Consider the following 72,089-nt stretch of genomic DNA (forward strand, 5'->3'; position numbering starts at 1 on the left):
AGCAAGGTTTTACTATAGCTATATAAGGAAAAATGACACGCACCCTTGGCGGCCATGTTTTTCCACCAACTGGAACCATTTTGAAACTCATCCAAGATATCATTGGGACAAATCGTCTGACCAAGTTTCATGATGATCGGACAATGAATGTGGCCTCTAGAGTGTTAATAAGGTTTTACTCAAGCAATTTATAGCCATATTAGGAAAAATGCCCCGCCCCCTGGTGGCCATGTTTTTAAAACAACCGAAACCATTTTCGAAATCATCCAAGATATCATTGGGACAAATCTTCTGACCAAGTTTCATGAAGATCGGAAAATAAATGTGGCCTCTAGCATGTTAACAAGGTTTTACTATAGCCATATAAAGAAAAATGCCTCGCCCCCTGGGGGCCATGTTTTTCAACCAACAGGCATCATTTTTTTACTTGTCCAAGATATTATTGGGATGAATCTTCTGACCAGGTTTCATGAAGATTGGACAATAAATGTGGCCTCTAGAGTGTTAACAAGATTTTACTATAGCTATATATATAAAGCCATATAAGGAAAAATGCCCCACCCCTTGGCAGCCATGTTTTTCAAGCAAACTTAACCATTTTCAAACTCATCCAAGACATTATTGAGACCAATCTTCTGGCCAAATTTCATGAAGATTGGACAATAAATGTGGCCTCTAGAGTGTTAACAAGGCAAATGTTGACGACGCACGACGGACAAAAGGCGATCACAAAAGCTCACCATGAGCACATCGTGCTCAGGTGAGCTCAAAACAAGAGCTGTCTCCATAGGATGACATATGCCCCCAATAAACGCTTTGATATAAGTTATGAGCATTTTTCGAAACCTAAACGCAGATTTCGAAACCTAAACGCGGACCCTAAGTTCAAGGTCAAAGTCAAAGGGGTCAAAATTTGTGTGCGTATGGAAAGGCCTTGTCCATATACACATGCATACCAAACATGAATATTATACCTCACATAAATGTTTCTTCTTTACGTATATGAACTACACAGTTCCGTTATTTTCAATAGTGACCTGTAAAGATGCGGGCGCATCTAATAGCACCCGCTAGAATAGTTATTTGTAACATTTGTGTAAGTTTTACAAACTAGGCATTTTTGCTTTATATACTTAGGGTAAATGCACGATTCTTTTGGCAGGTCACACGTGTGTTTTTTTAAATTAATAATCATATCTTAAAGAATACAAAAATTTAATGCTATATTTGGGATCAATGTTTTGCAACATGTTTTCTGAATTATAAGCAGATATTTTTATATAAAATGTATTTCAATGTGTGAAATTCTTTACAATAAAAATGAATTTTGTATAAAGAAGCGAATTTTTCGTGTCCATCTTTCGCAGGGAGACAACTCGCGCACAACAATAATACCGTACATATTATTAATAGTAACGATTCGTTTGGAAGGTCACTAGTGTGTGTGTTTTATTATTAATCACATCTTAAAAATACAAAAAATAAATGCTATATTTTGGATCTATGTTTTGCAACATGTTGTCTGTGATATAAGCAGTTATCTCTATATAAAATGTATATCAATAAGTGAAATGCTTTACAATAAAAAGGAATTTTGTATAATGAAGCAAATTTTTCCGTGTCCATTTTTTGCAGGAAGACAACTCACGCACAACAATAAATCTGTACATACTATTAATAGTAACTGATAAATATAATTATTGGGTTATTTATTTTTATTTCTATTGACATTTATCTGCACAAAATGTTTGGTATAATATAAGAAATAGAAAACCTCACTTCAGGCCCAATGGCAGAATAGTGACCAGCCAGGCAGCCCCAAATAGTATATGGACCGAAGCTTCGGGCCATATTCTATTTGGGGCTGCCTGGCTGGTCACTACTATTTGGGGCTGCCTGGCTGGTCACTTTTCTGCCATAGGGCCCTCAGTTTGGTTTTCTATTTTTTAAAGGTTACATCTGAAGCGACATAGAAGTTATGAGCATTTTTCGAAACCTAAACCCAAAGTGTGATGGACAGACAGACAGACGGACGGACGGACAGTGCGATCACTATATGCCCTCCTTCAGGGGCATAAAAAAGGGGAAACAAAACAATTTTTTTTTTGGGGGGGAGGGATTCTGGGGTGGGGCGTGGGGGATGGGTTTGGTGGAGTACATTTATGTATGTCAGGTAAGTGTTGTTTTGTCAAAGTATGAATCAAATCTGATCCTATATAAAGAGGTTATGGCAACTAAAGCAAAATTTATTTATTTGACCTTGAGATTCAAGGTCATTCAAAGGTCAAGGTCAAATTCAACTTGCCAGGTACAGTACCCTCATGATAGTACGAAAGTATTTGAAGTTTGAAAGCAATAGCCTTGATACTTTAGAAGTAAAGTGCATCTAAACACAAAATTTAACAAAATATTTAAAGTTACTAAGTCAAAAAAGGGCCATAATTACGTCAAAATGCCAACAAGAGTTATGCAACTTGTCCTGTACAGTCCCCTTATGATAGTTAGCGAGTGTTCCAAGTCTGAAAGCAATAGCTATGATACTTAAGGAGTAAAATTGACCAAAACACAAAACTTAACCAAATTTTCAATTTTTTAAGTATAAAAGGGGCCATAATTCTGTCAAAATGCCAGTCAGAGTTACATAACTTTGCCTGTACAGTCCTCTTATGATAGTTACTAAGTGTTGCAAGTATGAAAGCAATTGCTTCGATACTTTAGGAATAAAGTGGACCTAAACATAAAACTTAACCAAATTTTCAGTTTTCTAAGTATAAAAAGGGGCATAATTCTAAAAAAAATGCTGACTGAGTTATGTACCTTGACGTACACAATTGTCTTGTTGCAATAAAGAATTTTTGAAGTTTGAGTTAATTATCTTTGATAGTGCTAGAGTTATTTGACTTTAAAAACTTTAACCAATGCGGACGCCAGGGCAAGTAGTATAGCTCTCATTTTTCTTCGAAAAGTCGAGTTAAAAATGTAATAATATCATAACTAATTAGGCATTAAACTGTTACAGAATGGAAACAAAATCTAGACACAACTGAACAATCCATCCATTCAAAAGCCCACCAATGGACGGACAGTGCAACTACTACATGCCCATTCTTGATGGCAGAAACAATAGTTCTTTCTAGAATTGTGTAGTACCGGTACCAGACCTTGTGTGTGGCTGCTGTGCATGTAATTAACTCGTTTTTGAAGTCTACGTTTTCTTTTTTCTTTTGCTGATACTTTAAAAAAAAAAATTTGCTAATTAGAAATTTAACTTATTATGCATACAAAATGCATTCATATTATAATAATTTATTTTAATAAAAATATCACATTAAGAGTACATGTTCATTTTTTCTGCAAGCATATACATAAGTTAACAAATATATATTAATAAGCCAATATAAGAAATATTATTGTATTAATTGTGCATCCTCATGGGCAGGACTTTTTACCACACGGGCATAATTATAACATTTGTTTTGAAGAATAAATATATAATACTATATTTCAAATGAAACAAGAGTGTGATGATGGCCCAACACGCTAACCTGAGCTTGCACCGAAGAGGATCATACCACTGTAGCAGGTTTGATAATTAGGGTTCCTAAAACATACTTCTGCATCTTCAGAGAGTGTTAGGACCTCTTCAATTTTAAACATGGGTTAGTGTTGTGGAATTTACAGTAACATCACTTGGAGAGTGGAAAAATAACTGCTATTAATTTATTTAATAACAATTCTAAAAAATGCAGAGACAGCATCTTTTTCAACATTACAGGTCAAAAGGTCATTAAAAACCTATGTCTAATAGTAGGGCAAAGGCATGTAAGGTAGCATTGCTATTTGCTGAGCAATCAACGCAGATTCTTGGAGTTTGGGTTCAATTTTGATTATATTTATAACATTGCTTATATCTAAGCACTTTTCACTCAGGTGAGCTTAAAACCTTAACATGTAGGGGTCAGAGATTTTGTAAATATATATATATATATATATATATATATATATATATATATATATATATATATATATATATATATATATATATATATATATATATATATATATATATATATATATACATACATTGGATGAGCCCAATTACACATTTGTATTTAAAAAGACATGTGGTCCCCAGAGTGTGGAAACTTTTTCAACATGAGTTTTATTTAAAACTCAATGTTAAGGACCATTTTAGGATTTTACATTCCAACAATGAAACCTATAGGCCCGCAGTTTTCGATGAATACATTCTCTTAAAATTGTTCACATTTCAAATCTGTCTTAAGCTTTACAGTCCTAGAAAATACAATTGACCACAATATGAACAACTTTGAAATAAGGTCACAAATTACTTTGATGACTGTCGGATGGACACTTGCTCAACAACTACATATTCATATATTCAAACTATTGGCAATTATTTACCAATTCAATAAAGCTAATGCAGGCTAAAAATCTGTACTATCAAGAGAACCCAATTGAGTGCTCTCAACATTTGAAAGTAAAGTATACATTTTGTGTAAGACCGAAACACAATTCCGTTGAACACAAAGCATTGTTATTGTAACTGCTGTTTTATCTTCCCTCTCTCATCTTCATGGCTGACTTGACTCCCACTCGCTTGAAAATCCTGGAATGACAAAACAGTTTTAACATTAGGTAAAGAGTAGATTACCATTATTTCAATCACACTTAATCAAAATTCCTTTTTATATCAAAGTATTTTACTGGACCGGATATTTCCTCTAAATTAAAGTAGAAATGTGTGGTTTCCACTTTTTCAAACCCATACATTAAGTCCCGTTTCAAAGTTGTTTATCTTTTTATCAAGTGTTAATTTCAAAGAGCTACCCTGTGAACTGTTCAAACCTCATTAACAAAGGTTGTTCTGGTCTCTTGATTTCACAAGTTTGATCATTTCATTAGAACAAAGCAAGGTATTGCCCTGACAAGTAACAGGCATGGCACCAACCAAGACATTGAAACCTAGAAGTGCTAAAGCCTGAAAGTTGTTTATTAAATATAAACATTACAGGGAATTTCAGAATGTAAATCCTGAAAATATGTCACGGTCAAGCTAATTACCAGGCCTCCTGTTGCATATAGCCGAAGTATAGCCAAACAATCTGCATTGTGATTCGAACTCAACAGAGCAAATTTGACACCATAACATTAAACATTTGAATAGATATACGGTCATTATTATAACTAAATAATGCACACACTATGCATTTGTAAACAAAAAAAGCAGCAATGCAACACACACAAAAATGGCAACGCTTGGCTGCATCAAAAACCATTTTTTGTGTGAAGACTGTTTTTCTAGTTTTAGTTCACAGTCATCTTTACTTTGACACAACTAGCCCTAAACAGGGAGCGGACAACGACAACAAGCGAGTCCTGGTATACGGGAGATAACCCTGGGTTATGGTTAGGTTAGGGTTAGGGGTCGGGTTAAGGTTAGGGTTAAGGCTAACCCTTACCCAAACCCGACCCCTAACCCTAACCCTCTAACCTCCCCATGCGCAATACCATGCCTCGCTCGTTGTTGTTGTCCGCTTCCCGCCCTAAACGGAATCAGATGCCAGGTTTACATGTAAGCTATGTTCAACCATACCAGGTATTTTCAGCAAAACAAATTCATCAAAACTCATTTTGTTAAGCAGAAACCATTCTTTAAGCAATGACCTTGAACTTTACCCCACTGGATCCAAATTTGAAACTCAAGCTAGGTATCCATGAATCGTATTGTATCCAAAGTAACATCAAGACTGGTCCATGCAAACTCAAATAATTTCATAATAACTTTTCAGGGCTATATCCCAGAAACTATATTGGATATCAACATGAAACTTCATGGGTATATAGATATCAATGAGGAAAAATTCCATGAACAAGAACCATAACCCTACACTTTCTTAAATAAGAGTTATTGACCTTTGTTTTTGGTATGATGTAACTTTTCATGCTATATCTCAGATAAAATGCGAGACTTCAACATGGAACTTCATGGGTGTATTGATATAAAGGAGGAGAGAGCCTTGCTTAAGAATCATAACCCTTCACTTTCTAAAATAAGAGTCACTTGTGGTCATAATCACCTTAACATTGAAAGGACTCAAAGTTTCCTCTGGTGTAACCAGTTTAGATCATGCTAGATGTCATTTTCTACATCCCATGTGACCATTACTTCTGACCTGTTGATTGTGAATTGAAAAGGAATCTTCCTTTTATCCAAAGTCCAAAGACACTAGCATACTAACTTGAATTATTGAAGATCAAGTATTCTAAGATACATTGATCATGGATATTAAATAGTCTGAGGACCGACCGCCGGACGGACCGATCGACCAATGGACGGACGGACGGACGGACGGACAGACCGACCGACCGACAGACAGACAGATAGACAGACAAAATGGTACATAGTAACATATCACCACTTCTTTGAAGAGGGGGTGGCAAAATAACAACTATATATTTTGTAATTTATTCAACCAGGCCCTATATTGCTTATTTAGCTCATTTAGAAATATACATCATCACGCTTTAAGCTGCAATTTATAGTTAAGTGTTTCATAGGTTTGCCCATATTCACTTACAATTGTGAACTAAAGCATTCCTGAAAACAATTGTGTTATCTGCATTTACAGTTATGTTTGTACAGGTAATCCACAGGCCAATGTGTAGAGCAAAATATAGGTCATTCAATATTCTCATTTCACTGTACCACACAGTGGTCACTAATTGGATTGTAATTGCATGCAAAGCATCTCACTCTCAAACACCAAGGCTGACAATGAAGGTGTCTATTTTAGAAGCTGAACAGCATTGTTCAGGGACATCTCTTGAAAAGAGAGAATGGTGGAAAGGGAAGGGTAAAAATGATTTCCTACTATAGCAGGTAAGGTTACTTTTTCAATCTTTTTTTCTAATTTTCAGGACAGCTGATCATGAATTTTTAATGTGTAGGAATATGACTTTACAAGAGCACCGCCTAGCAGGTGCAGACCGCTCATCTATTTTTCTTTTTAAAGGTAAAGGGATCTATCTCAATACTTCAATCAAAAAAGGGGGAGGGGTGGGGGTGGAGAGGGGCGTATAGTGTGGGGCTGTGGTCATTTATTACATTATCTTTCAAAAATAAAAAATAAAATATAAAAAAATTGGTGGGGCTGATTCTTGGGTGGGATGGTTGCTTGGAAGTCTTTCAAAAACAAGGGCTGTTTGTAAAACATGCATGCCCCCCAAATGGGCTGTCAGTTGTAGTGGCTTCAGGTCACTGTGACCTTCAACTTTGACCTAGAGTCCTGAAAATCAATAGGGGTCATCTGTCGGTCATGACCAATGTCTCCATGAATTTTCCTGATCCTAACCCTAAGCATTCGTGAGTTATCATCTGGAAACCATTTTACAGTTTCAAGTCACTGTGACCTTGACCTTTGACCTAGAGTACTGAAAATCAAGAGGGGTCATCTGTCAGTCATGACCAATGTCCCTATGAACTTTCCTCATCACAGGCTTAAGCGTTCTTTAGTTATCATCCGGAAACCGTTTTACTGCTTCGAGTCACTTTGACCTTGTGACCTGAAAATCAATAGGGGTCATCTGCCAGTCATGATCAATGTACCTATGAAGTTTCATGATCCTAGGCATAAGCATTCTTTAGTTATCATCCGGAAACCATTTTACTATTTCGAGTCACTGTGACCTTGACCTTTGACCTAGTGACCTGAAAATCAATTGGGGTCATCTGCCAGACATGATCAATGAACCTATGAAGTTTCATGATCCTAGGCATAAGCATTCTTTAGTTATCATCCAGAAACCATTTTACTGTTTCGAGTCACCGCGACCTTGACCTTTGACCTAGTGACCTGAAAAGCAACAGGGTCATCTGCCAGTCATGATCAATGTACCTATGAAGTTTCATGATCCGAAGTGTAAGCGTTCTGTTATCATCCGGAAACCATTTTACTGTTTCGAGTCACTGTGACCTTGACCTTTGACCTAGTGACCTGAAAATCAATAGGGGTCATCTGCCAGTCATGATCAATGTACCTATGAAGTTTCATGATCCTAGGCATAAGCGTTCTTGAGTTATCATCCGGAAACCATTTGGTGGACGGACCGACCGACCGACCGATGGACAGACAGACCAACATGTGCAAAACAATATACGCCCTCTTCATCAAAGGGTGGCATAATCAAATAAAAATAAAAAGTATTTGAGTTTTTTTTAAACCATGCTACAAAAAAAAAATTTTTTTGGGGGGGGGTGGTCGGGTGGGATGAGAGGGTATAGTGTGGGATGGTTTGGGTGGAATCTATTGTGGTATGTCAGGTAAGTGTTGTTTTGTCAAAGTATGAATCAAATTTTATCATAAACAAGGGCTGTTTGTAAAACACACATGCCTTCCAAATGGGCCGTCAGTTGTAGCGGCAGCCACTGTGTGAATATGAAAGTATGATTGGCAATATAAAAAAGAATTGCTTGCCTGACTCTCTGGAAACCATTTTACTGCTTAGAGTCACAGTGACCTTGAAGTCATCTGCCGGTCATGACCTATGTCCCTATGAACTTTCCTGATACCAGGCCTTAGCGTTCTTGAGTTATCATCTGGAAACCATTTTACTGCTTCAGGTCACTGTAACCTTAAACTTTGACATAGTGACATGAAAATCAAAAGGGGTCATCTGCCAGTCAGGATCAATTTACCCATGAACTTTTCTGATCCCAGGCTTAAGCGTTCTTGATTTATCATCCGGAAACCATTTTATACGCCTGTTTTTAAAAACGGGACGTATTATAGTTTCACCCTTGGCGGGCAGCTGGCTGGCAGTGGGGGGCGTCCACAGCAGTGTCCGATCTCTAATTCAAATAGTTTAATTTAGATCTTCAGCAAACTTGGTCAGAAGTTGGGTCTAGACAATATCTAGGTCAAGTTGGAATATGGGTCATGCCAGGTCAAAAACTAGGTCACGGGGTCACTTAGTGCATTTTAAGGATTAAGCATGGTTTCCGCTCTATAATTGAAGTAGTTTTCACCCGATCTTCACCAAATTTGGTCAGAAGTTGTGTCTAGATGATATGTAGGTCAAGTTCAAATATGGGTCATGCCGGGTCAAAAACTAGGTCACAAGGTTACTTAGTGCATTTCAAGCATTTAGTATGGTGTCCGCTCTCTAATTGAAGTAGTTTTCATCTGATCTTCACCTAATTTGGTCAGAAGTTGTGTCCAGATGATATGTATGTCAAGTTCGAATATGGGTCATGCTGGGTCAAAAACGAGGTCACCAGGTCACATAGTGCATTTCAAGCATTTAGCATGGTGTCCGCTCTCTAATTGAAGTAGTTTTCATCTGATCTTCACCAAATTTAGTCAGATGTTACATCTTAATGATATCTAGGTCAAGTTCAAATATGGGTCATGCCGGGTCAATAACTAGGTCTCGAGATCACTTAGTGCATTTCAAGCATTGAGCATGGTGTCCAAAACCTTTGAACGGACGTATCTTGTGACAGTTTGGCACTCTTGTACTGTTTTGAGTCACTGTGACCTTGACCTTTGATATAGTGACCTGAAAATCAATAGGGGTCATGTGCCAGTCAAGATCAATGTACCTATGAACTTTCCTGATCCCAGGCCTAAGCGTTCTTGAGTTATCATAGGAAACCATTTTACTGTTTTGAGTCACTGTGACCTTATCTTTTGACCTAGTGACCTGAAAATCAATAGGGGTCATCTGACAGTCATGATCACTGTATCTATGAACGTTCCTGATCCCAGACCTTAGCATTCTTGAGTTATCATCCGGAAACTGTTTGGTGGATGGACCGACCCACTGACAGGTGCAAAACAATATACCCCCTCGTCTTCGAAGGGGGGCATAATAAAGAAGTTATGGACATTTTAGCAAAATTTAATATTCAACCTTGAGAGTCAGGGTAAATCAAGGTCAAGGTCAAATTCAACTTTCTATTTAGAGTCACTGTGACCTTGACCTTTGACCTAGTGACCTGAAAATCAATAGGGGTCATCTGCCAGTCATGATCAATGTACCTATAAAGTTTCATGATCCTAGGCCTAAACGACCTTGAGTTATCATCCTGAAACCATCTGGTGGACGGACGGACCGACAGACCAACTGACATGTGCAAAACAATCTACCCCCTCTCCTATGAAGGGGGGGCATAATAATATCGCCTTATGATAATACAAGCTGATGCATAATCATATTCCCATGTGTAAAATTCAAACTTTTCTATAGACAAATTATATAAATTATCAGTTTACTTGCTTTTGTTTACATAGCTTATGTAAAACTTGGCCTGGGATTTTCATTCTCAAGTGAATGACCAGAAATTAAACATATGGGAGGCTTGTTATGATTTAAGCATTTGATTGTAATGAATAAAACCAATACAACTTAACAGCTGTTAACTTAATTGTAACTTTCAAAACTGCTATTGTAATATGTGATGATCATCCGTACAAATTATATGCAAATTTGTTTTATTGCTTAAAATTTGTATTTGTTTATGTAACTAATAAATGGATAAGTAATCACACAAAATCATTGAAAAATAAAATAAATTTGCATTTGAATACTTTTTTGAATAATCTAGAAAACTGTGATTGCAATGCCAACAAAAAGCTACAGTGGAATTTTTTATGCTCCCCGAAAAATATTTTCGGTGGAGCATATAGTTGCCATTTTGTATTTCTGTCCCTTAGTCAATTGTTGTCAAATATCAATTTCCTTAAAATATTTGGCTGCCAGGAGGTTAGGCATTTTTCCCTTTATCTTCTTCTGATAATCTAAAGGTTTAACTCTGGGGCACTGTCGTACAGGTCTGTGTCTGCACACATTTGGCAGAATAGTGCCACATGTGTAGAGAGAAACACAAAGTACAATTTAAAATTGTTTCAGGCCCCCTTGAAGGCCTCCAGGCTAGATGCAATGCCAATATGCTCCAGCATTCCTTTCCACAAATGTACAGCTGACAGAAGTAGGAATGTCTAAGGTATATAAAAAATGTACTAGTAATCTGCCTCTTAAAAAAACACTTTTGGATCTGGACATAATTTCAAAGGAATGTTCCTTGGTTGATTTTTTATTAATTTAACAACATCGTTTTGTTTTCAGGTCACTAGGTCAAAGGTCAAGGTCACAGTGACTCGAAATAGTAAAATGGTTTCCGGATGATAACTCAAGAATGCTTATGCCTAGGATCATGAAACTTCATAGGTACATTGATCATGACTGACAGATGACCCCTATTGATTTTCAGGTCACTAGGTCAAAGGTCAAGGTCACAGTGACACGAAACAGTAAAATGGTTTCCGAATGATAACTCAAGAATGCTTATGCCTAGGATCATGAAACTTCATAGGCACATTGATCATGACTGGTAGATGACCCCTATTGATTTTCAGGTCACTAGGTAAAAGGTCAAGGTCACAGTGACTCTAAATAGTAAAATGGTTTCCCGATGATAACTCAAGAATGCTTACGCCTAGGATCATGAAACTTCATAGGTACATTGATCATGACTGGCAGATGACCCCTATTGATTTTCAGGTCACTAGGTCAAAGGTCAAGGTCACAGCGACTTGAAACAGTAAAATGGTTTCCGGATGATAACTCAAGAATGCTTACGCCTAGGATCATGAAACTTCATAGGTACATTGATCATGACTGGCAGATGACCCCTATTGATTTTCAGGTCACTAGGTCAAAGGTACAGGTCACAGCGACTCAAAACAGTAAAATGGTTTCCAGATGATAACTCAAGAATGCTTAAGCCTAGGATCATGAAACTTCATAGGTACATTGATCATGACTGGCAGATGACCCCTATTGATTTTCAGGTCACTAGGTCAAAGGTTAAGGTCACAGTGACTCAAAACATTAAAATGGTTTCCTGATGATAACTCAAGAATAATTAGGCCTAGGATCATAAAACTTCATAGGTACATTGATCATGACTGGCAGACGACCCCTATTGATTTTCAGGTCACTAGGTCAAAGGTCAAGGTCACAGTGACAAAAAACGTATTCACACAATGGCTGCCACTACAACTGACAGCCCATATGGGGGGCATGCATGTTTTACAAACAGCCCTTGTTTAAATGGAATTTTACAACCTGGTTTGTATTCCCCATTAGAATATTTATTGCCCTGATTAAACCATAATCTTTATGGTGGTTCCCTGTCTGGCCTCTTGCTGAACCCCATATTATGCAACAACAAGAGCTGTCGCCATAGGATGACATATGCCCTCGAAAAACACTTTTTCGAAACCTAAACGCAGATTTCAGAACCTAAATGCGGACCCTAAGTTCAAATTTAAGGTCAAAGTGGTCAAATTTTGTGTGCGTATGGCAAGGCCTTGTCCATATACACATGCATACCAAGTATGAAGGTTACATATGAAGCGACATAGAAGTTATAAGCATTTTTCGAAACCTAAACACAAAGTGTGACGGAAAGACAGACGGACGGTGCAATCACTATATGCCCACCTTCGGGGGCATAAAAACTGAATACATTTATACCAGTGGCAGATAGAATTATGCCAAACAATTGCAAGTGCACAAATATAGGACAGTGTTTTACCAGCTAAATATGGTTGGCATATACTGGCTGCAGTAGACTACAAGGAGCACAGGATGCTGGGATATCCACACCTCATCAAGCTTGTTTGCCATGGCAATGGCACACAACTGCGCACATCTGGCTGTCGACATGCGACGATCATCCTTCTTCATCTCTGTATTGCACACCTGTGAATAAAAGCATCATCAGTACCATAATCATCATCATCATCATCATCATCATCATCATCATAATCATCATCCGCAACATCTGCAGCATCACCATTTATACTCATTGCATAAGCATCATATCATACAAATCTTGTGCATCATGAAGATTATCAACATTAGCACCATTCTGAATAAGCATCAATAGAAAAAAACATAAACAGCATTAATACCCATATAGTATAATTAACATAAATGTCATCATCATCCTCATCCTTATCCTCATCATCCTCATCATCATCATCATCATCATCATCATCCTCATCATCTATTTCAATCATATGAATCATCATAATAGTCATCCTTTTTCTCTTGATCTACTTTCCATTTATACCTTTTTTACTTAAAATAAACATCATTTTTAAGGAAAATTAATCTCATTAGCATAAGTGAAGAATGTTGGCAAAATTACCTCCCCTTTCTTCTCAGTTAAAGCATCTTTTAGCAGGTTTGAAAAGACAGGCCCAGGGCAAAGATTTGTCACATGAATTTTGGGAAACATCTCAATTCTCAGACAATCAAACCAGCCCTGTAAAGAATACAAATCATCAGTATCTGACCATCACAATTGAATATCATGCATAAAGTAATTCAAGTGATAAAAGAAGATCTCGTGGAAGTACAGGCAAAAACCTCCAAAAATTTATTTCTTACGTTTTTTTTCAAAACACTGCCATCCTTTTTTTTACAATAAACTATAACAACATTTAAATTAAATGGCAAATGCGTAAACCTCAACAAAACTATAGGAAATTCTCTACCCCTATACATCTTACCTGCAGTGCATGCTTGGCCCCGGTGTATGATCCAGACAGAGGTGCCCCTGTAAGTAATCAATAACACAGCTAATTCTTCTTATCGGTCTATTACAACACTTGAAAATACACTGACTGGATCATTTTTAACATGAACAGTTAGCATCCTATAAACCAATTACTGTCAATATGATGATTAAAAAATGACTTATTTATTGAAATTCAAAATTCAATAGTGCCATTCATTTATCGTATAGAGATCAAATGTAACGCTGCAGTATTTAAGTTCAGGTCTTTTATGAATTTATGATCATTGTATAAGAGTCCAGATAAAACATAAGAATTAATTAAAAGACAGGTTACCGGTAAATGGTGGCTTGAATGTACAAAATCTATTCTCATTTTGTAACTTCATATACAGTAATTACTCAAGTTTTCGGGCACTTAAAAAAATAAAAAATTCAGAGTCCGAAAATTAAGATACCAAAATTATTCAAAGGTGTAAACAAATTTAGAGACAAATATTAAGGTGTCAGAAAATTATCATTATTTTGAAATAAATGCAATAAATCAATGTACAATAAATTTCTTGTGATTTACTTTTCTTTTTCTGCTTAAAAAAATAAATATAATTTCACAGCTTTGCTAACTCTTGCCCGAAATTATATAAAACAAAAAAGTAAAGACAGAAAAATTCTGCTTCCAATATAGGACGACACTATTTCAAATGCTGTTGGGTGAATCCATTATGTTCTACCAGTATAGATGGTCATTTACCCAATTACATGAATGTAATGATCCATTGCCCTCAGGCATGCATCTGCAAGGTTTTATGACCTTAATCCAAATGTAACAAGGGACAAAATTGTCACAAAACCAGGTTTTCATTGTGAAAAAAAATCTGATAAAGGGAGAAAACTCAAACTGAACTTTTGAAATGAACAAACAAAATTAACCCCCTTTGTAAGTTTGTTTTTAAAAAAAATCTATTTTTAGTCGTGGCGACCTTGACATTGGAGATATTGACGTGATTCTTTCGTGCGACACACCGTCCCATGATGGTGAACAAATGTGCCAAATGATTTTAATATCTCACAATGAATGACATAGTTATGGCCAGGACAAGCTCATTTATGGCCATTTTTGACCTTTGAACTCAAAGTGTGACCTTGACCTTGGAGATATCGACGTAATTATTTCGCGCAACACACCGTCCAATGATGGTGAACAAATGTGCCAAATGATTTTAAAATCTGACAATGAACGACATAGTTATGGCCCGGACAAGCTTGTTCCGCCCGCCCGCCAGCCAGCCCGCCAGCCAGCCAGCCAGCCCGCCCGCATTCGCCAATCTAATTACCAGTTTTTTCCTTCGGAAAACCTGGTTAAAAATCCATATACGAAAACCTTTATGACTGAAGATTAAGAGTAATACTGTAAGTGCATTTCAAAAAGCATTTCAAGTGTTACTTCAAAAAGCACCCACATAATACTAGGACTGGAAACAATTTATGACTTCACTCTTTATAACCAGCCATATTTTCATGTTCTTAGTCTTCGTGGCACCAACCATATTTTCTTTATTTTTACTCCCAAACTTGCAATTATAAACAAGCCAACACAAACAGGCCTTTCTCTGGCTATTTAGGGAAAAAGTCCAAGTTCTGGATTGGGAATTACATTATGTATTTTGTGCAAACAGTAGACTGGTTTTGGAAAATCTAATTAATATAACTCTTTATAATTATTCAAATTATAAGAACTAAATCATACATAATATTATATACTTTGTAAGATGTAACTGAAATAAAATTAAAAGGATATAATGATTATCAGAAACTTATTCAGAAAAAAAAGGCGCTGCGTTTGTGAAACACAATGCCCCCTACTGTGCTTTAAAGTTCAACAGCAGTTATTTTAGAGAAAACAAGGCCTATAATATAAGTAAGCAAAAAAATCAATGGACCAAAACGAACCTCACACCTAATCTGTTATTGCATGTAGGTAAACTCAAATACCAAAAGTCAGCTCATTATCTGAAAGCTTTGCGTAAAAAAACTCTGGAAAATGGTAAAAATACAGATAATGTCTAAGTCCAAAGCACATAACTTGCCAAAAATCAATGGACCGGAAAACAATTCACACTTCATATGCAGGTCATATAGGTAGACTCACTTACCAAAAATCAGCCACATATCTGAAAGCGTTGAATAAAAAACATCCAGAACACTGAATCATTGACAAAATTTCAAAGTCCAAGGCCCATAACTTCGCCAAAAATCAATGGACCGGAACATATTTCACACTTCATATGTCGGTTATATAGGTAGACTCATATACCAAAAAACAGCTCAATATCTGAAAGCTTTCCGGTAAAAGGAATGCCAGATGGACAGACGGATGGACAGACAGTGTGACTGCTATATGCAACCCTACCGGGAGCATAAACAAGAGCACCGCATATCGGGTGCCACGCTCGGCTGCGAAAGCTTGTCAGATTTTTTTTTTTTTTTTTAGAGGTCACAGTGACCTTGACCTTTCACCTAGTGACCCAAAATGGGTGTGGCATGTAGAACTCATCAAGGTGCATCTACATATGAAGTTTCAAAGTTGTAGGTGGAAGCGATTTTATTTTAGAGGCAATGTTAAGGTTTTAGCACGACGCCGGCGGACAGCGGACGACGAGCAGGCTATGACAATACCTCGGGTTTTCTCCGAAAACAGCCTCGCTAAAAATCAATATGGGATATTTCAAAACGGGAAATTTTCTACCTTTTCCCTTCAGGAAAGGGTCAGTTAAACGGACCTATAGATACGGCTGACAACCCAACCTCTCCTGCTTACCAATCTTTCCGGCCACACTGCTCATGTTAACGATGTGTCCCTCCCCCCTCGCCAGCATGTGCGGCAGTGCAGCTTTGGTAAGGGAGAGAACTGAGAGAACATTGATCTCCAGCATGTCGCGATCCACCTGAAGATCTGTCCTCTCCCACGCTGCCCGCTGACCCCTCCCAGCGTTGTTCACTAGGACGTCTATCTGTGAACAGGTTGTGGGTGATTACATATTACATATTATAGTCTACTAACCGTAATCACTAAAGTTTTCAGACACTAAATTTTCAGACACACCCATTTTTAGCAAAAAAATAATCATTTTTAAGGACTCTAAATTTCCCGGACATACAGGTTTTTGCTCATCATTAATGACTCTTTATTTTTCGAATAGTTTATTTTACAATGCTATTTTACCAAAACTGGACCTGTCCGGCTTGTCTGGTGACACTGGATCATGCGTTTTTATAACCAGATTGAGGTCATAAAACATGACATAAGAATATCAATTTAAAGACCTTTCTTACTAGATTCCAGTTTTAAAGGATTTATTTTCAACCATGAGATACTTATAAGCCACAAACAGCATGAAACCTAAAGAGACTGCGAGTTACTTGCAGGTTGTTCTGGTTTAATATAGCCTATACACTTTGCTTCTGAGTGAGAAAGGGTTAAGGCCATGTTAATGTTTATACTTTTTTGTTCAGCTATATATCAAACTTGAGTAAATCATGATGGCATCCAAGAAGATAGAGCGCACAAAAAGAAGTAAGAAGTTTTGATTATCTATGCATTTGTATACCATTCAACACATGATTTGTCATATAAATGTAAAACTGCTAAGTTTTTAAACCTGAATTTTACATAGTGGATTACATGGAACATTGCCCATAATTGTCTTCCCTATTAGCCTTTGCACGTGCTAATCTGGGATAGTACTTTACACACAGCATTAAGTCTGTTTTCCTAAAGCTTGGCTCAATTCTATTCAATTTCTTTCAATCGTTCACATCTACGTTAGCATGATGTGACATCATGACATGTACTCTGTTTCAGCAAGATATTTACCAATTAACCACAAATGTCTGTATGTTCCCAGCCAAAAATTCAGTCTAAACTTATTTTTGATGTACGATCTTTTATAAGACAGGAAACTGTATTTTTAAACAAGCCTATATTTCCTAGTATATGTCTTATAGTCCTGTTGTTTGAAACTCATGTATCAAGTGTACTGCTTCAAATAATTATCATGCCGTTCTCTGACATGGGCATTTCTTTTCTGTTATTGTAAATATTTTGCATTTTCATTTATTTCTTGAGATAGGCGATACTGTCACCTGTCCAAATCTTGCGATGACCTCTTCCACTGCAGGCTTGTGAAGTTCAAAGTTCAAGAGGTCAATTGGCAGCACAAGGACGTCAGCATCCATCATGTTGCCATACGCTGAAAAAAAATTAATGACAATATGTGAGCCGCGTTCTGAGAAAACTGGACTTAATGCATGTGCGTGAAGTGTCATCCCAGATTCAACACAGAGACAACACTTTCCGCCTAAATTGGTTTTTGGCTAAAAAGAGACTTCATTTAAACTAAAAATGTCATAAAAAGCGGAAAGTGTCGTCCCTGATTCGTCCCTGATTAGTCTGTGGGACAACACTTTACGCACATGCATTATGCCAAGTTTTCTCAGAACACGACTCATATGTGTATAATGTGCCAGCAAGCTCAGAGGGTAGAACCTGGACTAGAAGCTCCAAAGATTGTGGGTTTGATTCCCAATATATTCAAAAAGATAACTTTCAATTATTATTTTTAAAATGTGTAAACCTAAAACGTCAAATAGATCCTGTTGAGACATAATAATTCTTGTTACATGGTTTTAAAATTACCAATGCTGTTAAACAGTTCCTTTTGAACACCATGACTTTTGTATTTCCGAGTCATAAATAAAGTATGAGCATTTGTGAAACTTTATCATACCATGACAGGGAACCAACTGATTCAACACTGGCATTTGGGAAAAAAATACAATTTCCATCAAAATAAAAAAGGACAAAAACATTTTCAGTTTTAAATACCAAATAAAGTAGAACATTCTTATATTTATTACTATTTTCAATCAAAAAGGAGTTTTACAAACAAATGCAGATTTGAGTTCTTGCACGATTTAAATTAATATGGATGTGACTACATTATAGAAAGATTTGCAACAAAAGCAATACATTTTATAGTGGTGGGGGACATATTGTTTTTGCCCTGTCTGTTGGTTTGTTGCTTTGTTTGTTTGCGTCAAACTTAAACATTTGCCATAACTTTTGCAATATTGAAGATGGCAACTTGATATTTGCCATGCATGTGTATGTCATGGAGCTGCACATTTTGAGTGGTGAAAGGTCAAGGTCATCCTTGAAGGTCAAATATATGGGGACATAGTGTTTCACAAACACATCTTGTTCAGTGATTGAAATAAGAACAAGACCACAAGCCCTACACTGGTTAATTTTGAATTGGCATTTCATATAGACAGGCTGGTAATATTATCATGGTCTTAAGTATTGATAATTATATTAGATTTGTGTGCTTGCTTGGTCAAAATGCTAATTTCAATAAGTGATACATTCTTCTAATATTATACAAAGACTGTTCTCACATAAGCACTGTTTCTTAACCATCTGTAGTTCCTTCTCACGTCGCGCCGTCAGCACTAGGCGACTTCCAGCTTTGGCCAGTTCATAGGCCAAATGTTCACCAATACCACTGGATGCTCCAGTCACCCAAACAACCTTTCTGGCTAAAACACCTGTGATAATAGCAAACATAAGATGAATTTATATGATTCATTTTCATGTCTGAGTAAGTTGACATGTGTAAATTTCACACACAAAACTTACCAGTAAAATGTACACTTAATTGAAAGAGAACTGTAAATTATGTGGTTAGGGTAACTCGCATTTGAGTCACAAGTTAGCTGTGTTTTCAGATGCCTATGGTATAAGATGATCAAAAAAAAAAAAAATCAGAATTAACTGTCACCAGAAGCTATTAATATGTTTACATATAAAATTTAATGGTGAAAAAATATTTGATAACATTTGATTTTGAAATTTTATTAATTTATAATACCAAGGATAAAATGTTTATTACAAAGCAACTCATCTCAAATAACACTCATCTTTACAAACTGCAGAGATAAAAATGTCTGACTCAAGGGTCAAATTGACTCGAGGGCTAGTTACCCTACATTAATTTTTAAGTTAATTTTATATCTTATACATGTGAATCACACATGCACAAACATATAAATCAATCATTTTCTATAGTCATCAATGGATTTAATTGCAACAGCCACAATCATGGATGCATTCATTAAGACAGTAAAATAAACATGCCACTAGATTAATCCTGAACAAGAATGTTCTACCAACGTTTTTCCATCTTAACAACCTGTAGATTTTCCAAACTTTTCCGCCCACTGTAGTTGCAAATCGCAGTCAGCAATTAATAACCGCAGCAGTTGCACAACCAGATAGATTATTAGCAGAAATTCTATTGCAGTAAACCAGTCCATTTTCTTAGTCCTTAAAAGTCGCCAACTGTAAATAAAAATATAAACGGAATAATAACTAATTTTTTGTAGCTTTATTTTTATCTAGAAATTTAGTTTTGTGAAACATAAATTTAACATTTCGTACGGATTTGTGTAATACAATACAGAGTCTATCTTCAGAATCAGAATATACGCCGAATGTATTTAATAAAAAGTATTTCTTCACTATCCTGCTGTTGATACAAATGAAGACCAGTATTGCCCATTTATTAAATTGAAAATAGACAATTACCTTTAGCCCAGTCGTTTCCTGTTGAAAGTGAAAGTACAAAAGGGAGACTACTTAATTTGGATGATGGTCGAATGGTGTTAAAAGATGCTATTTATTTGTTCGTTATTCCACGCAGTTTTCAGGCGTTATACAAAGTGTTGAATGCTAACAAGGAAAGAAAGACAGCATCTGGAAAATCAATAATCGATTAGAACAGCTTGGCGACAGACGAAAACGAGGGTGGCGTTATCACGTGACCCTTATTCCACTTCCGCAAAATATGACCTAAATTGAAACCACGTTGTAGACGAAGCCGAAAGGTTTGTTTTTGTTGCCAGTTCTTTATAATATTTCTTTTTTTGCAATGCATTTTAAGTACATGTAGTTAAGTAAAGTAGTAGGAACTGATGACAAGTATTACTGTTTATGTGGTGTGGGTATATTCCATGGAAACACAAATGCGTTTCACACTGATTATGGCATATGGATGGTGCTCTTTAATTTCCCGCGGAAAGACGCAGTTTAAGACTTCATGTTGTCAGATGTTTTTGTTAGTTTAGTTTAAACATATTTTATTTCCAAATTGACAATTACAAATGAATTAAAACACACATCAATTATCTAAATGAATCCAAGCTCTCACAACAATAAACTTATTGATGATGGAACTTGTGACAGGATCATTATAAATATTAGTTCTGGCTACCATAACTTTAAATGGCGCTTTTAATGATTTTTGACTGGCGCGACATTATACAGGTATGTCAATACTATATAAACTGTACGCTGAAGTTTCTTTAGCTAATTAAATATGTGTTTTCGTATTATTCTTATTTTATTCATTATTCATTGTCATGTTTTAGACAACTAGAGCCTCTAGATTATAACTGAGGTTTTGCTTAAATTGACTTTATATGATGTAATTAATTGCCTGGAACATCATGTCGTGCATACCCAATTTATGAATTGGAAAATAGAAAGTTTGCAATAGGATAAATTGTTTTTGTACAAAAATGTGTAATTCTTCTAATTCAGAATAAAGTTGTCTTTCATATTGTATTTACTTATGTTCAATTTATAGAGCTCAGAGGGAAATGAACTTAATGTTCAAATTAATTAAAAAAATTGTCATAATTTTGTTTTGTTATTTGAAACCTTCGATTTGGAATTTTATGCAATCATTGTACAAATATTATTTTTTAGAATGGAAATGCAGCTTAATTTTTGCCTCAAATTAAAAAAACTAAATTCTCTTACATTTTTACAGTGCTGTTTTGAATAAGGATTCCAAAAATTTCATTGGAAAATGCATTTATGCGTTGTTGCTGATGTATCAAAATGGAAGTGCCATCATTAATGTTTATGCATGTATTTTTCATCTTTCTCTCTTGACCTGAAATTTGTGTTCAATGAAGTTTTTTTATTTCGTGGGACCTGTGTAAAAATTCAACGTTATGATGTGGGGTTGGGGCTTTCAACTGATATCTAACTTGTCAATGTTCATGCTTTATGTTTGGGAGATTAATGAAAAATGGAGTGTCTGTTTAGTTATGTGTTTTTATGCCCCCGGTAGGGTGGCATATAGAAGTTGAACTGTCCGTCAGTCAGTATGTCAGTCAGTCTGTCAGTCCGTCCGTCCGAAAAACACTTTAACATTGGCCATAACTTTTTCACTATTGAAGATAGCAACTTGATATTAGGCATGCATGTGTATCTCATGGAGCTGAACATTTTGAGTGGTGAAAGGTGAAGGTCAAGGTCATCCTTCAAGGTCAAATGTAAAATATATGGCGTCTGTCCGTCCAAAAACTTTAACATTGGCCATAACTTTTTCAATATTGAAGATAGCAACTTGATATTTGGCATGCATGTGTATCTCATGGAGCTGCACATTTTGAGTGGTGGAAGTTCAAGGTCAAGGTCATCCTTCAAGGTCAAAGGTAAAAAAATAAAAATAAAAATTTCAAAGCGGCGCAATAGGGGGCATTGTGTTTCTGACGAACACATCTCTTGTTTAATTAAAGTATTCCTGCTTAACATGCTTATTTGGAATTAAAAGAAGCAATCAACATGTGGTTGTAACTCAATAAACATTGTTAACTATGTTCTTTTGATGAATGTTTTGATTATTCAACCTTTTGGTCCCAAGACAAAAACTTTTGTTTTGATTTACCAATCTTGATGAAACTTTGGATAGAGCAGGTTTACATTGAGATGTAGCTTAGGATTGTATTAAGGGCTAATTGGGTCAAGGTCACTGTTGCCAAAAAATAGACAAACAGATCTGCTTATAACTTTAGTTTGCATGGAGGCGGTGGTCTGCAGGTGTGTCTATCAGGCGCACATGCTGACCTAGCTTGGGATTGCATTTGAGCCAATCCGGTAGAGGTTAAGTTCATTGTTGCTTGAAATAGAATAATGGTTTCTCCTCAAAAATTGTGTTTGAGTGAGTGGAGTTGCTGGCTTGTTCCTATGCATTTTGAGCACAGGGCACCACTGTGCCTTAACTTTCAAATCAGTGTTGCTGTGACCCTTTATTTTCTGCTCATGGGTATTCAGCGCTTGAAAAGTTCACAAGCGCTTGCACGCTGTGATCCAACTGTAATTTGCATTCTGCTAAAGACTAATCATATCAACAAAGCTCTAATCAACTGTGTAAGTGTAGATAAATGGGTTCAGGGCTCGAAATTAACACTCGCACACTCGCAAAATGCGAGTGAAAAATACCGATTGCGAGTTAAGTTTTAAGCCACTAATTTTTTGCGAGTAAAGAAATAGTGAGAAAAAAAAGAGTTATATTGCTAAATGCGCTCGACGTTGTGAACGCTAAAGCGCAGGTCAATTAATAGAACGTCCGAATACCCATATGCGGAAGCTCGCACCTTGTATGTAGACTGGTATACTTATAGTACATATATGCGGATGGTATTGGTACAAAGAACATGAAACAGTCGATTATCCACACATGTTCACTATAAAAGACAAAAAACCTGAACAGTCATGTTGTCGAAGCGAAAAATAACTAGTTTGCTTTCTTTTGTCCACTAATTGAAATAACAATACGAAATATAAAGCAAAGTTAACCGTTGAGTTGAGAGAAAAAAAACGGAAATTAAATTCTTCCACGAAAACAGTGAAAAAGTGGGAAAAAGAACTTCATATATAACACCAAAACTTGTGGTTTATGTCATATTTTATTTAGTTTTAATAGTACTAAACTAATGTCCAAACTTGCTTGTATTTATGTTTCCAGCAAAATTTGCGAGAATGTTTTTGATTTTGCGAGCTGGTATTTAAGCTGCTCGCAATGTTTTGCTAGTAGAAAAAAAAATTAAATTCGAGCCCTGGGGTTGCTTCACAACTAATGCAGTTTTGTCTAGATTTTTGCTCCTTAATTGTATATAAAATTCACGCTTTGAAAGTGCGAGAAACAATAACCGGACTTCCCTAGTATCAAAGATTAACGGTTTTACTTCGTTTCCCATACCAACCTGCAAAACATCATCTGATTTTGACATAATTCTATCTAACACTCTTGCCCAGGCAGCCAAATACACAATTTCCACATAGAGGGGAATATACTTACTGCACTTCTCATAGATCAAAACTGACCTACCTCCTCAGTTGTAGCACTAGATACAGGATAAACATTGTGTTTGAATTTTGAGGAAAGATTTGTCGTATTTCAAAAAAAAAAATCTTCCAATTTTCTACCAAATGTATAGATCTCAAGGTTATCTTTGCTACAAACATTATATTTAGCAATCAAACATTAAACCCATGCTTTCCACGTGGTTGATGCAAGGGTTCAAATGAAGTGAAATTTTCGCTTGCTTTTAATCAAAGATTAACATGAAAAACATGAAAAGTGTTTATTTGCAGGTTAAGTTTTTAACATCACACATATAGTAAAATTATGTGATGCATTTTAGTTATCACAAACTAAATTAATTGCATTTGAAAATACTTAAAAAAAATTATCTCTTTTTTTAAGAATTTTTGACAATCAGAATAAACTGACAACTTATATCAAATGGCGATACAATGGATGATAGTGTATACATTTTAGGAGATAAATACAAGAAAAGTTTGTTTTAATAGATCTGAATTAGTGCTGATTTCTGTATAAAACATGCTGAATTTTTTTAATCGACTTGTAAGGAGGGACCCCTTCCGCACCAACTCCCTTCCATGCCTGTTTGAAACTGTGCCTATAAAAATCCCGGGGAAAAGCGTGTTTTGACATCATGTGTAGGTAGCTGACAGGCAGACCCAACTTTGGATTCTGAAAAAAATTGAGAAGCCAGTTATATTTTCAAAGTAGCCGGCGAGAAGGCAATAAAACAGGTGTATTTGCAACATTTAATTTAATATTTTGGGGATAGTAGCCGGCATCAAATTGTATGTAACCGGTGAATTCACCAGCCGCCGGTGCTTCCGGAGAACACTGAATGCACATTTATTTAAGGCTTGTTAGCTCGGCGTTTTCAGAGAAAACCCGAGGTATTGTCATAGCCAGCTCGTTGTGTCGTCCGACGTCCGCGTCATGCTAAAACCTTAACATTGGCTCTAAAATCAAAGTGCTTCCACCTACAACTTTGAAACTTCATATGTAGATGCACCTTGATGAGTTCTACAGGCCACACCCATTTTGGGGTCACTAGGTCAAAGGTCAAGGTCACTGTGACCTCTAAAAAAAAAAAATCTGACAAGCTTTCATTTATTCAAAACTGCACCCGTAGCCAAGCGTGGCACCCATTATGCGGTGCTCTTGTTTTTAGCCAGTGCTGAAAAAGAATCAAGAAGAATGTAAGTAAATAAGTGAAATTTTAACAACTTGCTTGGATGGCAATTGAGTGTCATCATATGTCAAAGAAGTGGTGTGAGAACCTTGCTCCTTCAGACACACTGTCCAACTATGCTAGACGAAGTTGTAAATATATTTGATAGAAGATAATACAAAACAAAATGAAGGAGAGCATGTATGCATGCACAAAATGAAGGCTAACAAAACAGGACAACTTCAGCAATATCGTGCAAAGTCACTGCAAACTAGGCATCTCATTAAAACAAGAGATTTTGTCAGATTTTTTTATCTAGATCATGAGAGCACCCCACTGCTATTTACAAACGCCCAATGAGCCACTTCTAATATCTGCTTTTCATTTTCCAATAATTTCGGCTCTGATCAATTTTGCTATGCAGCATTTTCTGGCCTGCTCTCTTATTTGATAACCAGACTCAGCGTTACATTATTGAATCCTTAAATAGAGGTTGCTAAGTAACCTGGCAATACAAGCTTTTGGTTGCTATGGTAATGTCCCAACAGTCGATTTTCGTGAATAAGGAGCGTAGAGGTTGTTACTGATAAATTGGGATTGCTTCTGAATTACTAATGTACATGTACCAGGATTTTTCTGTATTTCTAGCCCCAAAATTGGTATTACTGGTTTGCTTGATCTGTTGCCATTGGCAACTAACTGCTGTTGCCTAGGCAATATGCAGTACTATATTAAGTAAATTGTAATCCACTTCTGGAATATTCTGGAATGCGTTTAATTGATATGACATTTGACAAATCTTCTAGGAATTTCAATGAATATGCCAATTAATTTTCAATTGAATTTGTTGAATTCAATTTCAAAAAAATGAATATCATTCCAATAAATTGCCTTGTAATTAAAATGAATTGAAAAATTTGTTTTTTGGATATTGCAAAAAATAGTCACATTCAGTAAAATAAACCACTTGCTTTAATCTGCAAATTTGTGACTGAATTAAACAAAAAACCAATACACATTTCTATCATACTCATTTTTTTAACTCATATGAAAAAGTAACTTCTTCAAATCTTGCTCTTATACAGCAACAGTTCATAGCTCGAAACAATTTGACTTTGGATCCAGTCATTATGTTTTGCCCTTGAAAAATGGATCATCATAGTGTGTGTGACATCCATGCATTTTCTTACCATTAATAAGCCTACTGGATGCAAACTGAGGTGCTCATTCTGTAAAAGAAATACAACAGGTTTAATACTTGTTAAATTTTGAAAATTTACATTGAACAATTGATTATCAACATTCAAAACACCAATGTTTATGTTAAATGTTGTTTAGATTTAATTAGTTTTACTAGCTTTATGAAATTTTAATCAAAGCTATCACTGTCATGGGAAAAATGTTTTTTGTAAAAAGAAAATATTTTAACTTGTTATGGTATTATTTAAAAAAATGTCTTAAGTTGACATTTTTTAAGCAATAAAATGTTTATTTTTTAATGGGTAAAGATATAATCTGTAAGTAAAATATAAAAGATGTACATTTAAAACAGTTAAGTGTTAACCTAATTTTTGCTATAGGATGTGGAACTCAGTGCTATTCTGATTTTGTCACTTATTTAAACTGTAACTTAAGAAGGTTGAATTGATTGATGGTAAAGCCGATTAACTCGTTTTGATGTAAATCTTGACAGCAGCTGGTCGTGTTATGTTATTCCGTTGCCATGACTATAATTTGTATTTAAATGAGGGGAAGTGAATGTCGTGCAATTGTTGGCTTGAGTCCTGACTTTTTACCGGCTGTTACACGCTTGGTGATCAGTAACAAATTACAATGTGTACTGTAACCATGCCAACGTGACAGCTATTGGTTAAGATGGATTTCGTGAAAACCTTACTTTTGCCCTGGGGCTTGATCATGTAAAGAATTGACAGCAACCTATGTGCAGATAGTGTATACAAGCTGAGTGTATGTCTTGAGTGCCGTAAATTAAGCAGATTGTAAAACACAAGAGATCATTGAAACAGAGATTTTGAACACTGCAAGTAAGTCCATTTAAATAAGATCTAATCTAATGTTGGTTATCTCATTTTTGTTATATTGATGTTTGCACTATTCTATCACTATAATCAGGGATGCAGTTTTTCCTTTTTCAGCTGATGTCACTCTTTTGGCTGATTTTCTTCTTTCAATGATTAAATTATGCTTAACATATTTTGTTTGATCTTTTTTAAGATATAGAGTTTTTGTCAATGTATTAAGGGGACAAGGGTGCACTGCTGTGTTATAAATGAGTGGCATTGAATAAATACAAAAACATTATCTTCAACTATCTATTGGATGTAAATGCATTAATTTTGTTAAGTTGGTTTAATGTTAGCCCATATACCAGTGACTTTTAACTGATACAATTGTGCTGAGTCTTGTATCTAGATAGGGTGTTCATTTCCTTGTAATGTATGCACAACCATGTTTCTGAAGATGTTTGTAACATTTGACATTGAAGGTTACTGGTTCAATCTTGTTCTAAGTTCATCCATCCTTCTATAATCTTAATGAACATAGTGCTTATTCTAAATCTGAGGCAATGAAGTTACAAAAGGTACTGAATAATTTATATGCCATGGTTGACAATGTGCTTTTAATCATATAATTACTGGAAGACACAATATCTTTATAACTCGGAAGATTCATAGTGATGGAGGTGGGGGCTATTTTATAATTAGAAAAAGTAATCGCGTTCGAAAGGTTTAAGAACTGGGATTTTTGTTGTTGTTGTTCTCTTGCCGCGTGTTTTCTATTTCTTTGGTATTCTGCAGCAAAATCAAAGCTGAAGAAAAATTTACCACCATAATTCTCAGACAGCCAATCCTTTATCTTTTTCCTCCTTTTTTCATAGCTCTGTAATTACAAATACGCCTCCTAATATGAACATTATTTTAAAGAAAGACTTATTTTTATGCTCCCCATATATATATATATCGGGAGCATACAGTTGCCAATTTGTCCTTCCGCACTTCCTTACGGTCACACTTTTGTTACAGTTTCTCATAGCACCTTCAATACTTTACCAATCTCTTTCATATTTGGCATGTAGATACCTTGCATGGACCTTTACCTTTTGATGACGTTTAAGGTCACTGGGATCAAGGTCACCAAGGCTAATAATAGACTTTTGTTACAGTTTCTCATAGCACCTTCAATACTTTACCGATCTCTTTCATATTGGCATGTAGATACCTTGCATGGACCTCTACCTTTTGATGACGTTTGAAGTCACTGGGGTCAAGGTCACCAAGGCTAATAATAGACTTTTGTTACAGTTTCTCATAGCACCTTCAATACTTTACCAATCTCTTTCATATTTGGCATGTAGATACCTTGCATGGACCTCTACCTTTTGATGATATTTGAGGTCACTTGGGTCAAGGTCAAGGTCACCAAGGCTAATAATAGATTTTTCAGTCACACTTTTGTTACAGTTTCTAATAGCACCTTCAATACTCAACCGATCTCTTTCATATTTGGCATGTAGGTACCTTGCATGGACCTTTACCTTTTGATGATGTTTGAGGTCACTGGGGTCAAGGTCACCAAGGCTAATAATAGATTTTTCCGTCACACTTTTGTTACAGTTTCTCATACCACCTTCAATACTATTTCATATTTTGCATGTAGAGACCTTGCATGAACTTCTACCTTTTGATGATGTTTGAGGTCACTGGGGTCAAGGTCACCAAAGCTAATAATAGATTTTTCCGTCACACTTTTGTTACAGTTTCTTATAGCACCTTCAATACTTTACCGATCTTTTTCATATTTGGCATGTAGGTACCTTGCATGGACCTCTACCTTTTGATGAGGTTTGAGGTCACTGGGGTCAAGGTCACTGAGGCTAATATCAGATTTTCTCAAGGTCTCACTTTTTTCCACACAATTAACCCATATATCGACAAAGCATCATTGGGGAGCATCCATCAGTTTTACTGATATCCTTGTTTATGTATTTATGCATTTATGATTATAAAACAGCCATTTAAGTTTTAAAACATTTACAAAATGCATTAAATATTTAATGCAACTTGAGGATATAATATTTGAAGGCTATTTACCCTTATCTACAAACTGGGCAAAAATGTAAGTATCCCTTTGAGCATTATGTGTAGAATGACCCAAGGATGTCCTATGAATATCAGATTGCATTCACAAGAGCTGATGATAGTATACAAAATTCCTGTCATATCTGAAGATGTCGCCTGTCCAAACACACTTGCATAGAGATGCTGGTATCAACACTAAGATAGGACATTTCAATACAAAAATAGACACTAAGAGCTAAGGTGGCTTGAGAAAAAAATTTGCTTGGTTATAAAAAGGCTAAATTTTGTCATTTTACCAAATTATAAATTAGTTTGACTAAGTCTTTGTCTGTTAAGGTTCAATGATAAACTGGTATATCGTTATGATGACTGTCACAGTGGTACATTTAAACCATTTATTGTATTGTTCTATTGTGTTTTTTTTGTCGCAATATAAATTAAAGATTTTTAAACAATTCCCGAGACTTTCATTTGTCTCGGCGCTTTGGGTGTTGATGCTTAGAATCATGTTAACTTGAATGCAATTTTCCTTAATTTACATGCATGTGGCGTGTTGACGGGCAAATATTTGGGATAATTTCATGATGCATCCAGTGATTCCATCGTCTCTTAAAGTGACAATAAGCACATTTATTTATAAAAATTTATTGCATAATAATTATTGTAGGATGAAAAAAATCAGTAATACACCACATGAGATTAGAATTAGAACGGCAGACATCATGAAGGTCAGTCAAGTGTGACTAGATCATTGATCAAACATTGCTTTTGTTAGAATTGAGAAATGAAATGACAACTGCTGAAAAATGTGTTAGAAGAAAAATTGACAATGAAAGTACAAAAGCAGAGAATAACATAAGAAATTTCCAAAAAAATAGCTTTTGATAGAGAATGAGTAGGTTTTGTGTGAAAAGATTATACAAGTAATTTAAATTGTCCATATTTTAGTAGCACTTTTATTGAATAGATATTAAATAGGAATAGATATCGAAAATGTAAGTTCATTTAAGCTAATAGATATTAAATAGGAAAAGATATTGAAAATGTAAGTTCATTTAAGCTAATAGATATTAAATAGGAATAGATATTGAAAATGTAAGTTCATTTAAGCTATGCAAATTTATATTATAATGCAATTATGTCTTTTCCATCTAGATTCTTATGTTGAAGGACATTTATTTATGTAATCTATTAAAGAATGAGATTTCAGAAAAATGACATACCAATAAAAAATGATTTATATTCATTTAAATCATCATTCTGTTTATATGGAAAGTCATGCACGAGTAACCTTCAACTGTTTTGCGCATTTAAGTTAGCAAACAACTCATGCATGTTTAATACCTATCAGTGTTCATGTTATTTTTATACTGTATCCATTGTATTTAATGCATTTCATTTAATATTAAATACTGGTTTTGCTGAATTGTTGCACACCTATTTTCTATTTATTTTGCTGTAATGCACAGTATTGGGAAATTGTAAGTAAGATTTAGAGAGCAAAAATGTTTAAGTATTAAATTTTTACTACAATGCCTGCTCATATTTAACCAGATGCTATTAAGCTTTAAATTTGGTTTCAACTTGGCTACTTGAAAAGGGTTTGAAACAGAAGGCATCTGCATGGTTAGTTAAGTTGTAATCAGTATCCGATAAGATTAAACAAGGCCTGTGAAATACAAGCCAGAGCATTAATGTGCGATTAGCATAACTTACCACCAATCTGGTGTTGGTACGGTACCACCAACAGTTACCCATTACAGTAGCACTGGATTGAAAATGTCACCTCCTGAATTGACATTCTGGCTTCTGTAAGTGGTAGATGACATTTTATGGTAACTGAACATAAGAGCTGTTGATACATTGAAATTGATGACATTTCATGTAAAATGATAAACATGGTCTTCATACAAGCATCGTTTTTATTGTAAGAATGTCAAACTGTTTCTGTTTACAGAAATGAAAATTCTACAATCCAGCTTGAAATTTTACTGACTATATCTATATAAATATCATTGTTTGATGCTAATTTGTGTTAGCATTTAACAAAATAATTTGCAATTAATTAGCAAAAACCAACAATTTATATGTATTTTATTTAACAAATTGATATGAATGCATTTATTTAATCAAACTAAAGTGTTTTTTATGAAACAAGAACAGTGTATTAAACCCATTGATTTAGAATATGCATGCTAGTGTATGTTCTATTAATAATACAAAATTTATGTTAGTAATAATTTTATATAATAGTTGCTAGGTTTTGATGAATAACTCAGAAGCCTGATAAAAACTTCTTCAGCATTTTAAAGTGTTCTATGCATGTATTACTTAGTGTTTCATCATTGTCAATAGCCATTTGTACAGAAAGTTCAAAGTTTTGTCTTCCTAGATCATAACAAACTGATATGTTTGAAATGGGACTGATAGATATACTGCCCTTATCAATTAGTATATCATGGCCAGTTGATAATAATTATAACGAAATGAGGGCATGCTATTAATTGTCATCCTTTATCTGCCCTACATCAGGATCAGTCCATATTTCCCCTGAGGTGATGCATCTTAAAATCTTCAGTATAACGCGCATTCTTGTTTTATTAGTTACCAGGGCAACAGCTGGTCTGTAACCATGGTTATGATGCATGTGTAGTAAAGATAGAGGTTTTGATACAAGTAATTGCCCCGTTGGCTTGTGGGATAGCTACGTTGTTACACACAGCTCTGTTTCACTCCAGTTAACAATTCGTGTTTTCTCAATGGGGATATAGTATAATCTAGTGACAGGAAGTGACAATTGCTGTCCCATAGTTCAGTTGCTGATGTGGATTGTTAGGGAAGCCATCTTAAAGGATGTTAAAACTTTAAGAAGTTTTAATTCATCCAAATCTTGGATGTATGTCATTCAGTGAAATAACTTTTGGATTGGTTAAAAAAAATCCCCACTATCTGATCAAAGGTATATTTCTAGTTTGTTTGTTATTTCAACATTTGGGAAATATAATTACAATAAGAAACTTGTTGATAATAAAAATGATAATAATTATAAATAAGCATCTTGCTTATTTTTGTGTGTATTTTATTTAAGCAGTGGGAAGTTGAATATTGGTGGTAATTTTTTTCTACCATTCTCTGAAATTTACAATTATTGACATACTATGTGTTCATTTTCACATTATTACAATAATAAAGTGGTAATCTACGCAAACAACACACACTCTTTCTTCCATTTGTTTCTTAAACAGTTGCTGTACATAATAATTGGACAAATCTTTATGCAGTTAATATTACAGATTGAGAAGGACATCAAATATTGGCTTAAGAAGGCAAGCAAATAAATCCCCTCTTATAACTAATATTGGGACTAAACAGGGGTTTTATAATCTTCTATTGGACTACATGTACTTGAAAACACACTAATTTCCCTTTAGTATCAAGAAATTGTTTCACATGTATGATTTACTTGCTAAGGATTGTGTTAGCTTGTGTTTTGTGACCGCTAATGTAAATAAGATGTTAGATTTACGACAAGGAAACTTTAAGTTCTTCATTTCCCTCGACAGGAAATGCTGTCTACAGTTAATTTCCGTTTGATTTTGTTGACAGCTTTTAAGGTGCACAATTTATTATTGTCCTGAAGTGTTACGTGATTCTGTGTCACAATAACAGTCAATTAGGAAGAGCATGATATCAATTATTTCTTCGTCACATAATTTGTTTAAAACAGAGTTTGTTTTGAGAATTAAAATGGCTTTTGAGCTGAACTAGTTAAATACCACCATGGTCTAGCCTAGCACTTAATTGAAGCACCTGTCAATAGGTGATACTCTGATAAGGCCTTCCTGTCTTCTGTCATAATGACAGCAGATCAAATACAGATTAAAAGATCATGGAGGGACTATTAACAGCTAAGCACTTGCTATCAACCCTGATTGATTTACTGCTGGGGGTATATCATTGACTCCATTGTGTTTTTGACATCCGGTATAATAACTCAGAGATAATTCACCTACGACAATTGAACTGCCTGCAATAAACACGGAAATACAAATATCTCATATGTTGCTGCTCCTTCTTACTTTTACATGAATTATTGTATTGTTGTGTAGGGGTATTTTTATGAAAAGCAGCATTTTACTTTATACTCTGCTAAATAAATATTGACATAAATTTTGTTAGATATTTTTGGGGAACTTCCTGCTTCCTCATAAAATGTTTTAACACATCCTTCTCTCATCTTAAGATTTTGCATCAAGTCCTTTGAAATGTATTATGACTGCAAAACCACAAAAGTTATTATTGTCAGCTGGGAAAATAAACAGAATGATCAATTTCTAGTCTGCTTGCTTAATACAAGTTAATAGTGATGTGTGTGCAACATTATTTTGTCAGTGCAACATAATTTAGTCATCAGTTAATGCTACACTGTAACGATATTGTGTTATGGTTAACAATCTGCTATACAGACTTCATTAATGAAAGGCCGTTTAAAATTTATTGACATTCACATAAAGAGCTACTTGTAATAAAAAGCGGTACATTGTAAACTTAATGTTAGAAAGTTAGCCGTTAAAAATCTTTATTGCTTTAGATAGTATTAATAACATGGAAGGTGTTAACTGTTTATTTAAATATATTGTTTAATACACATCTGTCAATAAACTTAAATTACAAAAAAATCTGAATGTTGGCATTTTAACCATGCATTTTTGGTTGAAGTATTGTTAAATTGAATGATATAAAATGTTAATTGTGTATATGGAATGGCCTTTATAACAGTCAACTTTCTCATGGTATTAATAGCATTTAAAGCTAACATTGTGTTCTGTTTTGTTTTGATTTCTGAACTAACATATTTTTTTGTGCAGTCAAGCATGACTATGGACAGCCATAGAAAGATGTCCCTAGCATTTTGATGCCCCACTGTGCATTATTACACCACACTGTGCACACTGACACAACAGTGACATCTGCCAAGGGGTGTATTATTGAGCCTGTGAATGGGAAGCATGGGAGGTGTTGCTGTTCTTATTGCCATTACCAGGAGAAAATATGCAGGAATTTTCCCTCTCATTTATGTTGCCTAGTTACACTTTGTTTATGTTAGCAACACATGAATGGTTACCAAGGGTGTATAAGAAAACACAAAAATTGTGTTTCTCATAATGATTTATCTTGGCTGTGTTAACCATTTAGTGGAAAAATATAATGTTGTGTTTATTAGTAAGTCTTATTTTCTGTGTCTGAAAGTTGTAACAAGGAAGTGATGATGCATCACAAAATTAAACAAAGAAATGAAACAATTGTTTACAAATTTTTACATCGACAGTCGTAATAGATTGACTTGAACAAATGTTTGAAAACTGACTCCAGAGCGTGAAGGCTACTTAAAACTCAGACAAGATTTAACGATGTATTTATACAATTATCAAGGGACTTTGCTCTGTTTGACAGGGGGATTAACCAGCAACCTTTGAGCCATGACCCTCAACATGATTTCTTTCATCTCTGCAAATCTAATCTTAACTCACTCAAAATTACTTCCAGAGATAAAGATTGCTATTAAAATTGTGTTATGTATGAAGTTATTTTGGATAAAATATTGAAATAAGAACTGTAGTTAATGATTCTGCAAGTTCTTTTAGTGTAAATTTTGTGGTAGTTTAACAAGTTGTCTCCTCTCAGTATAGCTTTTATTTCCCCCCCCCCCCCCTCTCCCCCCCCCCCCCCCCCCCCGCCGAGCATTTGTTATAAAATTTGTTTGTCCTACATAAGTTTTACTTTGGTAAAGTTGTTTTTTAGGACACATGCATTATTTTCAACATAGTGATGTGTTGACACTGCAGACCACACAATTTTTAATTTAATTCTGTAGAAACAATAGAACTATGTTTTTAACTTTAAATTTATCTATTCTTCCTGAATAATTGTTTGTGTGCAAGTATATCATTGAACTAATTTCCTGTGTGTATACTTAGTTTTTATAACAATAAATATTTAAATTTATGTACTAATTTAAAATATTTGAATCATTGATCATATTTAAAGATAAAGTTAGTGAAGACTGGGGGTGTGAGCATAAATCCATGGGAAAATGTCTGCTGACCATACTGATCTGTGGAGATTGTGGCAGAAGTTTTCTTATCAAGTTATCAAGATCAATCTCTTGGCTTCAATTTGACCACATTTCCCCCTGCCACTGGCCAGTGTTGACAATTAAGCAGCCATGCAAGACTCCTAAATAAAATTTCTGCAAACTGATTGCCCAAAATCAAAGCATATTTACCATCAATACTGTTTGCATGTTTGCCAAACTGTTTGCTTCCTTGTTTGTGACAACACTTGGACACTTAAAGTTACATCAAAGATTGGAAACCATTTGCCCTAAGTGATCAAAGATTAGTGACTGCTAATAGCATAACAATTAGTGTTGCATTGGGTGGGAAGTTAACAAGCTGTGAAATATCCCAGGTTCTCATGGACCACCTGCTTAAGCCAATTAGAATCAAGTGGGTGGAGTAAGCAGAGAAATGTGAGAAATGACACATTACATCTAAATAAAAGTTAAATTGTAAACTTTCAACATTACATTTATGCAATTAAAAGTGTATGTGTGTTATCAAAGATAGAGCGGGGAGGACATAATACATATTTTTTTATCATAATATTTGAACAGGTAAATAAATTTATATGATGGTTGAATAATCTTATTTATATTATATTATTTCTTGATCTTCTCCAATATTTGTTTACTATGAATATTTAATGTTACTTGTATTAAGTAATAAAAAAATGACCAATATCACATTTTTTTATGATTCTGTTCTTCATTTTGCAAACATTTCAAGGTAGACAGTGCAAGATGCTTATTGTATAAAATCGCCTGCAATACTGATTGGTGCTCTAGTAGATACAGATGCTTGTGGAACTGATGGCATCTGAGTTACCATAGTTACGTATAAACAAATATGGCTGCTACATGTATGTTTCAGAAGCTTGGTGTGACATGTCAGACACTTTCTTGGTAATTTATGGATTTTTATCTAATCATATAAATGTAGAATATGTGCGAGGAAAGTGAAAGCTTTGTCAAATTCAAAATCAGGACTGTGAATCTGGTGTATTTTGGTAATGATGGAATATTGCAATTATAAAAATGTTTTATGAAATGTAATGTTAAGATTTTGTATTCTGAGCATAACAAAGATAGACTAAAGCAACATTTGTATATGAAAAAATCACTGATATACTGATATACAGGCACTAGTTTGTTGATAATTGTTTATAAACTTGTGTGTATATTTAAGTTTCATTTGAAATATACCTAAGCTAGACTCCGGGTACTGTGAATTATTAATGCATTTTAGTTGAGACATAGCATTGTTTTGATAGACATTATTGTTGACAGATGGTCTTAAAAGATCGGATTTTATCTATTAATAGCTAAGATGGCTTATTTATGGAATTCAGTGTGTAATTGTTGATAGTGGTCCGTTCTGTGTTTAATTAAATAATGAATGAGTCAATGTCAGTTGACTCATGTCTTTTAAAAATGATTCAGTGATGGAGTGGTTTAGATCTTGTTTCATGTGCTGAGAATAAAAGCATGTGTGGACTAAGTTTGTTTGGTTTAACAATTTAGTGCTGAAATAACTAATATTAATAATGTGAGATTTAACTGAACTATTAATTAAATTGTTACTTTTTCTTAGTTGATTTACAAGTTGAAATTAAAGTCTGTTGAAATTTGAACAATGAGGTATGTTTTGATGGGCTGTCAAGTGTTCAACTCTCTTTCCTTCAAAAGAAACTGATGCTGTAATGGCTTGAATTATTATTCAATAAAACTTTTTTGGTGGACAGCAGCTTCCAAGTAAAAAAAAAAATGCTTTCAGTCCACAGTGGAATAGGCAATTTATTTATTAATAAATTAATAATACATGTAACATTATTATATTTTTCAGTCCACTGACAGTCGCACAAACCCACTGCGCCATGCCGTGTCGCAGTCTGGATGAGAGTGACGCGTCCATGCGCCAGCGTCTTGTGAACAGCCTCAGCCAGAGTTTCCCGCACAGTGCCCTTTCAAAAGCTCTTCAGTGCATCAAAGAGGAGGAGGAAGAGAACGACCCGCTGAGCTCAAGCTGTTTTGCCGAGCTCAGACTCGACAAGGAGGCGGTGGATGATGATGATGATGAACTCACAAGCCTCTCTTGGCTTCAGGACAGCAACCTTCTCAAGGATATTAAAGCGGGTGAGGACGATGACAGTTTGAAAGAGAACAGTGAAGTGAAACATGAGCACGGATTTCCTCATCCCTCCCATGTGCCATATAACCCCCAGAAGCACATCAACAGCAAGCCCCCATACTCGTTCAGTTGTCTGATATTCATGTCTCTCGAGGAGTCGCCAACAAAAATGCTTCCAGTGAAGGACATTTACCATTGGATACTGAGTCACTTCCCCTACTTCCAGAATGCTCCAACGGGCTGGAAGAACTCAGTGCGGCATAACCTCTCTCTCAACAAGTGTTTCAAGAAAGTGGACAAGGATCGTGGACAGGTAATTCAAGTCTTGATTTTAATTATTACATTTTTAAGATACAATACAAATTTTATTTTAAAGTCAGTGCATATATGAAAATATAACACTAGCTATGTATAGCTATTTACAGACATAGCTTTTTACCGATGTAGATGCATTGCCGATTTTGATTCTGTAAAAAAAGTAACTCGGATAATGAACAGTGATTGTTTTCCTTTTACATTTTATAGCCTGGCATTGATTGGTAAAAAAGTAAGATAAACCATGAAATTGGTCAAAATTAAACATTATTAATATGATTATAAATAACAGTATACCAATTGCTAATACGTGAATGTTTAACTGCTTTCTAAAATATATTCAGATTTAGGTAAATTGCTGTGTAATAAACTCAATAAACCAATTATTAAGTTTACTGGAAAAGTTTGGCATATTTTGGGGGGAAATTAAGCTAAGATTTCGGGGGTAAAACGTTACTTTTGTCATTGGGAAACAGCAATTTTTACTTTTTGCAATTTGGAAACAGCCTGTAAGAGGCTGTAATTTTGGGCATAAAAAAACTACTGATGATATTATGTCTATTGAAACAATTAATGGATAATATGATTTATTATTGAAGCTCTAAGTAATTTATTTAATAAAAGAAGAAGTTGAAAGTACAGCAAAATAATAAAAACCAAATAATAATTTATTGACGATTGTTATTTTAAATTGATCAAGAAGAACCAGTCCATGAATAAGTCAGTGTGAAATCTGACAATGACTTTCCATTTGTAAAGTTTAAGTTAAGACAGTTTTAACAAATTAACACCTTAGTGTGATCTTGAAAAAGCCCTTCCAAATTCTGAGGACTGAATTACCATTACAGACAGTTGTGAGATTAAAGCTTGTTTGCAGTTACACATAAATTTTTTATCAATGTGATGTAAAACCCCGTTTTATTTCGCGCTTGATTACATGAAACCATGGTAACCAATATAAGCAAGTGTTGTGTTAGCAATTCGGCTGTATCCACTACCACCTCCCTCCATATGAAGGCTTACTGTGTAGATAAAATGCCAAGATAAGAGTTTATCTACATCCCTTCATGCATATCAAAATCCACAATTTTACTCCCAAATAGTTGTCATTTTTTGGGTGTTAGGTTACAGTGTTTATGTAGTTACTATAGCAACTAAGACTTTAATATAGAAATTTTAGGCAAGCACATGAAGGAGTTGTTTTGCAGAAAATTAGTTTCCGATTATATCTGAAAATACTATAATTGCTTATAAATCTGACTCCTATGGTAAAGTATTTTTGAACAAGCAATAAAAATATATCGCAAACATATTTGTGCATGATATTACATTGTACATCAGAGCTCCAGATAAGGTTTTGTGAAATTCTTAAATTACCACAAGATTTTCAAAAAGAATTCTTAACTCTGAAATTTTATTCTTAACGTTACTACTAAGTTTTGGAAAATAATTCTTATTTTCTATAAATGACCTAAAAATAAATAATAATGGTTATTTACATGCAACAAAATCAAAATAAACATACTAGCAACTTTATTTATACGAGTTCAACAGTGTCTTTTCAGTATTATACAATTTTATTTTTCAAATACCTTCATATGCCCAAACTGTGCTTAGATTGCATCCCTTAGATGATTTTTTACATCTTTTACAATTAAAACGGGTCTCCCCTTCAATCTTTTCAACGATAAGCCACGGGACTTGTCCCTTCCACTCGTTCAATGTTTTTTTTGTGTTTAAGTTTGGACCTGTCGTGTCGCTTTTTTGTTTAGCTTTTCCGGCTGTGTCAGAAACTGAACATACAACATCGTATAAGATCATTTCTATGTCTTTCTAAACATTTAACTTCGGCTTACTTTGCGTACAGTATGTTAAAATCGTGTTTTTGGACGCTTTGCTGTTTTTTAGGACGCTCTCTGGGCGCTGCCATTGTTTTTTGACAGATAGACTGTATACGCCGCTTTTATTGGGAAAAATGCGCTTTGTTAAACAAACCCGATAACCATTCTATATAAGCACCGCAAAGATCTTTAATACGCGAAAAGAACTCAATAAAAATCGATACGAACCGATGTTAAAATAATATTCGTAACTTGATTTTGTAATTCTTAATGGTACGACAAGATTTTAAAATAAATACGTAACGGACTTGAAAATAATTCGTAATTACGAAAATACGACCCTTATCTGGAGCTCTGGTACATTCTTTTGAAGACAAATTTTTACTGTGTGAGTTTTGTACTGTGATGGTTAGCTAAAGTTAAATTATCACAATATTCAAAGTTAATACATGGCTCTTGGGGTAGATGCACTTTTAACCCTTTGCATGCTGGGAAATTTGTCGTCTGCTATGATTGTCTTCTGCTGAATTTCTAAAATTAGCATTTTCTTTGATTTTTTTCAAAGAACACTATCAGAATAGCAAACAGTTTGGATCCTGATGAGACGCCACGTTCTGTGGCGTCTCATCTGGATCCAAACTGTTTGCAAAGGCCTTCAAAATGCGGTTCCCGCACTGTAAGGGTTAATTTGTTGTAATATGTGTACATGTAACAAATCATAGTTATCATGTCACACGCTGTTGTAAAATTCGAGTAAAATTTAAAAATCTGTATTTGTAATAAAACAGTTATATGTCATGATTTTTATGAACTAGTCATCTTTATTAATTATAAGAAAACCTTATGTATTTCCATTTAACATATAGAGTTGATATGGCCCCCATTTCAAACTTTTTCTAGAACCGGTATAGCATGATCAAGCAACAAAAATGCATGTTTCTATGGGAATTCTTGTATGGCCATATTGGCAGTACATGAGCTGTGGTAAATGTAACACTTTATCCCTCAAATTTATATTTAAATGCTAATTGAGTGTAAATTTTCGTACACCAATTTATGAGGAATATTAACTGGGATGTTCATGATGATAAAATAATCATAATCAGATAGCAATGCAGATATAAATACCTGGTTCATGCTACATAACTGATAACTTAATATTATAATTGGGTTGTCTGTAGTTTTCCTGGTACATAAGTGAATCGCATCCTGCAAGAACTTTTTAAAAGTGAGATCAAAATTGTATGGTATGGTAAGTTCACAAGACACTTGTTGAAACACTTGCTCATCCGCCAGATAGTCAAGATTGAATTATGTACTTAATAGTTGCAAGGGAAGTGTCATAAAACAAAATAATTGGAGCTTGGTTTTGATGAATTCATATACATGTATTTTGAAAATAAAATGGGGGTTTGAGGATGCTTAATTGTTATGCCCCCCTTCGAAGAAGAGGGGGTATATTGCTTTGCTCATGTCGGTCGGTCTGTCGGTATGTCAGTCTGTCGGTCCGTCCACCAGGTGGTTGTCAGACGATAACTCAAGAACGCTTGGGCCTAGGATCATGAAACTTCATAGGTTCATTGATCATGACTCGCAGATGACCCCTATTGATTTTGAGGTCACTAGGTCAAAGGTCAAGGTCACGGTGACCCGAAATAGTAAAATGGTTTTTGAATGATAACTCAAGAACGCATACGCCTAGGATCATGAAACTTCATGGGTAGATTGATCATGAATCGCAGATGACCCCTATTGATTTTGAGGTCACTAGGTCAAAGGTCAAGGTCACGGTGACCCGAAATAGTAAAATGGTTTTCGGATGATACCTCAAGAATGCATACGCCTAGGATCATGAAACTTCATAGTTGAATTGATCATGACTCGCAGATGACCCCTATTGATTTTGAGGTCACTGGGTCAAAGGTCAAGGTCACGATGACCCGAAATAGTTAAATGGTTTTCAGATGATAACTCAAGAACGCATATGCCTAGGATCATGAAACTTCACAGGTAGATTGATCATGACTCGCAGATGACCCCTATTGATTTTGAGGTCACAAGGTCAAAGGTCAAGGTCACGGTGACCCGAAATAGTAAAATGATTTTCAGATGATAACTCAAGAACGCTTTTGCCTAGGATCATGACACTTCATAGGTACATTGATCGTGACTCACAGATGACCCCTATTGATTTTCAGGTCACTAGGTCAAAGGTCAAGATCACAGTGAAAAAAAACGTATTCACACAATGGCTGCCACTACAATGGACAGCCCATATGGGGGGCATGCATGTTTTACAAACAGCCCTTGTTAACAGTTAAAATATGATGTCTAAGATAGGATTATGGCTGTAAATGCTCAGTTGTAGCTTTATTTTTTATGCTCCCCCAAAAACTTTTGGAGGAAGAAGAATTATAGTTGCCGCTTCGTCTGTCCGTGCGTGTGTCCATCTGTCCGTGCACAATTTTTGTCTGGGTTATTTCTCAGCAATAAATGACCGGAGTTCAATTAAACTTTATTGGAAGCTTCTAGTGTTTTTCCCAGGCCATTTTAGCGTGGCGAAAAGCCACGCCGCCCTCCTGGATCGCCACGCTGCCCTTTTCAAAGGCAAATTTCGCCACGCGCCCTATTTTTCAAAGGCAAATTTCGCCACGCGCCCTTATCGATAACCTCTTTATTGCCTTACGATCTAACTTGGTCCGCAAAATCAGCTTCCTTGATTGTCTCTGACGCTCCAACTGTGCTTGATTTACTCGAGGGACGTCAACGTCTAAGGTCGCCGTGGTGTAATGGATATGGTGCCCGCCTAGCGACCGGGAGGTCACGGGTTCGATCCCCACCTTGGGAGCGTTCTTTAGATCTCCCACAAAGACACCAAGTACTGGTTCTAGGCCCAGGAAACGGACTCGAGAGCATTTATATAAGCCTTAGGCTTTCGATGTAATCAAGCTAAAATAAATAGGTTTAAACTAAAGTCTAATCGACTATATTTAATTGAGCAGATTTAATCTATGTAACAGTGCTCGATTTATAGGTAGGTCTTACTGACTGCTCAAAAGCTGTGAATTAGTCATGCATGAATAACCGCGTGTCAGTATCAATCGATAATGCCGGAGGCTATGTTATACCATTGTCCAAGTGCACTTTTCGCTCGGCAATGTGTACTCCTCCACGATATAATCATTACTTCGGAGACTTTTGATGAAACACTCGATGTTATTCTCGTGGCAATTGTGCTTTGCATGCATTATTCAGTTATATCAAAACATATATTTTTACGCATAATTACATTTAAATTCACAAACAAATTTATTCTTTATCGTTTTCGTCTTTAAGATAATTAGATCTAATTATTGAAATAAGACGTATACCAATTTAACAAAATGCGAATCGCGTATACGATTTAATGTTGCTATGCGCACCTGTCGCTTACATCATTTGACATTTTATCAACATGGCAGACTATACAGAATTAAATTGTGACTCGGCAAAAATGGCAAATAACATCGTAAACGATCGAATTGACGATGGAGATTATACATTAAGAAGGAATTAATGAACTGTCTGTGATAATCAACGATGCATAAAAATGTTTTAGATAGCAACAACATTATTTATTTATTTGTAATCTACTCGGTGGATGTATGTCAAGGAAACGAGTGTTTGCATATTGTTAGCGATCAATTTACTCGCAATGTTACTTTAAACATCTGTCGAGATTATTGTTAGAAAATGGGATAAGACAAACATGGTTTCATTTATATGTTAGTGGATCTGTGTATAATCAGATTCATATGCATATATTGCTTTATTATGTTTGTCGTGCTGTACAGTTTATTGAAACAGCATGGAACTTAAATGTACATTGCACGGTAAATATATTAATATCAATCATAGTAAGTTAAATACATCTATTACCATTAAATGTGCTTGTTTATATGTTATTTTTTCCACAACTGCTTCTGATGCGATTACATGTTTCCCCGTAATTCAGGTATTCAGGGAACGTTTTTGCCCTTTTTTGCCTAAACTGCGCGCTTAAATGCCCTTTTTGAAAGTAATGCGCCATGCCCCTTTGTCTTCCTGGGAAAAACACTAGCTTCACTACCAAGAGGAGATGTGCATATTATCAGCCGGTTCTGGTCGGATGATTTTTCACAGAGTTATGGCCCTTTGAAATTTTCCATTAACTGTACATATGGTGCAATTCTTGTCCCCCCAACTGCTAGCTGTTTCCTTTTATCTGAATATATAGTGCAATATTATGACAAAAAAAACTTTGGGGAGCATCACCCATCTCCTCTCCAACTGTTTCTTGTTTAACAAAGAAGGCTTTCAAGCTCCAACCCAAAAGTACATGTTCAAACCACTTGTATCTAAATTGATCAACACTTTCATGCATGTTAATACACAATAGGGCTTTATTTTGTGTGTGTGTGTGTCCATGCAAGTTTGACAAGGCTGCTGAGTTGAGTACATAGAGCAGATGTAATCTAATCTCTCGGGCCCTGGTATCCACTCCAGATCACTGGGTGCCCCTGAGATGTGACCAGTAATTAATGCCTTTGCACACCAGGGGCAATGTAGATTTGATATGCATTTAGTATGGTGAGTATCTGAGGCTTAAGTAGTAACACAAAACTTCTGAGCTTGTTTCAACAGCTTCAACAATAATGTACAATGTTGGCAAGAAGTTTTGCTTACCATTTTTATCTGAAGAAGAAATCAAACACTTGCAAATTACTCATAACAACGAATAACAACACAATTTCTCGTTTGTTAAAACACATGATATGCATTCAAGAGAACAACTAATAAATGTTGTAAGTTGATTCATGCATATAACTTTAAGTTTTTTTAAGCTATTGAAGTTTGCTGAGCTTAACTAAAATTATCTCAATTAAAATATTCATAAAAATTGTGTTTATGGTACACGCTTTATTGCTATGCTATGTATGCTAATAGATTGTATTATCAGCAAAGTTATGTCAGCTCCCTTCATAATTATGTGATAAGATAATAGCCTTGTCGTGCCTGTTAATTAAGCAAGGAATGAAGTAGATAATTTATACCAAACTTAAGTTATAACTTCTGATGATTATGATGGTTAGATTTGCTGTTAAAAAATTGAGCTAAGTCATGTTGGCATATGGTGTGATGGATTGATACACACTTTGAGTCGAGACAAGAAGAGTTACTGAGATTATTTAAATATTATTTCATATTGATGCCTCATTTATAATTGATGATGTAAAGTGTAGAATTGTAAAATGTATGTGTTTAATTGTTGATTTTTTATGCTAATGTATTGAATATCTTAACATGCAATTAAATTTATCAAAATAAAATACTCTCTGGTCTTGTGAAAGTCGTGACTATAGCTTAAAAGAAAATTATGTGAACATTGCGTGACAAATTAATTAGTTAACTAGTAATGTAATGAAGGTTAACATCAGCATCAATTGGCCTTACATGTGGAAGCTTTAATATCTAAGTCAAACTTGGGCCCCCTCACAAAACATCAGGTAAATTGACTTTTCAGTTTTGTTAGGTTTTAACTTAAATTTAAAGAACTAGGACTAAAATTATGTTAATTTTTCATTTCATTCCCTCCTTGTGATGATCCTCCCTTTGTCACGAAATTTGGGAACCGATTTATGGAGTTTTATAATGACTCTTCCGTATCCATGGAAATGTGTTGCTTGACAATCAATACTGACACTTCCACTTGTGATAGAAACTGATATTTGCAGCCAGTATTTCACCGTTCATGGTAGTTACGCTCTTGACAGACCATTAAGAAGGAGCAGGCAAATTATTATTTCAATAAAGCGTCAGACAACCCTAGGTTTTTATGTTGAATTTGTTAGCCCTTTTGGAAAATTAAGGGCAAAATCAAGCTGTGTGGCATCTTTTTTTTTTCAAATATAAATTATATATAATATCAAAATGAATGACAATTTTTAAAGCTTTTATTTATTTTGTAAATTCCCTTTTTATACACCCATTACCTTTGGTAATGGGGGCTATATAGGAGTCACTTTGTTGGTCTGATGGTCTGTCTGTCTGTCCCGAAATTTCATCCGATCTTCACCAAACTTGGTCAGAAGTTGTATCTAGATGATGTCTAGGTCAAGTTTGAATATGGGTCATGCCAGGTGAAAAACTAGGTCACGGGGTCACTTAGTGTGTTTTAAACTGAAAGTTTGTCTGGACCATAACTATGTCATTTATCGTTAGATTTTAAAATGACTTGGTACATTTGTTCATCATCATGGGACGGTGTGTCGTGTGAAAAAAGTACGTGGATATCTCAAAGGGCAAGGTCACACTTGCAGTTCAAAGGTCAAATGCTTGTCCTGGCCATAACTTTGTCATTTATTGAGAGATTTTAAAATTATTTGGCAAATTAGTTCACCATTATTGGACGGTGTGTCGCGCGAAAGAATTATGTCGATATCTCCAAGGTCACACTTTGAGTTTAACGATCATAAATGAGCTTGTCCGGACCATAACTATGTCATTCATTGTAAGATTTTAAAATCATTTGGCACATTTGTTCACCATCATTTGACGTGTGTTGCGCGAAAGATTTACGTCGATATCTCCAAGGTCAAGGTCACACTTTAAGTTCAAAGGTGAAAAATGGCCATAAATGACCTTGCTAGAGATTTTAAAATCATTTGGCACATTTGTTCACCATCATTGGACGGTGTGTCGCGTGAAAGAATTACATCGATATCTCCAAAGTCAAGGTCACACTTTTAGTTCAAAGGTCAAAATGGCCATAAATGAGCTTGTCCGGGCCATAACTATGTCGTTCATCGTGAGATTTGAAAATTATTAGGCACATATGTTCACCATCATTGGACGGTGTGTCGCGGGAAATAATTACGTCGATATCACCAAGGTCAAGGTTACACTTTGAGTTCAAAGGTCAAAAATGGCCATAAATGAGCTTGTCCATGCCATAACTATGTCGTTCATTGTGAGATTTTAAAATCATTTGGCACATTTGTTCACCATCATTGGACGGTTTGTCGCGTGAAAGAATAACGTCGATATTTTCAAGGTCAAGGTCAAACTTTGAGTTCAAAGGTAAAAAATGGCCATAAATGAGCTTGTTCGGGCCATAACTATGTAGTTTATTGTGAGATTTTAAAATCATTTGGCTCTTTTGTTTACCATCATTGGAGGGTGTGTCGCGCAAAAGAATTACGTCGATATCTCCAAGGTCACACTTTTAGTTCAAAGGTCAAAAATGGCAATGATTGATCTTGTCTGGGCCATAACTATGCCATTCATTGTGAGATTTAAAAATGACTCTGTACATTAATTTTGTTCACAGTCATTGGACGGCGTGTCATGTGAAAGAACTCGAAGAGTTCAAAGGTCAAAATGGCTATAAATGATAATGGCATAATAATTCTTAAAAATCGCCAAAAATTAGATTCTCTTGTTTTGTGAAGACAGGATAAAAAATAGTCTGTGTCAATGCGGCATGTGGGGGTATACGTCACGTCTGTGACAAGGCTCAAATTTAATATGGAAAAAAAAACACAGTTTATAATTTAATATTCTTTAGCATTATTCATAATAAAGTAACTTTGAATTATTGGGTCAAGGTAAACGGAATAAATACAAACTTATAAGATACAAGACATAGAAATCTATTGAAAATTAATGGTGATTTGACCTACATTGACATAGACATGTCATTTGACATACATGTAAACCAAAAGTAAAGTAAACAAAATGTTGTTTTCTGATTTTACTTAAAGAGCACAGAAAAATGTGAAACTCTTCAAAGTGTTTTCAATAATGTTATGTTTGCAGACGATTGGTAAGGGTTCGCTGTGGTGCGTTGACCCAGATTTCCGGCCGAACCTCCTGCAGGCCCTGCGGAAGACCCCTTACCACCCGTACCATCAACTACAGATGCTTGCCAACCCCCAACCGGCACAGCAAAACAGATATCTGCAAGAGTAAGTACTGTATCCCATGTTGACCCTGTTGGCCAGCTTAAAATGTAAGCATTTGTTGACAAAGTAGAATTAGTCTTAACTAAACTTCAAAACACATGCTTCCACTTAGAAAATTCCCATTATATTTATCTTCACAGTATCTCCAGATAGGAGAGCTTGTTGAGGAACTTGGCGGTCACTCTAATTAAGATGTCTGCATTTATTCAAACATGAAATTGACACATGTATATGAGCCTGGGAAAGCTGGGTTCAATGCATATGCATATAGTGTTGTCAATGATGAGCATGTGCAGTTTACACTCGCTTACTAGGGACGACACTTTCCACTTTGAAGCCCGTGCAGACTGCTCTTGCTAATCCTTGGAGATACTTAATGCTTGTGCATTAAGCATGGGTTTCATAGACCGCAGGTCGCAATGTTAATTGTATAAACAATTCTACAACATTCATTAGGGCATGTTTTTATATAGAATGTAAAATAAAACCAGACATCTCAAAATGAATTTTTTTTGCACTGAATAAATAAGACAACGGTTTAAAACATGGAACAAATAGTAAAGTCATGCTTTGTTTAAATAGTAAATGAAGAAAAAACACTATCCCGCCATCTGCCATACAATATTAAGAGGGTGGGTTATCAGAATTGATAGGGAATTAAAGATCAAAGGTTACATGTGGTAATGGATTGGGCACTTTTTATGGTGGCGAGGTGCAGTTCGTTTGGGTCCTTGTTTTACAAAAGCCATGGAGGTCATCTGATAGGGGCTATCCAATAAAGCAGGTGACATGTTCCCTACACCTTGTTCAATGAAGAGTACTTGAAAATGCAGACGCCCTTGTAGGATTGTAAAGTGCTGAAATTCTTCCCTTGTGTGTTCCGTGGTGGTTACCATGGTCACTGGTATAAATAAATGTTAGGTTATATATTGAAGTCCGTATTTTACTTGATTATTATGTCAGGTATTATGATTGATTAATAACATAATGGCATGCAAAGATATGTTGCTTGTTGAATCAAATTATAAATGTAATCTACTTTGCTGAAAGAATTAATTATTCACTAAATGAAACACTGCACACTTTTCATCAAACTGCTTTGAATAAGGTGGGAGCCCGAAAGGCTTTTATTGCAGTGCCAATGTTGATTTATTCCAAGAAATTACAATTTTGCCAGCCATTGTTTTCAGACGTGTTGGTGAATATATTTTTATTAATTCAGACAGTCATATCAAAAAGTATTACAAACACCTCCATGTTGTGTGTTGTTATGGTAATTGTAAAATTCATTTTTACTTGTCTGTCTTTGAACCATTCATTCACAGTTGTCTCCCTTTCAGGTTCCGACCACAGCCCCTGGCTCCTCGTATTGGTCCCAACTCTATCTCACCTCGTATGTATATAGTAGTCAGACTTGTAAAAAAAAATGATGGCACTTTATTTTGTAGAGAAAAATAAAGAATATTCACATTTCTTGAAACTGTTTTGTTATCATAGTATAATACCGTTTATAAAGACTCGAAATGTAATGCCTCTTTTACAACAATTCTTTTTTGTGAACAATTTATTTTTTTACTGAAAAAATGTATAGCGGCGGTAAGCCGTTATATAAAAAATTCTGAACGCTAGATGGATGAAAATTATGTGTCTTTAGAATATTGAAAAGAAATATTATTGTTTTGGCCGAACATATTTGGTTAATTAATCCCTATAATGATACTGAAAATTTAAAGTATAAAGTATCTACATAATATTCCAGGTATTTGAACTTGAAAACCCCAAATATACCAGAAAAGCAATTTAATATCAGTCTTTCAATACTTTGTTGAAAAAATGTTGATAATTTTGCTTGAACATATGACAGTTTTGTGAGTTTTGAGTTTATTGTTCTAGATTTATTCCCGTTCCTTAGTCGGCGTCTGGGAGGTTCGGCCTTGGATATAGGTATGACATTTATAACAATATATGGATATATGTGCCAAAAGCTGTTTTTGCAGTATCTTTGGTAGTCTTTAAAGTATCAAAAAGGTTTAAATGAAGGAAAAACAAAATGACTTAAGATAAAAGATAGCGGATTAAGCTTGGACTATTTTACTGTAAACCCTTTCCACTTAGATAAGACTTTTGATGTGTTTGTAGTCCCTGAGAAAATTTCATTTTATTTAAGACCTTTCTATCTAGGTTCAAGTTTTGAAGATTTTATTTGCAAGCAACATAAAACTTGAACAGACTGCGAGTTACATGCAGGCTGTTCTGGTTTTATGACATTTGCTGCACATAGCTTTTTTCACTTTGCTCCTTAGTGGGAAAGGGTTAAAAAGGCTTGTTTTTTTCGACCATTACAAAAGAAAGATAAACAGAAAGATCCATGCACTTTTAAAAGAGTTTAATTGTATTACAAGAGGCCTTATATATATTGGACCAGTAAGAAATAAAGTTATGGTTACCAAAATTATTCCTTTGGCATTTTCATTTGAAGCCAACTAGTGTCAAGACGCCTGTCAAACCCGACACTATTTTCCATTTTCAGACAGTGATATTAAAGACGTGGCTCAGACATTGGTGTCCCTCAAGAGTTGGAGCAGTAAGTTAGAGTCATCTTTGATATATACAATTAGAATCATAAATTAAATTAGAAATTCAAGTTTAAACTTAACATCTTAGATTTTTGAGATATTCAGACCCTAACATTTAAGTTATTGTCAAATGAACTATTTTGAAATTAAATTAAAAAATCTACATTTCCTTTACCTCAGGGTATTATTAAATATAGGATCTTGCATGAGTGGTCGTTTTGTATTGAATTTATTAAACAAGTCAAGATAAAAACGAGACTTGCCGGGTTTGTATCTTTATTTAGATGATGAGTTTAATAAATTCAATACAAAATGACCATGAATCTAAGATTCTATTTATAACATGACCAACATATTTTCTTTTTATTGTATGCTCTTTTCACCGTTTATTCACATTGTAAAAGAGTTAAACTGAAGATATTCGCTTGAATAATGACGTCATTTCGTAAAAAAAATGACGTCATTTCACAGTTAAATAACTAATGTAATAACACCCGTGTACTAAACAAAATTGAGCATTACGTTATTTCACTCCTGGAGTGTAGGTCTTATTATAATGTTATTTAAAATGCAAATGTTTCTTAAAAGTAAATTTTCTTATGTGTGTAAAAGTTCCATAAATGCACATTCATTTAGTTATTTTACTTGTACTATTTTAAGAAAATGGTTTCTTATTGCTCTTTTTAGAAAATCACCTTAGCGCATAGTTTGTGCATTTGTTCAAGGGTTTTAATTTGTATGATTTAAATTTCAGAAGCCAAGGCGGATAATGCTTCTTTTGCACAAGGACTGAAAAGAAAACTCGGGTTAGTATACTTTTTAGCAGCCATGCTTGCATTTGCATGAAGTCAGACGATGTTAACTACATGTTGAAGGATAATAACATTTTGATTTAGTTTTGCATGTCCTTATTATGAATGATATTGTCTTTTTATGTTGTTTTTGTTTATGTGAAACCATAATTTCGAGAGAGAGAATGGTATAATCATTATTTAAACTGTTAACAAACATAAAGCATATTTAGTCAAATATAATGTACTATGCTGTTACTTAGTGATGACAGCAACATATTAAACAACATTAAAGTTTTGTGGAAAAAAACATTACAAACATATTTATGATGCATGCTGTTGATGGCCTTTGTTTCTTAGGAAGCTATAGCTATAATATTTGTTCCTATTTTATTCACAAAAGGTTGCTAGAGCTTGGAATTTAGTAAGTGAGTCGAGTTCACCGCCCTTTAAGTACTTGTTTGGTTTCACTCGTATAGTTTTGCTGTTTTAAACCGAGTGTGTGTGTGCATTTATAATCTTTTTTATAACTGTTTGTGCCATACCACTTGTTCATTATTTATTTCAACCCTCTTGTTCATGTTTCATGGTTTTCACTTTTGTATTAACAGCTAACTTAATTTTTTTTTTAACTGTATTTTTTTTAACTGTATTTTAATTTTTAAAGAAAGGTCTAGTTGCTACTGTTTATTAATGGTCCTTTATTTGAATTCATTGAAGTTTATTAATTCAAATGGAAATTTAAAGATGTTAATGTTCATTCATTGCAAAATGTACTTTGTACAATACTTAATGGAAAAACCATGGTAAATTTCATTTTAATTTTGATAAATTATTAATTCCTCTAGCCTTGTCATCTTTCAGTCATTTTCTATATTCTACATTTTTTTTTACACACTAACAACAGCATTACTTATACTGACAAACATTGTCTAGAGAACACGTACTTTCAATGCCTACCATGAAGTCAATCAGTGTTTCTCATTCTAAGAAAAAGTAGACCTGTAGTTGTGTGATGGCTGCACTGTAGACAATAATCTGTGTTGTCTATCAAGTAAAATGTAAAAGAAATATTTTAAATAAGTTTTCTATTCTTCAAAGCTAATTCAACAACATAATGTATGGTGATGTTTACTTTAACAATTCTATATATAAGTATACATAAACTAAATTTTGGTTGTAAAAAATGGCATTTGTTATTAAAATATTTTATGACTGTTATATTGGTTCTGTAGCTTTCATTGACTGTTTTCATATCTCTAATGTTACAGAGAGTTGGAGAGTCCACGGAAACCTCGAGGTCCGGTCATCTGCACTGAAAACCCCAGCGTTGACCACACATACAGCATCACGCACGTGGAAGCTAGCGAAGACGAATACGTTCCCGGCTCACCAGGGTCATCCATTGATGACGAGTACGACTTTGGATCAGAAGAGGATATCGATGATTACAGTGACGATGAGGACATTGATGGGTTGAACCCTCGTCACCAGTTTAAGTGTAACAGTGACAATTTAGACAGCGAGGGTGAGAGTGGTGTGGACGAAGTCGATGGGTGTGTGAGCAGTGGGAATAGTGATAGTGTAAGAACTCCCACAAAACGGGCTCGACTTGACTTTGGAAAACGTCTGCGGTTTGAGGAGACGAGCGAAGAGGAGAAAAAGAAGATTGCCGACGGTGCGGACGCGCTTTTGAATCTGGCGGGAATCTGTCTGGCAAGACAGCAGACAGTCCCGAGTTGTGTAGAAAAACTCGACGGCACTAATGAATATTCGGACGAATCTGATGCAAGTAGCGTAGAAGACAGCTAATCCTTAATGAGATTGTGACGCACTTAATTGTACTTTATGAGATTGTTTTGTTTTGTTTTCTAGAAATACTAGAAAGTGTAAGTGTTATGTTTTGTTGTTTTTTTGTTTGACTTTAACGAAAATGGCAGATTCTGGGAAAAGAGACATTGTGCTTGGCTGTTTTTGTGTAAATAGTGGATAATCATTAACAGGTGATATCTTGATTAGATGAAGTGAAAAGGACACTTAACTATGCTTTAATATTATTCTTCCATTATTGATTTTTGTGTAATGGATATTTGTTTGTGGTTGACTCCTGGCTATGGTAACCACATTTTGGTCTTCCTGAATTAGATCTCATTACATATGCACGATATTCAGTGAATTTTGTTGTCAGGTCACAAAAAGGTACCGATCCCAACCCAGCATAGGATGTTACAAATTTATTTGTCCGATATAATTTCATTGAACTGTACATGTTTACACGTAGGACATTGATCATAGAAACATGCTTTTCTAAGACGTTTTAGTCATAACACCAAATATTGTACATGATGAATCAATGAAATTCTAGGCTAGTCGCTATTGTTAGAAAATCAAAATGGTTTGTTTAGTTCAAGTCTTAGCTAGGTGTAATATAATATGTGCAATTCTTCTTATTTTGAAGGGGTACGGAAATAATGTGTTCATGATGATGCAATCTTGTTAAAATTTTAATGTGAGGTAGTGCCATTTATCACAATTGTTAAAATTATATTGTTACGCATTCATGAATTTAGATTTAGTCCAATTTAAGTCATCGTTTTAGAGGTTCTTAAAGTTTACACAATGTTTTAAATTGACTTAAGTGTACCAATGTTAACTTTTACATTTTAAATGTTTCAATTGCAAGCATAAATTGTTGTTAATGATGGTAGATATAATGGTGTTCATTTTAATTGTGTGTTCATTGTTTTGATTTGATGTTTACAAACGATATTTTAACATTCAAATGTTAAATAGTTAATGAGATAGATAGACTTCATCCTTTATAGTCAAGCACACTTCTTTATTACATAAGCACTTAAATTTATGTGAATCATTGAGTACAGAAAGTAACATTTTGTCACAGAAATACTTTTTAATTAAATATGAACAATTGAGCAGAGGACAGAAGGTCAATTTGCCATGCACTGTATTTTTTCCTTGTTAACCCTTTGCATGCTGGGAAATTTGTCTTCTGCTAAAATATCGTCTGCTGAATTTCTAAAATTATCATTTCCTTTGAAATTTTTTCCAAGAATACTATCAGAATAGCAAACAGTTTGGAGAACGTGGCGTCTCATCTGGATCCAAACTGTTTGCAAAGGTCTTCAAAATTCGGTTCGAGCACTGAAAGAGTTAATGATCATTGGTTTTGGAAATTAATGCTAGAGATATTTTTACATCATTTAAGTGCATATAAGTAACAGAATATGTTTTGTTGTTGATCAAGTGTTATTCTTGGTTCACATTATATTACATCAATAGTTTTGACTTAATCTTGATTTTAAAATTGTGTCGATTTTACTGAGTCAGTTTGTTGATATGTTTACACGCCATGTTGCCATCGCCTTTGTTGTATGTCATAGTGCTATGTGGTTTTCTTCCTGTACATTATTTTATGTAACAATTAAATATGTTCTATATTCTATTCATAACCATGTCATTTTTTATGCCATTTATTTTTACGAGTATGGCAATAAGTCATTAGAAATTGACATTTAAATTAGTTTCAGAAACTCTTTGGCTTTTAATTGGCTTCAATTTTTTTTAAGAAAACGAAATTAATTAAATGTTTTTTTTGTAAGTTAGTTATAACAAAATTTTAAAGACAATTAATTGAGATTAGTAAACACTTACACATCATCATTTGTTTGTTTATTTCTCTATATTAATTTGTGGACAAAAATCATTTAGTATTTTATTCATTTCTAAGTGAAGTTGTTATTGTTATATTTTTCATGTATTTGTTACTTGTATTTTACTAACATGTCGTACTTGTTGATTCATTTCTTATATTATTGTCATTTGTATAGAATAAAGGGCAGGGAGCTTTTGTGACATGTGTAAGTAATACATTGTAAATGGCAAAATAATGCATATAATAGTTAATAGATGCATTCCGCGTTATTTGAAAACACATGATACTCAAATATATGAAGAATTAAATTAATTAATTACATTATTTCCTTCTTTATCTGTTCAACAATAACTAGAGGTCAATTTTATATCAAGATTGATAATAGGCTGAACAATGCAACATTTCTATTTAACATGTTACATGGTATTGGCTGAATGTTGCAAGAGAAATTAAGATATACTCCATGGGTTTCAAACTGCCAACTTAAAATGTTAAAGAAAAAAATAACATTAACAACAAATCAATACTGCACTTTACAATTCTTTTAAATATTTGATAGAAAATTAATTGACAACACCATTTTACTAGTACTACATGTAGGTAGGGGAGACTACACGGTCACCACCCTTCCCATGATTTAAATGTCTTGCTCTGTACTGTCAGTACAAGTACAGTGGTGTCTAACTGTGGTATGAACTGTCTTCCATTTCATGTTGTGCTAACTCTGACATAAGCTATCATGTTGAAAAATTGTAAAATATGTCAGTAACAGTTTATTGACTACAATTTTGAATACATGTATGATAGTATCAGGTTTAATTACCTGTATATCTTAACAGGTCTTCCTGGTATTTGTTTGTCTTGTACCAAACTAGGTAATTTAATGTGTTCTCACTTCTTGTTCAGTTGTTAAGCAAACTAAACTAATTTTTAGGAAAAAAAACAACAACCAAATAGCCATTCTATAGTAGTGAAATATTGAATCTGCTTACGTTTAATAAAAGTTGGTTGGTTTTTACTTGAACATAAACGATTTACTTAAGCTTTCCTTCTGCATAAATTGACATAAATTGAGACTAACCAAATTTCTATACGTAATTTATTATGTTACTTAGCTTCCAAAATCTATAAGTACACTTTGAAATGTGTTAAATCATGTATGTTAAGATAATAATGTTACGCAAAATAGTTTAAGGCTTGTAAAGTTTCTGTATATGTTTTATGTATTTGGGAATTCTCTACCACTGACCTGGTGCAATAATTCTGACTGTAATAAATGTGTTCATGGTATGCTGTGTAGTGTTGTTTATAATAATATAATGGTGTTACGATACCTGAGTTAGGTAGTTTTTCATACTAGAAAAATATTTAATTCATCACATATCACTATGTCTTACATTGCTTCTGTTTTGCTATTGGTATTGGTTACCTTTCTGAGGTTTCTCAAGAAAGTGCCCTGAAAACTTTCCCAAAAAAATTTAAGTTGATAAATGCAAATATAAGTTGATAAGAGAAAAAGAATGTAATATGATTTGAAACCAGGCAATGCAAACTGGGTTTGGTAGGGTATACTTGGAAAGATTCTCAATGTTACCCTCTTGCTTTTGCTATTTTTAGCTGATATATGTTGGACTAGTGAGTCCATATAGTATGATTGTCTTGTCTGCGCATGTTAGTTTAAATGCCCAACCATTAGCCCAGATTCACCTCACATCCCCCAGGGATGCTGAAGAGATTGTGGCCTATAAACTGGCGCTGATACCTGAATGTAAATGCCAAGCTCATGTTCAATATGTGGGGACAGCTGAAGAGACTCGCCCAAAACTGAGGCGCCTGGAGGAAGCTGTTCGGCATTAACGAACCACAGGCAAAGATGAGATGAAGCGCAAAATTCAGACTCCATACTACTATTAATTCTGTCTGCAATAGTGCATAGTTCAATGGCAAGACAAAACATAATATGTTGGTTAACTTGATCCATATAAAATTTTCCTTATATGGCTATAGTAAAATCTTGTTAACACTAGAGGCCACATTTATTGTCCAATCTTCATGAAACTTGGTCAGAAGATTCATCCCGATAATATCTTGGACGAGTTAAAAATGATGCTCTTTGGTTGAAAATCATGGCCGCCACAGTGCGGGGCATTTTTCCTTATATGGCTTTCTAGTAAAACCTTGTTAACACTCTTGAGGTCACATTTATTTTCCAATCATGAAACTTGGTCAGAAGATTTGTCCCTATGATATCTTGGATGAGTTCGAAAATGGTATTGGTTGCTTTAAAAACATGGCCACCAGGGGCGGGGCATTTTTCCTTATATGGCTTTAGTAAAACCTTGTTAACACTCTATAGGCTACATGTATTGTCCAATCTTCATGAAATTTGGTCAGAAGATTGGTCTCAATGATATCTTGGATAAGTTCGAAAATAATTATGTTTGTTTGAAAAACATGGCTTCCAAGGGGCGGGGCATTTTTCCTTATATGGCTTTAGTAAAATCTTGTTAACACTCTAAAGGCCACATTTACTGTCCGATCTTCATGAAACTTGTCAGAAGATTCATCCCGATAATATCTTGGAAGAGTTCAAAAATGATGCAGGTTGGTTGAAAAACATCGCTGCCAGGGGGCAGGGCATTTTTCCTTATTTGGCTATAGTAAAACCTTGTTAATACTCTAGAGGCCACATTTATTTTCCGATCTTCATGAAACTTGGTCAGAAGATTTGTCCCAATAATATCTTGTTATCTCAGCTGATCGACTTTGGGCCTTTCAGGCCCTCTTGTTTCTCGTTTCCGCTCAATAACTCGAGCAAATGTCGTTGGATCTTCGCCACACTTCATGAAAACGTGTAAGGCAATAACATCTAGGTCAAGTTCGATAATCAGCCAAATTGACTCAGACACTCTAGAGTTACGGCCATTGAATCATAGAAAAATTGCGTTTTTTTTCGCTTCAGCTCAATACATCGAGAAAATGTTATAGGATCTTCGCCACACTTCATGAAATGTGTAAGGTCATAAGATCTAGGTCAAGTTCGATAATCAGCCAAATTGACCAAGACACTCCTGAGTTACGGCCCTTGAACCATAGAAAAATTGAGCGGTTTCTCGTTTCTGCTCAATAACTCAAGATCTTCATCCGATCTTCACCAATCTTCATAAAAATGTGTACAGCAATAAAATCCAGGTTAAGTTGGATAATCAGCCAAATTTACCCAGACACTTCTGAGTAACAGCCCTTGAATCATAAAAAAATGCGTTTCCGCTCAATTAATCAAGTAATTGTCATCGGATCGTCACCAAACTTCATGAACATGTGTAAGGAAATAAGATGTACGTCAATTTACATAATCAGCCAAATTGACTCAGGGTCCGCGTTTAGGTTTCGAAATCTGCGTTTAGGTTTCGAAAAAGCTTTTTTGGGGGGCATATTTCTTCCGATGGAGACAGCTCTTATGACTATGACATATTTAAATGTTGGAATAGACTACGTTTGGTTTGTTAGCAACTTGAGAAGGAGGTGCAATATATCGTGTTGATAAGAGTGTATAATATATATATTAATGAACTGCAGATGGCTGCCGAGACACATAAGCTCTTTTTCCACAAGTGGTTAACTTTTAGGTTGGATAAGAGAGGATTTGTGTAACTCACTTCTTTTGAAATTGTTCAAGTGTTGAAATGTTGCATTTACTGGTGAATCTCGCGTTCTATCGGACATTTGTATACCTGAAAATCATCTTTCTTTTTTGTTCTTTTCTTGTTTATTAAAAAGAGGGCTTCTGTTTTCTTGCGTCGGAGCTGGTATCTGTTAAAATTTGCTAAATCTTCCACAACTTGCGTCTCTAAATGATCTTTAGATTACAAAGGACAGTTGGCTGTGTTCCATCTTGGCTGCATCTGTTTTGAACGCTTCTGCTTCAGCCTTTTAAGTTGGTTGAGTAGAGATCGGTAGCGCGGGGGATGTGTTCTACTCGTCCTCCTTGGTACCTGATGAAGATTCCTGCTCCACCACCTCTGACGTAAAGACAGTAGTTCAATTGTCTTGTGGGTATCAGTTGAGAATTTGTTCAAAGGACATGGACTTCTTTTTTAGAGCATGGCTCTGAGAGTCTTTCTTGCCAATGCAGTTGTGTTTCTTGGGTATTACAGCATCGCTCGAGCTTGGGAGTTTTAAGGCACTGAGATATTTCGTTGTGGACATGATCAGGATATCTATTATTTCCGCTAATAAACCCTCGTTTGGTGAATAAATATTCCTATCCTCCGTATTCCTTTTCTTTGTTCGCTCAGCCTGTCATTCAGGTAATGATAAGGGATTAACTTGGACTTTGGTGTCTGGTTTAGGAGTTTGGCGTCCTTTCTGTCTCGCATGACGTGACTCATATGTTAAATATACGTGGCCTCCATGAGGATATGTTAACATGAATGTATACGTTTTCTATGATTACGTTTTATTCTCGCAATTTTGAACCCACATAATGTTTAAGTTGATTTAAAATATTTACTGTATATATTGGGCCATGAATTAAATCACGGACTAAATTAAATCGTTATATAAAACGTAAAGTAAACATTCTATTCTACCTTGCAAACTTTCTACTTCATACATTAACACTGTTAATTTGTTTGTGTACCATTTTATGCCCGTGGGCTGCAGCGCGGGTCAGAAGATAACGATCATCTGTGACTAACAAACGTCTATGTGTTTGTCTTATCGTTGTTTTCCTTCTATCAAGATGAATCTTCTTATGATACTCCAAATTGCTCTAATACTCTCAATTTTCATATACAAATTAGTTTATGAACATCAGGAAAACGAAAACAGGTCCACTGAGGTAGGCCTCCTAAAAACCAAATCTGTAAAAGTCCGGGCTATATCAGCAAGCCTTAGGTTGTTTATCCGCCCAAATAGGTTACTAGACAAACCAGCGAAATGTAAAACGACACTCATATACTTATTTATTCTCCTGGTAAATCAGTCATCAAACGTGGAGACAAATCCTGGACCCCAAGCGTCCCAGTACCCTTGTGGTTTCTGTAAACTTGAGATCACATGGTCTGATAAGGGTATACTAAGTGAGAACTTCGACCAATGGGTTCATGCTGATTGTCAGGGCATTGCTAATGAGACATACAACCGCCTATCAGACTCTCGGCATATATGGGTCTGTACAAAATGCGGCCTGCCAAACTACTCCTCTTCCTTGTCCAAATCCATTGACTCCATGTCCGATACAAACAGCTTTATTGCTTTGGACTCAGATTATATTAATGAGTCCACTGGGATATCGCTGAGTGCTATTGTCTCAAACTTAAATAAAGAAACACCTAATGTGAAGAAACTCAAACCTCAAGCTACTTCAACACCAAAACAAAAATATGATATCACTATAGTAATAATAAACTAAACAAAAACAAGAAAACTGAAATAATAACCATACTCAATATAAATTGTAGATCATCAAACAATAAAATTCCGGAAATTCACCAAGTAATTCATCAAACTAAGCCTGACATTATTACTTGTACTGAGACCTGGATAAAACCTGGAACTCTAACGTCGGAAATATTCCCAACAGATTCTAACTATATGGTGGTTCGTGACGACCGTACGTCAGGCAAAGGCGGCGGGGTACTTCTTGCCATCTCAAAAAGATTATTCTGTGACGAACAACCCGACCTCAAAACTGACTGTAATATCACATGGGCAAAAATCAGCATAAAAGGTCTGAAATCAATCTATGTATCATCCTTTTATAAACCACATGAAAATGATGAAATTAGTCTCCATTATCTCTCGTCCTCAATAAAAATGATCCCACAAAATAGTATACTCTGGATCCTGTTCGATTTTAATATGCCAGACTTTGATTGCTCCAACGAGTCAATCAAGGACTCGTGCAAATTCAAAAATTTATATGAAGATTTCCAAAAAAACATGGCAATTTTTAATCTAGAACAAATGGTAAACATGCCAACAAGAGGCAATAATGTTCTTGATTTACTGCTAACAAACCAACCAAGTAAGATTCATTCTACTAAAACACTGCCTGGCCTTGGCTCATCCGGCCATGATATCGTATTCCATGAGATAAATATGCCAATAGGACGTCCTTACCAACCATTACGAAATGTAAAATGTTTTCGTAAAGCAGACTGGGAACAATTCAAAACTGACTTAAATAAAAAATTGAAGACACATTCAAAACCCAGCCTGATTTAGATCCTAATGAACTCTGGATACAGTGTAAAGACATCATCTCTATCAAATAAATATACCTAACAAAACAAACTGAACTAAAAAGTGATCTACCTTGGCTCTCCAAAAATACCATTAGACTCATCCATAAACGTGACAAACTGTACAATAAAGTAAAGAATACTACCGTACCAATAAAAGTTATGCAAAATTAAAAACTAAACTTACCGCAATTAAAGCATCAATACAAAAAGAAATACGTAAAAGCTACTGGGAATACTTAGAATCTGTCATTTTTACTGGTGATGCTGAAAACAACAACATAGCCCCACTAAAAAGTGATGGAATAAAATATACTGACGCAACGCAAAAAGCTAACATTCTCAACAAACAATTTGAATCTGTTTTCTCCAATCCTAAACCAATGAATCTTAGACACCAAAATGAAATAAATCTTATAAAATCTGGAATTCATCCAACTATTTCAAGTAAAATGGATAACATAAAAATTACCCTATCAGGTGTAGAAAAAATGCTAAAAACTTCAATCCAAATAAGGCCTCTGACCCAGATGAAATATCATCCCGTCTTGTGAAAGAACTTCATCATGAAATAGTGCCATACTTGACCAAAATCTTTTGTGCATCACTTGACACTGGCTCCGTTCCACCAGACTGGAGGTCTGCACAGGTTGCAATATTAAAAAATGCTGCTTAATGTAAAGCAAGTACTCATCGGCCGATCTCCCTCACTTGTATATCCTAAAAATTAATGTAACATCATTGTATCAAACCTCATGAATTATTTTGACACTAACAAATTAATCTTCTTAGTCCATTCCAACACGGATTCCGTTCTAAACATAGCTGTGAAACAAAACTAATCTCCTTCTCTCAAGAAATCTATGATAACCTAGAAGCTGGTAAACAAACTGACCTAATTGTAATTGATTTTAGTAAAGCTTTCGATAAAGTAGACCATAACCTCCTACTATACAAACTTCTCAAACTTGGTGTTAACATCAATACTACTTCCTGGATTTCTTCTTTCTTAAAAAATAGAACACACACCGTAGTTGTTGAGGGTCATAAATCAAACTCGGCCCCGGTCATGTCAGGTGTACCCCAAGGGTCTGTACTGGGGCCCTGTTTATTTCTAACCTACATCAACGACCTTCCAGATTCATTAAAAAGTAGGGTGCGACTTTTTGCAGATGATACGATGGTCTACCTCACCATAAATAAAGAAAATGACTGTAACATTCTTCAAAATGACCTACATATATTAGAAAAATGGGAAGAAAACTGGTCTATGAAATTTAATCCTGATAAGTGTGAAGTGATAAGAATAGCTAAAAAGAAAAAGATAATTAAGTTCCCTTATAAACTTCACAATATAGAACTAAAAACAACAGACAAAGCAAAATACATTGGCCTAGCCATAAGCAATGATTTCAACTGGAAAACACATATAAATAGCATAACAACCAAAGCTACTAATTCATTAAAATTTATCAAGAGATATGTCAAAACAAATAATAAACAAATAAAAGAAACCGCATACAGAACATATGTTAGACCGCAACTGGAATATTGTTCCTCAATTTGGCATCCATGGCAGAAAAACTTAACTTATCAAGTAGAGAGAGCACAAAGATCAGCAGCCCGTTATGTGTTTAATGACTACCATTACACCCGTAGCGTTGCTCAGATGTTAAAGACACTTAACTGGCAAACTTTAGAACAAAGAAGAATAAACACATCATTGACACTACTCTATAAAATTGAAAATCATCTTATCTATGTAGACCACCAACATCTTACACTAACAAGAAATCTTAATTTTCTAGTACCCTTCTCTAGAACTACATATCATCAAAACTCTTTTTAAGAGCATCATCATTCTCAGTCAGTTAACTGCAGGCTTGGTAACTGTCTCGAAATAAATAGTAGGATCTTGTTTTTATACTTTTATCATTAGTCAATGTAAAATCTTTGACATCACTCGTCACCATGTTATTTCGTGTGTCACTTAACATCACTTTAATGTACATACTGTATATAAATTTTTCAACACGTGACTTTTAACATTTCGCTGTCCCCAGACAGTCGCCTTCATGTTATAGTAAGCAATTGACTGTATGAAGTAGAAGTCGAAGTAGAAACATATGAGACGGATCAGTACAAATAGTTTTCCAATAATAGTAAACACGTTTTGCATGGTTTGTAACCTTTATACGACAACGACTAAACAATTCGTGTGTGGCCACAATTAATGATAAAAATATTTCATTAAATCTGAAACAGGGATTTAGCGTGAGTTCCATAATATACATTTATATGTAAATAACGAATGCATGTGTGTTTCTAGTTTTTTATATATAATTTTAAATATTAAACTTAAAGGCGTTTGCATTTAAGCAATAATTTATAATGCAATATTTTTTCGCGACCCGCTTTTCTTTTCTGCTATGCAAATTCATTTCACAATCAACTGTAATCATAATAGACGTGTCACACTGAAAATGAACACATTAATCTTTCTTTTTCGCCAATGGAATTTTCAAGTGAAGAGGAAAGACACTATTTTCGGCACGGTCTGTGCACAACCTTGCTTGAAATCTCATCAAAGTTTATTCCTGAGAAAAAGTCAAACTTAAAACAAGTGAATTCACCATTGTGGTTGGATAGAACTGCAAGATTAGCAATTAACAAGAAAAGGAGCTCCTGGAAAAAATATATGTTTTCACGTTCACATGATAGTTACTTGAAATATGCTGAGTGTAGACAAGAATGTGCTAATATTGTGAAACGTTCCAAAAGAAGTTATGAGAAAAAAATTGCAAATGAAGTAAATAAGAGCAGCAAATCCTTTTGGCGATATGTTAATTCTAAGAGAAAAACAAAGGATTCCATAGGCATGTTGGTAAGGGAGGATAATACTGAAGCTAAGACAGATTTTGATAAGGCAGAAACATTAAATTGCTTCTTCAGCAGTGTCTTTGTTGGACCAGACAATGCAGGAAATGACCATATTGATATTGTTCAACATGAAAATCGGAATTTACTAGAGAATATTTTGTTGTCTGAGGAGGATGTGTTAAAAGCCTTGAATTCACTTAACCCAGAGAAATCACCTGGTCCGGACTATATTCACCCTCGGGTTCTCTACGAAACTAAGAAGGAACTAGTAAAACCACTATTAATTTTATTTAATCAGACTTTGAGTGAAGGAGTTATTCCCGAGGATTGGAGGAAAGCCATTGTTTCTCCCATTTTTAAAAATGGAAGTAAGAAAGAGCCAGCAAACTACCGCCCAGTTAGCCTAACTTCTGTGGTGTGTAAATTATGTGAACGTCTTGTCCGGGATAAACTCGTTAAACATATGAATGACAACAAGATATTTTCTGACGCACAATACGGGTTCAGATCAGGAAGGTCATGCTCTATTCAGTTATTAGAGATTCTTGATAATTGGACAGAATCCTTAGACAAAGGTGTGCCAATAGACGTCATTTACCTGGACTTTGCCAAAGCCTTTGATCGCGTTTCACACGGGCATTTGATTCATAAATTACACAAGTTGGGTATTCGAGGAATAGTCCTTAATTGGATTAGGGATTTCTTGTCTAGAAGAACGCAGTGTGTTCGTATAGGATCTACTTTATCATCATGGACAGATGTAGTTAGCGGAGTCCCTCAGGGCAGTGTAATCGGACCAATACTTTTTCTGTGTTTTATCAATGACTTACCTGACATAGTATCAGGAATTGTTAAGATTTTTGCTGATGACACAAAGCTTTTTTCACCAGTAACAACAAATGAGGAGTGTTATAATCTTCAATCTGACCTAGACAACTTAAGTGACTGGAGTGATAAATGGAAATTAACATTTAATGCAAAAAAATGCAAAGTTCTTCACCTTGGAAGTTCAAATAGTGACTTTCGCTATTCCATGAGAGACCCGGACGGAAATTATACAGCCATTGAAGCAGTTACAAATGAGAAAGATTTAGGTGTGACTTTTGACGAGCGGCTAAGTTTTAACCAACACATTACAAACATTACGAATAAAGCACAGCGAACTCTTGGCTTAGTACATAGATCCTTTGAGTGTCTTGATGAAGAAATGTTTTTGCCTCTTTATAAGGCTTTAATCAGGCCAACCTTGGAATATGGATCATGTGTTTGGTCCCCTCACCTAAAAAAAACATATAAAGTTAATTGAAGATGTTCAAAGAAGAGCAACTAAATTAGTGCCATTGGTGGCACACCTACCATACGACCAGAGACTTCGAAAGTTGGGACTTGTCACACTTGAGTACAGAAGGGACAGGGCGGATATGATCCAAATTTTCAAATCTTTACATAAGCTAGATGATTTAAACTGGGAAAAATTGTTCGATCTGGCTGAGGATAATCTTCGTGGTCATCACTTGAAACTAAGAGGCAAGAATTCCAAAAGTAATGTAAGACTCAACACCTTTAGTCAAAGATCAATTCATTACTGGAACAGTTTGGAAGAATCAACAATAGCTGCCACAAGTGTTAATCAATTTAAATCATTGCTAAATTCTGAAAAATGGAACATTAAGAAGTTTAACCCGTCGGTAATTTAAGATAAATTAACAATTAATTTTACTAAGCGCACTCTAGAGAAGTTTTTAATAAAATAGTAATTATCAGAAAGAGATTCTAAAGAAGAGACCATTATCAGAGGGGCCACTACAGCATAGCTAAATTACGGCCCAACAGTCCAGGTATCCAGGTATCCAGGTATAACCCCACAGTGCTCCAGCAAGGATTTGAAAAGGGCAGGGGGGCTTTTTAGTCAAAAGGGCACTTTCGACGCACAGTATTTTGTGAAAAGGGCACGTACGAGCGCGGGTGTTTCTGGAATGCTTCCTATTGCATGTTAATTTATATGTTATAAATTATTGTATTATTCCCATTATTATTAAACCATTCAAATATAATGTCTACAATGAGGATTAAAGTAATTACAATGTAATAAGAGATTTATGAATAATCATATGTAAAAATAAAATAAAAAATGTTTTCTTTTTTTTTGGGGGGGGGGGCAGGGCGGAGGTTCGGGAGGTCAGGGCGCGGCACCCTTTGATTTAGGCCTAGCTGGAGCACTGACCCCATTTTGTTTGCAACTTGATCGAGTGTCCTCCCAGCGATTTGAATACCTAGCAATTTCATCTATTGCAAAGACAGTAATGACATTCAGGTATTTCACTTGAAGATATATTACAAAGCTCATAGGTCAAATAATGCACTGGTGAATAATGTAACATGACTTGTAATTTCAGATAAGGTCGCTTCTGCCTTCAATGTGGAAGAAAAAATCTGTTCATCAACTTGTCAAATTTTCATTATTCTTTCATCCAATACCGCCATGGAAAACACAGATTAGTGGGAGAACATCATTCAGTTTTCTTGGTGGCAGTAACAGGTTTTATATCTCATCTAATCAAGCTTCTAGGCTTCAACAAAGTCATCTTGTAAAAATGAAGCTTGATACACCAGAGTTCCACAAACTATTTACCTCGGAGCTTAAGACATTGATTGCTTTATTTGAGAAAAATAAACATGAGATCCGTATTGCCGGTGGACCAGTGCGAGATCTGTTGATGGGGAAAGTCTGCCACGATGTAGATCTAGCTACCACAGCAACACCAACCCAGATGAAGGAGATGTTCGAGTTAGAGGGGATACGTATGATCAATAATAAAGGGGAAAGCCATGGAACTATCACTGCAAGAATCAATGACAAGGTTTTCACATATCATCCAGACATTAAAAAAATATGTTCAACTAAAATGCTTTTCAGCAATAGTCATTAGCAGTTATGAAATTTGTATATTTTATATGTATATAAGTAAATAACAATTGTTGGTGAACTCCTGATTTGTTTAGGCTAAATGCAGTGATTTATATTAAATCTGAATCAATGAGTCCTTGGGACGCACATATTTGGGAACAATGGGTTCAAACTAAAAACAATTGGTCCCCGATTGTGTCTTTGTAAATTTGCAACAAATTACCTACATAACATAAAGCCTTCAGCTTGGAACATAACCCAGCCAAGAGTAGAGCCCGAGCCACTTGGTATAAAATTTGCGATTTTTTTTTTCTTTTCGTTATTGGCTTTGGAATCATCATTTTCATTGTAGTCTGCGTTTGGATAAACAGCTGTTGGTTCTTTGGCCAAAGTACTTGTAATACGCATGAAAAATGTTTATTTAGTTTTTATGTCCCCCACTATAGTAGTGGGGGACATATTGTTTTTGCCCTGTCTGTTGGTTGGTTGGTTGGTCTGTCTGTCTGTTTGCGCCAACTTTAACATTTTGCAATAACTTTTGCTATATTGAAGATAGCAACTTCATATTTGGCATGCATGTGTATCTCATGAAGCTGCACATTTTGAGTGGTGAAAGGTCAAGGTCATCCTTCAAGATCAGAGATCAAATATATGTGGCCAAAATCGCTTATTTTATGAATACTTTTGCAATATTGAAGATAGCAACTTGATATTTGGCATGCATGTGTATCTCATGGAGCTGCACATTTTGAGTGGTGAAAGGTCAAGGTCATCCTTCAAGGTCAGAGGTCAAATATATGTGGCCCAAATCGCTCACTTTATGAATACTTTTGCGATATTGAAGATAGCTTCTTGATATTTGGCATGCATGTGTATCTCATGGAGCTGCACATTTTGAGTGGTGAAAGGTCAAGGTCAAGGTCATCCTTCAAGATCAGAGATCAAATATATGTGGCCCAAATCGCTCATTTTATGAATACTTTTGCGATATTGTAGATAGCTTCTTGATATTTGGCATGCATGTGTATCTCATGGAGCTGCACATTTTGAGTGGTGAAAGGTCAAGGTCATTCTTCACGGTCAGAGGTCAAAAATATGTGGCCCAAATCGCTTATTTTATGAATACTTTTGCGATATTGTAGATAGCAACTTGATATTTGGCATGCATGTGTATCTCATGGAGCTGCACATTTTGAGTGGTGAAAGGTCAAGGTCATCCTTCAAGGTCAAATATATGGGTCAAAATTGTGCATGTAATGTCACTTCTGCAATATTGAAGCTAGCAATTTTAAATTTTAAATGCGTGTGTATCTCAAGGAGCTGCACATTTCGAGTGGTGAAGGGTCAAGGTCATCCTACAAGGTCAAACATCAAATAGGGGGACATTGTGTTTCACAAACACATCTTGTTCTTAAAGAACTTTTCTCAGAGGCATTTTTTTTATCCCGGATTTCAAAGTAACAGTGCTTTGAACATTTAATATAATGCCATTAGTGATTGGATAACGGATATAAATCTACCAATCAAAATAGGTGTACTACATTCTAAATATAGTAGTCATGTAACTGGTGGTCCATTCTACCTGTACTTTATAAACCTGTGTCGACTTGCAGTCACTTACAAGTTCTCTTGTCACCACAAATAGAAATTTACATTGATAATGTTCAAATTGGAATTTTTAAGCAGTGTGTCTGAAGGACGCACATGTTTAAGAATGATACGTTATCTGGAAAAATATGTGCTTAAATCACAAAAATGAAGGGCAAAAATGAATCACTGACATGCATTTGAAAAAGTCAGAGCAAATACCAATACATATATATACATGTTCATTTTGTCTCCATTCCATCTTTCTAAAATTAAGTTAATATGAAATATAATGAATTTTTCCTCAGTTCAATATAATGTTCTCATGATATTTTTAGGAAAACTATGAGGTGACCACACTTAGAATTGACATTCGCACGGACGGCAGACATGCAGAGGTAGAATTCACTAAGGACTGGCAGTTGGATGCTTACAGAAGAGATCTCACTATCAACGCAATGTTTCTTGGTGTGTTGGTTGGGATTGTGTTTGGGGCCGAAGGGCAATAGATAAGATTTCATGTCAATTAGTTTTCACTTGAAGCTTTTTTAAACAAATAATTTTTTCCCCTCAAAACTATTTGTCAATTAGTTTTTGACAATTTGATAAAAACTTGCCTATTTTCTCCTCAGCATCCTGTTGCTTGGTACTTTCAGGGCTTTCCACAGGCTATTTAACATCTCGCCGGGCGCTTGATTTTCGAAATCAGAGTCCCCTGGGCGCTTGAAAATTTCTGATCAGTGTAATTTTCAGTAAAAGAAAGTGGAGATCGTAAAAAAAAAATCAAGGTTTCTATTAGTGTATCAATATTCTCTGTTTTAAAAGAGCACTCGGTTCCTACTTTCACAAGTAATCGCCATAAACACCACATGGGGTAATGGATAATCCACTGATAAGAGAATAGCATGAAGCGCGTATCGATTATTCTAGCCGCATTACACAGTTATTTAAATGCTGACAATGATGTATCAGGTAACTTTCCAGTCGCAAACTGTGATGTTCATCGTCCAATCGGTTACGCGAATGCTTATGAGGGCGGGATTAACTATCAACCATTATTTTTGATTGACGTTGGGCACAAAGTAAGAGTTTATCGCAGCTTGATTAGCAAGAAGTTGTTCCATTTACATGATATAAAACCGGAAAGACGGTTTCGGGCATCATCATCACACCTTTTTACTGTAAACAAGTGTTACCTATGACTCATAATACGAGAAATTAATTGCAAGTGGTAAACAATTAATTAGTTATAGCGATTAAGTTGTGCAAATAACCCCGGTTACAATTATGCGATAACAATTTAATTCCAGTACATGTATATTTCATCATGTCCATTTATAGAACTCATTCAACTCGTTTTTCTTACATTTATTCGACACGTAATGCGCATTATCAAACGTTCGTTGAATTAATTACGCACACTGATAAATGTTTTGTGCGATAATCGATACTTAGAAGACTGATGATGGCAACCGGCCGTAATCCTCGTGGACAACATGAATTTCATGCATAATTCTGTCAAAACATTTATTCGACTCGTAAAGTGTTTAAACAAATTATCGTTGAATTCATAACGCAACTGTTAATATTTGTTGAAATCTCAAATGGGAATAATTAAATTTGTAAACTGAAACCCATGCCCGTAAGTCGATAACGTAAACGCTTTTTTAATCCGAAACTATTTCCTAATGTAAATGTTACCGCAACGTTAAAATATTCTTGCTTCAAATTAGCAGTGCAAATTAATGTTGTGTCAAATCTTTTTCTCAAATAAAAAGAGCGCACAAATTATGCAGCATGAACAACATCACGTCATTTGCGTTTTATCAAGCACCAGTGAGCACACAACACGTCAGGGGATTGACGCATGTTCAGAGGCAATATTTCATCAAATATATAAAAAGTCACAAAAAAATTATTTGATACTATAGAAAAATAGCAAGGTTTGTGTTAAAGAAATAATTGAGAGCTTTTATCGTCAGAATTTACCAGAAAGTGATGTATAAAAACGGAATAAACGGGATTATCGGGTAATAAATAGAAACTTGAAAAGTGATAAGTATACAGTAAATAGAGTCGGGTTGAAACGGATGTATTTGGGGAATCGTTCGAGTCGGGATTTTACTATCGGTGTGGGACAGTTTTAAAACAATTATTCAATATATAAAAAATTATATATATATTTTATTGAGTGGGGGATTTTCTTTAAGAGTCATAGCTCACCAAAAAACGTCTTTTGACACTGTTTTTCTTTGAGTTACAACGCACCACAGAATGTGAATTGACACGTTAAATAATAAAAAAATCAACATAGGGAGGGGACACCCCTCCTGAACCACCCTTATCAGACCCGGGGCGCCTGACAAAAATCCTGTGGAAAGCACTGACTTTTATTGTGCTTGAGGATCATGTCACACCCATTTTGGGTCACTAGGTCAAAGGTCAAGGTCAATGTGACCTCTAAAAAAAAAATCATTCTGACAAGCTTTCGCAGCCAAGCGTGGCAACCGTTATGCGTTGCTCTTGTTTTGTTCGTTTTATGACAAATACAAATTGTAAAAATGATAAAACGTTCATTGTCTGTTGACCAATAGGGTCAGTTGAGTCAAGGTCTATGTAACTACAACTAAAAAATTATAGCTTTAAATTGGATTAAGTAATTGCATTGAAACCATGTGAGTTCCTAAATTACATGTAGACCTTGAATTTAATTGCATTTTGGAACAGTTTGGTCAAGGGAAAGTCCATTGTTCTAAAAACAATTACTTAACTAGTTAAGTTTGGGTGGAGGAATTGTTTAAAATATGTGTTTAAAGAAAGTGCACATGCAGAACTAGCTTGGATTGCACAATTACTTTATTAACCAGGTTTTCCGAAGGAAAAACTGGTTATTAGATTGGCGAATGTCGGTGGGCGGGCGGGCAGAACAAGCTTGTCCGGGCCATAACTTTGTCGTTCATTGTGAGATTTTAAAATCATTTGGCACATTTGTTCACCATCATTAGACGGTGTGTCGCGCGAAAGAATTACGTTGATATCTCCAAGGTCAAGGTCACACTTGTGAGTTCAAAGGTAAAAAATGGCCATAAATGAGCTTGTCTAGGCCATAACTATGTCATTCATTGTGAGATTTTAAAATCATTTGGAACATTTGTTCACCATCATTGGACGGTGTGTCGCACAAAAGAAATACGTCAATATCTCCAAGGGCATGATTGCCACAACTAAAAATAGATTTATTTTGATTTAAAGGGGGTTAATTATAAACAATCAGTTCAGTTTGAGTTGTCTCCCTTTATCAGACTTTTTTTTCAAATTGAAAACCTGGTTTTGTGACAATTTTGTCCCTTGTTTATTTTTAAGTAAAGAAATAAGTAAACTGTTGAAAGCCAAGTGTTGTGTTATTTGCATGTTCCCTGTCTCTTCTTCAGACGTAGATGGCACAGTTTACGACTACTTCAATGGCATAGAGGATGTTAACAACAGAAAGGTGCGTTTTGTTGGCGATCCTGCAGACCGCATACAGGAAGATTATCTCCGTATACTTCGCTACTTCAGGTATGCACCTGCTTGGTTTCTTATTTACTTTTCTGAATGGTCAAATATCCCTCCGAGATAAAACTGTGAAATTTCAAGTCTTTAAGTGTCTGAAATAGGATGTATGACAGCTCTAATTTGCACCCTGTTGCAGTAGCATGCAATCTGTATGATTGAATTTGCAGGTTTTATGGTCGCGTTGCGGCTACAGCTGAAGAACATGAGGAAGCTACGCTTAAGGCAATATCAGAGAATGCAGAAGGACTGAAGGGTATGCAAGATTCTGTTTAAAATGCTAAGCTCTTCATGTTTGTCTATTTCTTTATTTTTCTGGTTAGTAATTATTTAAGCCTTTGTCATAGCATATGATTGATTTGAAAGTAA

The 72,089-nt window shown here is 35.1% G+C and overlaps 3 protein-coding genes and 1 long non-coding RNA gene across 7 annotated transcripts in view; 3 read left to right on the forward strand and 1 right to left on the reverse strand.

Annotated features, from left to right (window-relative positions):
- Nucleotides 1-4,184: 4,184 nt before the first annotated feature.
- Nucleotides 4,185-20,420, reverse strand: LOC127871804 (dehydrogenase/reductase SDR family member 7-like). The gene is made up of 9 exons (XM_052415008.1): nt 20,259-20,420; nt 19,864-20,012; nt 19,070-19,219; nt 17,756-17,862; nt 16,431-16,623; nt 13,608-13,654; nt 13,244-13,360; nt 12,626-12,792; nt 4,185-4,630 (listed from the first exon to the last, which is right to left on the reverse strand). Exons 2-9 carry the CDS (start codon nt 19,985-19,987, stop codon nt 4,576-4,578), a joined length of 960 nt encoding a protein of 319 aa, XP_052270968.1. The 5' UTR covers nt 19,988-20,012; nt 20,259-20,420; the 3' UTR covers nt 4,185-4,575.
- Nucleotides 6,758-16,499, forward strand: LOC127871805 (uncharacterized). Its single transcript, XR_008045573.1, has 3 exons — nt 6,758-6,904; nt 10,936-11,029; nt 16,372-16,499. It is a non-coding gene; the product is annotated as an uncharacterized LOC127871805 (long non-coding RNA).
- A 1-nt stretch (nt 20,421) lies between the features above and the next one.
- Nucleotides 20,422-55,835, forward strand: LOC127871802 (forkhead box protein N3-like). 3 transcript variants are annotated; one of them, XM_052415007.1, is made up of 8 exons: nt 20,422-20,557; nt 37,083-37,680; nt 47,360-47,508; nt 48,846-48,898; nt 49,399-49,449; nt 50,036-50,089; nt 50,836-50,887; nt 52,144-55,835. In XM_052415007.1, the coding sequence occupies exons 2-8, from the start codon at nt 37,114-37,116 to the stop codon at nt 52,682-52,684; spliced, it is 1,467 nt and encodes a 488-aa protein (XP_052270967.1). In that variant the 5' UTR covers nt 20,422-20,557; nt 37,083-37,113; the 3' UTR covers nt 52,685-55,835. The 3 variants fall into 3 exon arrangements, with proteins under 3 accessions (XP_052270967.1, XP_052270966.1, XP_052270965.1); XM_052415006.1 differs by lacking the exon at nt 20,422-20,557 and adding an exon at nt 31,689-32,077; XM_052415005.1 differs by lacking the exon at nt 20,422-20,557 and adding an exon at nt 36,072-36,142.
- Nucleotides 55,836-62,937: 7,102 nt separating this feature from the next.
- The window catches only part of LOC127871806 (CCA tRNA nucleotidyltransferase 1, mitochondrial-like), a 22,110-nt gene continuing 12,958 nt past the window's right edge, over nt 62,938-72,089 (forward strand). Inside the window, exons 1-5 of one of the 2 annotated variants that reach the window (XM_052415010.1) lie at nt 62,938-63,067; nt 66,070-66,534; nt 68,507-68,636; nt 71,600-71,726; nt 71,891-71,976. In XM_052415010.1, the coding sequence (XP_052270970.1) occupies nt 66,091-66,534; nt 68,507-68,636; nt 71,600-71,726; nt 71,891-71,976 (787 nt within the window). In that variant the 5' untranslated portion in view covers nt 62,938-63,067; nt 66,070-66,090. Of the gene's footprint in view, nt 63,068-63,330; nt 63,349-66,069; nt 66,535-68,506; nt 68,637-71,599; nt 71,727-71,890; nt 71,977-72,089 lie in introns of those variants that run through there. The other variant, XM_052415009.1, reaches the window with a different exon arrangement.

Source organism: Dreissena polymorpha, chromosome 3 (assembly GCF_020536995.1).
Source record: "Dreissena polymorpha isolate Duluth1 chromosome 3, UMN_Dpol_1.0, whole genome shotgun sequence".
Classification (NCBI taxonomy): Eukaryota; Metazoa; Mollusca; class Bivalvia; order Myida; family Dreissenidae; genus Dreissena; species Dreissena polymorpha.

What these genes read in the sequence shown, in the direction of transcription:
- LOC127871804 (XM_052415008.1), bottom strand. Translation starts at nt 19,987, where the DNA reads ATGGACTGGTTTACTGCAATAGAATTTCTGCTAATAATCTATCTGGTT. An exon ending in TCATCGCAAGATTTGGACAG is followed by an intron (nt 16,624 to 17,755) that starts GTGACAGTATCG and finishes ACCTGTTCACAG; the next exon opens with ATAGACGTCCTAGTGAACAA. An exon ending in ATGCCAACCATATTTAGCTG is followed by an intron (nt 4,631 to 12,625) that starts GTAAAACACTGT and finishes TTGTCATTCCAG; the next exon opens with GATTTTCAAGCGAGTGGGAG.
- LOC127871802 (XM_052415005.1), top strand. Translation starts at nt 36,087, where the DNA reads ATGGCTGCTACATGTATGTTTCAGAAGCTTGGTGTGACATGTCAGACA. An exon ending in AGGTTCGGCCTTGGATATAG is followed by an intron (nt 49,450 to 50,035) that starts GTATGACATTTA and finishes TTCCATTTTCAG; the next exon opens with ACAGTGATATTAAAGACGTG. An exon ending in GTCCCTCAAGAGTTGGAGCA is followed by an intron (nt 50,090 to 50,835) that starts GTAAGTTAGAGT and finishes TTTAAATTTCAG; the next exon opens with AAGCCAAGGCGGATAATGCT.